The following is a 70644-nucleotide window of genomic DNA, read 5'->3' on the forward strand; positions in this document are numbered from 1 at the left end:
CCTGACACTAAGAAGCTCATGCAAAGACACAGAGGAGTAGTCAGCGAATGACGTGTGGTTTGAATGGCTGAGAATAAAGTACCAGAGATTAGGGGTGAAGGGCGATGGTAAGAGATGAAGTAGAAGGTTGAGCAGGGACCAAATCATTGGGCTTTTAAAGTTATGTTTGAATTTTATTTTGTAGGTAATGGGAGTTGCATTAGTTAGGATGAGGCTGCAAAAACAGGAAGCCCAAATAAGTAGCTTTTAAAACAAAAGGGATATTTCTGTCTGCGTAAAAGAAGTCAGGAAGTAGGCAGTCCAGGGTTTGACATAGAGCTCCCTGTCATCAGGGATCCAGGCTCCTTCCAAAAAGTCCTACTCCATCCCTAGGGTGTGGCCTTTGTCCTCATGGCCCAAAACAGCTGCCGGAGCTCCAGCCGTCACTTGCATTTATCCAACTGGACATCTACATTGGCACTTCAATCTCAACTTTCCCAGAAAATACACCGATTCCTACCCTCAAACCAGTTCTTCTGTTTTGTTCTTTAGCTTCCCATTTCACTAGAGGAAAGAGCAGTGAAATGAGGCTGAGAGGGAGGTGCAGGAGACTCTGAAGCTAAGGAGAGAGAGTTCAGAAAACAGCAGAAGAGTGATTTAAAGGGGAGCAGTGACCAGTCATCTAAATGCTGCACAGAGCTCAAGTTGCACGTGCTCTGCAGGTTGACTTTTATTAGAGGTGCCAGTGAGGCTGGTGACCTTGGTGATGATGTGTCTGCACTTGTTTTGCAGAGCAGAGCCCTGTTCAGTGTTGAAGCTCGTGGCAGCCCTGACCAATGCGGCCTCCATCACATGAACCCAATGTGCGGATCCCCCCTGCCCAACACCTACTCACCCCCCCCGTAAGGTAACCTAGACGTGAAGAGATAGAACAGCAGCCAGAGGCCTCCAAGAGGAGGGCTGGGGGTATCTTCAAAAATTTTCTTTTTCTTATGAGAGAGATGCTGAAGGTAGAGGGAAGTTGGGGATGTGCTGCAGGGAGGTCCCTGGGGAGATGTGGAAGCTGCGTCCAAGATACAGGTGTGGCACTGGCCCTAAGCAGCAGGAAGGACACCTGTTTCTCTGAGGCCAAGACCTACACAAGGGCTGAAATGAAGAAACGTTTGCAGCTGGTGGCATATGAGGTCACAAACTAAGACAAAAATATTACCAGTAGAGCTACCTTAGATGACGAAAGCCACAGCTGCTTCTTAGTTCCCGTTTATGGAGGCCTTTTGTTCCATGCAATGTGTGTGCAATTTTCATACACATTATCTTTTTTTTCTTTTTGGCCTCGTGGCTTGTGGGATCTTAGTTCTCTGACCAGGGATCGAACCTGGGCCCACGGCAGTGAAAGCGCCGGGTCCTAACCACTGGACCGCCAGGGAATTCCCCACATTATCTATTTTAATTCTCACAAATATCTAAGTTAACTATATACAGTCAAAACATATATCAGGGGGCTTCCCTAGTGGTGCAGTGGTTGAGAGTCCGCCTGCCGATGCAGGGGACGCGGGTTCGTGCCCCGGTCCGGGAAGATCCCACATGTCGCGGAGCGGCTGGGCCCGTGAGCCATGGCCGCTGAGCCTGCGCGTCCGAAGCCTGTGCTCCGCAACGGGAGAGGCCACAACAGTGAGAGGCCCGTGTACCGCAAAAACAAAAACAAAAAACATATATCAATTAAAATTTACATGCAGTAATGTGTCGCATGTTTCAGATGGTTTCACGTGCATTATCTAGTTTGATTTTTCTAGCTATTGTTGACAATATCCCCCCATTTTACAGGTCAAGAAGCCAAGGGTCAGAGAGGTAAAGTAATCTGAGTGGCAAGCAGATTGTATAACTTTAGATTCCCAAAGTAGACGTTATTTTAATGAGTCAAATCTGAAAACAGGTTTGAACTATAGGGCATTTTAAACAGCTGCTGTGTCACCAGTAAGGAAGCATTCCCTCTGCCTGAACTGGAGGGCAGAGCTCTGACACCACCAGTGTCAGTGTGGCTGTTGGAAGGGCTGCACGTCCTCAAAGTCAGGCAGCAGGCCAGGACTAGAGGCCCCGAGATTTCATTTCACTTCATTGCATTTGCGGAGAAATGAGATTCCTTCAGGATGCTCGCCCTGGAATCTTGTGTGACTGAATCTGAACTTTCTACATTCCTTTTTCTTTTTTTTTTAGTTCAATAGTATTTTATTTTTATTTTTTTAAGTTGAAGTTTAGTGGATTTGCAATATCATGTTAGTTTCAGGTGTATAGATTCCTTTTTCTTGTCTTCCATCAAAAAGCATAGATGATCTGAAGTTCTAAAAAATTTTCATCGTATTAAAGCAGAATGGAGATTAGTTCTGCTTCCCCTTGGAGACCATTTGTCACTGCTTTCTCCTGATTTTTAATAGCCTCCAGTGAGTCCAGTACAAAAGGACTCGCTGTTTCATCTTGTGGTTATTTCTAGGGATTAAATCATAATCCTCAGCCTTCATAAAGTAAGATGTGTCATTACAGAGAGCCTGTAAATATACGATCGCAGTTTGTCAACACTGGCCAGGGCCCTGCGGCGTTTTGGAGAGTGGTTTTAGGCGATTCAATTTAGTAGCTTACATTTATGGAACGTAATCCTGTGCCCAGCTCGATGCTAAGCACTTTGCATGCACTATCTAATTTAATCCTCACGACAACTCTTTAGGGTAGGTGGCATTAACATCTGCAATTCCCAGATGAGGAAGCTGAGGCCCCCAGAAGTGACTTTGCCTGCTGGTCAGCTGTGGGCAGGATCTGAAGAGAGAAGCGCCGTGTCAGTGTAATATATAAAAGACCCCAAATCCCTCTTGTGTAACCCGGAGGTGGCTCACAGGTGGCCCTTGATTCTGTGGAGTATTATCCCTGTGGCTGGAATTGAATCGGGAGCTTCGTACAGAGCAAGAAGAAAAGGGAAGTGTGGCTAGCGACCTGTGAATGTTCTCTGTGCCAGGCGCTGGGGAGACAGGGTGACATAGACGAGGCCCCTCTCCATCTTGGGCTCACAGTCTGGGGCGGTGTCTGGTCTTTAGGCCACACACTGTCTGCTTCTAGTTAATTCGTAATTGTAACTTTAATGACACTTAATTGTTGTAATAGAATTTATTATTTTTTTCTTCATTTTTAACCATTTAAAGCATTCTCTCATGGTTGGCCATTGAGAGCTTTTCCAGTTTGGGGCCTACAAACTTTTAGGATGCCACTGAGATATTTTCTAAGAATAAAGTTTTGTAGTGCAGTAACTAGGTCAAAGAGTATGAATCTCTTTACGGTTCTTTCAATACATTATCATATCACTTTCTTTGATATTTACTCAACAAATATTTATTAAGCGTCTTTTATATATTAGGCCTTACACTGAGCAGTAGGGATACACTGTGAATGGGTGTGGTCCTTGCCCTCAGGAAGCTTACCAGTTGCTGTCACTAGAAATGTGTACTTTTAATTCTGATGCAAAATCACTAGCACCAAAATTAAAAAACATTTTTTTTACTTGTACCTCTTTTTTTTTTCACACTTGCATTTAATGGCTGGGTTTTACATTCTATTTTTATCTGAATGATTTTTGTGTGTATATGAATTCTTTATTGCATGAAGTCCCTTTGCCAATTTTTACATTTTATTTATTTTCTTATTCTATTTATAAACTTATTTGCCTTATAACATTGAAAGAGATCTTTACATCTTGTCACACTTAATGTATTTTTCTAGTTTACTACATTTTATTTTTGTTATTTTGAACGATACTTAAGTTTAAAGTTTTAATGTATTTGTCAGTCTTCCTTTGCCATATCTTCTTTTGCTTCTAGACTTGATCATTTCCCATATATCTGATAAATACAATATTCTTTTTTTGATAGCTGCTCTATAACTTAATTTTAATAAATTTTAGCATTTTTTTAGCATGATTTTTAAAGTGAGCTTTAGAATGAGTACTTTATCATCCACTCAATTTTTCTTTATAGTTGGAGTCCATTTCTGTTTCTCTAGCCTACTGAATACATTTCCATTATCTGCACTTTTTGCTGTTTAAAAAATATAGTTGCTTTATAATATTTGCTGGACTAGAGTCCCTCTCACAGATCTGGTTACTTTTCAGCATGTATTTTTATTGTTTTTTCATGCTTCAAAATCTTATTGTAGGGCTTCCCTGGTGGCGCAGTGGTTGAGAGTCCGCCTGCCGATGCAGGGGACGCGGATTCGTGCCCCGGTCCGGGAGGATTCCACATGCCGCGGAGCAGCTGGGCCCGTGAGCCATGGCCGCTGAGCCTGCGCGTCCGGAGCCTGTGCTCCGCAACGGGAGAGGCCACAACAGTGAGAGGCCCACGTACCGCAAAAAAAAAAAAAAAAAAAAAATCTTATTGTAATATTTATAGAAAGTAAGTTATATCTCACGACGTGGGCTTTGGCATTCTAGTTACACCGCCTGCTACTTGTCTGATTTTTCACAAGTTTAACTCTAAACCTCAGTCCCTCATCTGTAAACTGGGGAATCATATTAATATTTACCTCGTAAGATATACAGGATTAACTGAAAAAATTCCATGTAAGACATTTAGCGCACTTCCCATCACCAGTCTTTGCACAGGAAATCCTAGAAAAGTGTGAATGATTCTGGTTCACTTGGGGGCAAACAGCCATTTCTGCACCGAGAAGTCCTGCTGTGAGGCGGACGGACCGTACTCACTGTGCACCGAGGTTGGACAAGCGCGCTGCCGCCCGCTTCCTAGTCCTAGCCCACCCGAGGGCGGGCGCCCCGGCCGCCCAGATTCCGCGCCCCCTGCGCTGCTATGGCCGCGCCCAGCTCAGTGCGCGCAGCCCGGAGGGCGGGCCCGTTGCCTAGGAGATGCGAGCTCGGATCCGCGCTACGGGCGCGCGCTTCCGGGAGGACGTGCTTGCGCGGCGCCCGGCAGCCAATCAGAGGGCGGGGCGCGCGTTCAAACCGCTGGCCGGCGGCGGAGGCGTGAGCGGCGCGGGAAGGCCTGGGGCCTGCTAGGTGGGGTACGCGAGGTAGGTGTTGCGGCCTGGGGGCGGCGCGTCGGTGCGGGCGGCGGCGGGGGGCGGCCGAGCGGCTCGGGAGTCCGGGCGGGGCGGGGCAGGGGTCCTCCAGGGGTACGGGGCGGGGGGTCCCCAGGAGGGACAGGGGCGGGACCGGGCCTCGTCCTTCGCGCCGCTGCCCCCGCCGGGGCCGCCTTCGGGGCGCGTCGCTGTCTCGGTCCCGGCGTGACGGCTGAGAACCGGTCCCGGGGTCTGGGCCCCTCTTCCCTCCGGTCTCACAGCGACCACCCCCCCCCCCAAAAAAAACAAAGAGCCATCTCGTTCCGTGTAAGTAGCAGCGGGTTTTCAGCTGCGGTTGAAGGTCCGCAATCTCTTCTTGCCTTTGTATTTGCTTCCGTAACAGGAAGATTCCCTGCTTTTAGTTAAAAGGTGATGGGAGATGCTTAGGTCCTGGTGAAGTTTCCGGTAATGATTGTTAGTGATTTAGAACTTTCAAAGACTTACTTGAAAGTGAACCTCTGTTATTTTGTTCCTTCAGAGCCGTAATCTCTGGGGTCGACTTTAAAAATACAGCAGCCAGTTGCTGGATTAGCAGGAAGAGTCCGTGTGGGAGCAGCAGAGAACTGCAGCTCAGGGCGAGCTCGCTGGAGCAGAAAGGGTGGACCAGTCCAGAGCAGAGGAGAGGGGCTTGTCTGTCCCGGCACCTCCCAGGTAGTGTGGGCTCCGTGAGACCACCCATGGAGTCACAGGGATGTCTTGTTTCATATAAAAGTTATGTTTGTGCTATACTGTAGCCTATGAAGTGTGCAATAGTATTGTGTCTAAAAAAACAATGTATATACCTTCATTTAAAACACTTTAATGGTAAAAATGCTAACCATCATCAGAGCCTTCAGTGCGTCCTAGTAGTAACATCAAAGACCGCTGATCACACATCACCATAACAAGTAGGGGGCTAATGAAAAAGTTTGAGATATTGTGAGAATTACCAAAACGTGACGCAGACATGAGGTGAGCCGATGCAGCTGGGAAAATGGCTCTGACTTGCTGATGCAGGGTTGCCACAAACCTTTAGTTTGTAAAAAGCTCAGTATCTGTATGGGGCAGCAAAGCGCCTAAGACAGGTCTGCCTGTGTGAAGAAAAGGAGGGAATTGAACGACAGTCGGGGTGGTGGTCACCTCCTAGTGGCTGAGCTGCGCATCTTCTCATTGGCTGGGCGGTTGCTATAGGCGACGAGGAAACCTTTCTTCCTCTTTGCTCTGGGATGTGAAGTAGCTTCTTCCTGTAGAGTCTGTAAAACATGGCAAGGGATAAAGCGTGCGAGCTGCTCTTTAGATCCCCCAGTTCTATTTTAAATGAGGTTTCCTTTATTTACTTTCACAATGAAATATGTGTCAGTGATCAGGTGTCATTTTACAAGTTCGAATCAGGCATGCAAATGTAAAGACTTGTTTACATCAATATAACCAGTTTGATTCAGCGTTGACCAGAACCCAGACCTCTTAGCTGTTACTGCAGTTCTCTTTTCTCTTAAACATGAATGCTGGATCGCTACTGTTGACACATAGTTAAATACATTCCTGTCTACTTTGTTGTCTAACTGCTAGAGGGCAGGCTGTCTACTTAACTAATCTTGCATAATTTTTCTCAGCACAAGCAATTAATTTACAGCACTTATTTTTATTGTCTCTGCTACTTATTTGGGAATAATCTGTCTGTGACACCTCTCAAACTCATCTCTCTGAGGCATTCTTGCATGTAACGTGCATTCAGCTGATGTAGAAGTGCTTCACTCCAGTCTTTAACTTTGGTGCTGGAGTGTCCCCGTTAGTCCCCCTCCCTGCTCCCCAAGCTGGGGGTACTTAAAAAAAAAACCTTTGCTGACATGTTCTCTTTTCTAACATTTACCATCTTAACCGTTTTTAAGTGTACATCCTTAAATATATTCATATTGTTGTGTGGTCGTCACTACCATCCATACCCGTAACTCTGGTCATCTCGTAAATCTGAAGCTCTATACCTGTTAAACACTAACTCTCTGTTCTCCCCTCCCGCAGATCCCCCAGGCAGCTTTCTGTCTATGGTTTTAACTACTGTATGTACTTGATATGAGTGATGTCATGTGTTCTTTGTCTTTTTGTGACTGGCTTATTTCACTTAGCATAACATCCTCGAGGTTCATCCATATTGTAGCATATTGCAGAATGTCCTTACTTTTAAAAGATGAATAATATTTCATCGTATGAATATACCACATTTTGGTAAGCCGTTCATTGGTCAGTGGACACTTGGGTTGCTTCCCCATTTTAGCTATTGTGGATAATGCCGCTATGAACATGAGCATAAGGATATCTCTTCGAGACCCTGCTTTCATTTCTTTTGGGTCTATACCCAGAAGTGGAATTGCTAGGTCATGTGGTAATTTCAATTTTTTGAGGACTGTCCATACTGTTTTCCATAGTGGCTGTACCATTTTGCATCAGCAGTACACAAGGGTACCAGTTTCTTCACATCCTTGTCAACACTTGTTTTTTTTGATAGTAGCCATTCTAATGAGCTAGTGATGTGGCATCTCATTATAGTTTTGATTTGCTTTTCCCTAGTGATTAGTGATGTTGAGCATCTTTTTATGTGCTTGTTGGCCATTCTTATGTCTTTGACATGTGCTTTTTTTTTCTTTTTTTGGCTGTGCCACACAGCATGCGGGATCTTCGTTCCCTGACCAGGGATCGAACCTGTGCCCCCTGCAGTGGAAGTGCGAAGTCTTAACCACTGGACCACCAGGGAAGCCCCCGACATGTGCTTTTTACATCTTTAAAGTCACCTGGTACATTTGACCTGATGGCAGTGTTATCTGTGCATTACTTCTAGACTAAGGAAATGAAAGCAGGGGTCTCGCCTTTGAAAATCCATAGTATCCATCAGAGGGCCTGGCACCTCATGGGAGCTCAGCTGAGTAATGATTGTAAGTAATGACTGTAAGCTCTTTGAGGTCGGAGGTTTGTCTGAAGCTGCATGGGAACAATATCTGAGCTGGAGATCATGACCCACTCTGATGTATTGCTCTGAGCAGTTACTTTCACCATGGAAGGTTCTCATGTTTTTACGGCCTATTCGTAGTCTGTGCCATCTAAATTTTATTTATTTAATTTTAGCAGATAGTTTTGGAAACTGATGCAGAAGGAATGGCCGGAAGTTAAATGAACGTCCGAAGAAGAGCTTAAAGTTTCTTCAGCAACATCCTTTCTAAAAATAACTTGTTGCCACAATGTCAGTTTACACTGCACAGAGTAGAAATGACAGCAATATCCTTGGTATCCCTTCTGCCCCAAAGAGTTCATCGCTGCCTGTTCTCCCCCACGGTAGCAGGCTGAAGCAGCATTCAAAGTCGGATATGTCGGAACGTGAAAATGATGATCCGTTATTGATATCCGCAAGTAAAACCAGAGACATAAATAGCACTTATGTTATCTCTGCCTGTAAAAAAACGGAAGATACACCCCTTCCCCCTAACCCTGTGGGTAGGTTAACACTTCAGAGGAGAGTGGCAAGGAGCAAAGAACCCTCTCTGCTTGGTGAGTTGGGAGACACAACTGTGAAAACAGCAGACACATGTCTTGCGTTACAACGTCGGGCTAAGCCAGATGCTGTGGAAAAGTGGAAAGCAGCGCAGAATGTGGGAGGTAAAGGAGAGGACGATTGTGCTTCACCAGAAACTACTATAAATGCAAAGGCTGTAAATAATGATAGAAACTTTCTTGCCACACCTTCTGTACCTTTAGCTGCAGACCCAAAAGACCCTGAAGTGAAGGCTGGTGGGAAATACAAAGAAACGCTTTCCACTGTTGGTGGGGCAGACGAAAATGTTGCCCTTAAGTCCCTAAGTGATAGACCACCCGCTGGTTCCCAGAGTCAGACTGAAGCTGTTAGATCAGGACGCTTGGCAACAAAACCTATTCAGAGCAAGTTGGACATCAGAGTGTCAGGAACAGGAAGCTTACATCACAGAAGTGCTGGGAAGGATGGTGCGAAACTTGCACCTAAATCTGAAAGCTTAGAGAAAAGAACACCTTCGAAGTGTGTTACAGAGCACAGATCGACACCAAAGCGTGGCATTCCTCAGTTTAAGAGCCCAGCTACGTCAGTTCTGAAAAACAGGATGCCTACCCTTCAAGTTAAACAAAGGCCGAAAAGTTCTCTTCTCGCAAATAAAAGGGAACGGTCACGAGAAAATATATTCCTTCTTGAAGAAGAAACTGCACTTCGGAGAACCTCTACAGAAACAGACCCCCTAAAAGTGGAAAACAGTCAAGTGACGGTGGCAGTCAGAGTCAGGCCTTTCAGCACGCGGTACGTTCCCCTTTCTGTCTAAGGCCAGGCTGGTGGCGTGGGGCGTGTCCAGTTCCTCTCTGCCTTTGGGAAGTCAGTGTGTTCGTGCATTTTCAAACTGGCTGGTGATTCTTTTATATAGATAGAACTTCTCGGTTCAGTTGTAGTATGTGGATTATTTTTGATGATTGGCTGTGAAATTAAAGAATCGAATCACCGTATTTTGCAGACGTAAGTTTCTCTGGCTATGCTGCTTTTTAAAAGTCTGAATGACTTCAGTCTAACGCAGTCTGCTTTCAGATCTGTAATGTACGGTGGGATCTCTACCTTTCCCTTGAAAAGAGCCACAGCAGGTACTCGTTCCCCAAAGAGGTCCTTCCAAAACCCTTTCCAGAGTGGTGGTCACCCCCTCATCATCTCTGCTATGTGGTGGTTATACGCTCATTTATTAGATTAGATTTTTTAAAAAAATAAATTTATTTATTTATTTTTGGCTGTGTTGGGTTTTCGTTTCTGTGCGCGGGCTTTCTCTAGTTGTGGCGAGCGGGGGCTACTCTTCATCGCGGTGTGCGGGCTTCTCATTGTAGTGGCTTCTCTTGTTGTGGAGCACAGGCTCTAGACATGCAGGCTCAGTAGTTGTGCCTCACGGGCTTAGTTGCTCCGCGGCATGTGGGATCTTCCCAGACCAGGACTCGAAGCCGTGTCCCCTACATTGGCAGGCAGATTCTCAACCACTGCGCCACCAGGGAAGCCCTAGATTTGATTTTGATGGCAAAAAAAAATCTCTCCCCAAAAGTGCTTGTGGGTGAGACACTCAAAGATTGCGGGTTGTGCTGAAAAAGACGACCCGCCCAGTGTGAATGTGGCATCTGGTTATCTTTACATTCTTGGAGAGATGACTGTGAAGACTTCACAGAGTCAGTAGTTTTTAACTCTGTTGTGGACCTAAGTGAGCTAGAGGAGGGTATGGTGACCCGGCAGTGCAGACGGACCTCTGGTTTGAACCTAAATGGCCAGCAGTTAAGGCAAGTTTCAGAGCACTGTGGGCCTTTTAGCTGAAAATGTGGGGTCAGTGATAAGGGGAGAGAACTCAGTACCAAAGAGCCTCAAGACTGTGCGGGGAAGAGGGGCAGAAGGGACAAGCCCGGGATGGGTGGCTGCCCTGGAGAGGATGGAGCGAGGGACCACGTGCTGATTCCAGACCCAGCAGGCGCACCTGTAGCAGGCCCGTGGGGGAGGATGAGGGAGGTGGTTTCCGCAGTAGTTTCTGATCGAAAGCAGAGTTGGGGGCAGAAGGAGAGACCTGGGGCCAGACAAGGACTGATATTGTTTCTCTGCAGCTCTGGAGCCAGTGAAAGATTTCCTACTAAGTCTTAGATGGAAGAAGGATGGACCCAAAGAGATAATTTAAAGGATGAGGGACCTTTGGATTCATAGAAACGTAACTGGTAGCCCAAAGACGCTCATGGTTCAGACTTGTATCTAACTGAGTTTGTTGAAATTGTGTTTCTTACCAGCTTTATATAGATTTGTACCTCCAAAATTTCTTTATAATATATTCAAACAAGTTTCCAGGTTTGAACTGCTGAGACAGATAGATTATAGTAGGCAGGATGAGAAAAGGGAGAGCTTAAGAGAAAAAGGAAAAAGATGGAAAATCCTGTAAAAGTAGGGGGCATTTTTCCAGACAAGCAATCTGGAACTCCGTTTTCCCTTTGAGCAGTGGCACTGGAGCTGCAGGAAATAGATTTTGGAAACTCACTATCATTACGTGTGCTGGTCTGGAGTAATGTTGTTATTTAACTAGTTTGAGGTCCTTATTACATTCTGTGGGAATAATACTCAGAATAATTATAGTAACGATATTTTTCTCTGTGCTTCTTTTTAAAGAGAGAAGAGTGAAGAAACATCCCAGGTGGTCTTCCTGAACGGGGAAGAAATAGCTGTGGAACATCCCGGCATGAGACAGGTGTACAGTTTTGTTTACGACCTTTCCTTCTGGTCCGTTGATGAGTGTCATCCCCGCTTCGCGAGCCAGACGGCCGTGTACGAGGCACTGGCAGCCCCGCTCCTGGAACAGGCCTTCGAAGGCTTCAACACCTGTCTCTTTGCTTATGGTCAGACTGGCTCTGGAAAGTCCTATACGTAAGTTGTATCATAAGTCCGATTATCCAGAAATGTTTACATTTTTTGTGCGAAGCAGCATAGTTTAATAGAAAGAATATAGTTTTGCACCCAGGCCTGGGTGCAAATCTCACTGTTTTACATACTAGTTCTGCAAACCTGGGCAAGTTACTTTGTCTCTGGGTTTCTGTTTATGTGTGAGATATTGTTTCGTTGGCCCCATTTTACTATAAACTCTTTCTTGTGTAAACTGAAGCCCAGAGAGGTTAATTGGAAGTATTGTTGTGAGAATTACAAGCAAGTCATCTGATCAACGGTATGGTAATAATACCTGTCCTAGAAGGAAATACTCAAATTTTAATAGTAGCTAGCACTTATTAAGTTTTTACTGTGTTCCAGGCCCTGTGCTAGAGGCTCTGAATTAGATAGTTCTTATTTATTCCCATTTTACAGAAGAGGAAATTGAGGTTTAATTTCTCCCCAAAGAACTTAAAAACCTAATTAGTTTTACTTCCTCCCTATTCATAATGTATTTTCCAGGATGATGGGATTTAGTGAAGAACCAGGAATAATTCCAAGATTCTGTGAAGGTCTTTTTGCCGAAATAGCCAAAAAACAAACCCAGGAGGTATGTTCTCATACTATCCGTAAGCCTTCTTATTAGACTAGAAAACGGTCAAACCAGTTAAAGTCGGAATCGTGGCCACTGAGGAACTGCTCAGCAGAAGATGTTGTAACTTCTGGTCGCTCTCCTTTCGGACAGTGGTTTGGGGGATGGGGGCTCCAGACTCAGAGGCGGTTCCTCCTGCTGGACAGGGATGCGGGGTCCTCTCTTCCGCCTTCTCTGCCCAATCACCTCCATGGGTGTGGGGTGCACGTGGCGGTAGTTACGCCCCGTCGTGCGTGTCTGCAGTGGGGCGGCGGCCCGGCCTTCCCTAAGGACGGCAGGCATCAGCATTAGGACGGCGACAGTAGGCGAGAGGGGAGTGACGTGCAGATTCAGCCCGGAGTGGAGGTCACAGCCTCGCTCGTGCCCCACACTGCCCCCGTGCCGGGTGCCCACGCCCCCTCACCTGGTCCTAGTGCGGCCAGCTGTTTGCCGGGCAGCCCGTTAGACCAGTTTTTCCGAAACTCGCTTGAGGGTAAGAGCGCCTAGGAGTGTGTGTGGGTGTACTTGCTGAAGAGCTTCTGGAGATTCTGGCTCAGCTGGTGTAGAGGGCAGCCTGGGAATTTCTAATTTTCATACTTTTCCTCTAGTGGTTCTTATGATAAGGGGACTTGGGAAAATGTTGTGCTGTACTTGGGAGCACGGAGTGGAAAGACCCGGTGCCCGTAGTGAAGAGAGTGTGATGGAGAAACGGGCCAGTACACAGTCGGGTACGGTCACTGAGGTGCTAAATAAAGTGAAGTAAATACTAGGTTAGGATGAGGGCGGCGGCTATGGGAACAGGTAAGCTGGGGGCACGGGGTCCTTAGAGGAGGCGTGGCCCGTGGGTTAGGCCCCTCTGTTTAGCATCTGTTTTGTTTAGAGGTGGTGGAAGCCAGGGAGGGAGAGCAGGCGAAGGCGAGGGGTCTCTGGAGTGATCACGGGTCTGGGGGCCTCCAGTTGTGGGGAGCGACTTTGTCAGTGAGCGGAACACATGAAACGGTTCAGAGCGTGGACTTTGGAGATGGCTTGAGCTGGAATCCAGGTTCCACACTTCCATGCTGGAAGTGTGACCTCGAGCAATGTGCTTAACTTCTCTGAGTGCCTCAGCACAGAGCCTGGGGACGAGGAGGACGTTCCCCTAGGTTTGCTGTGTGCAATGCGCTCTGTGTGAAAGGTTTGGAACAGTGCCCGCCGCACAGAGAGCCCAGCGAAGTGACTGTGGTTTTCTCAATTTGGGATTACTCAGGATGGTAGAAGATAACAGCACGCGGGTGGGGGTCTCGGAGGTGGGTATAGCCACAGACGCCAGGCGCCTCGAAGGGGCAGACAAAGCACGATCCTCTGCGGCGTGACCTCTGCACCTTTCGCAGCTCCCCTCCCACAGCATGTTCCTCTCCAAGGCCCCCTGGAAGCCCCATAACACAGTACACTGTTTTATATATAATAGACATTAATGCATGTTTGTTGAATTCTGAGCCCCAATACCTGTATCCACAGCCCTTGTAAATAACCTGTAATTGCATGGGTTCACCTGTACCTGATCTCTACCCGGAAGTGCTTTGTTCCTCTCCCGGGACGCTAACTGTATCCTTCTGTCTGTGTTACTCAAGTGCTGTGTTGCATCTCCAATTAGACTGTGAGTTCTCTGAGGATGAAGCCTGTCCAGTTCGCCTCAGGTTCTCCCACGGCACCTAGAAGAGTGCTGTGTGCCTGATAGGCCTAATAAATATTTGGCGAATTGAACCTACATCTCTTTGATCTCCCTTGAAGCTTCTAGTTTCGTTAGCGCTGGGTGTTTGCTGACTCACTTTGGGCCTGTAGATGAAATTTATTTCGCTAACAAGGAAACATGCCCTAACTCAGAAAAGCTACATGGAAGCAAATTTTCCCTTTTTGGCTTTTATACCTTGTCTTTCAGAGTCAAAAGGAGGAGAAGCTCAGCTCTACTGAGTCTGGTGATTGTTTTTTGCCGCAATCTGGAATCACAATCTGATTTAAGATCCACACTTAGCAGATCAAGTGTTCGCCCACAGGGTCCAGCTCGCTGCGTTTCTCATGCCTCACATCCTTTTCTCCTCCTTCCCCAGCCTCTCTGGCACCAGCATCTCCCCTTTCTGATTGGCCGTTTTATCTATGGTCATGATTTCTCATTTTGGTTCTTAATTTTCTATTGCTCTGTCTTATCTGTTGGAGGGTATGTTATGTTTCTCTGAGATGGAAACTCGTGGGCGAGAACCTTGCCATATACTTCTGTATATCCTTCTCATATAGTCCAAAGCCATGCACATACTAAGGTGAATTGAATTAGGTGAATTTCCTAGAAGTTAGTAAGAAATGCAAGGACTTTTGTTGTTGAAATTTTCCTATATTAAGATAAAATTCACATAACATAAAATTGACCATCTTAAAATATAAAACTCAGTGGCATTTAGTACATTTATAATGTCGTGCAACCACCACCTCTATCTGGGTCTAAAAAAATTTTCATCACCCTCAGAGACCATCCATGTACCATTAAGTAGTTATAACCCATTTCCCTCCCCTCAGCCCCTACTTTCTGTCTCTGTGGCTTTACCTATTCTGGACGTTTCCTGTAAGTGGAATATCATGCAGCATGAGGTTCATCAGTGTTACAGCATGTATTGACACTTCATTCCTTTTTATGGCTGAGTAATATGCCGTTGCATATATGCGCCACGTCTTCCTTATCAGTTGATGGGCATTTAGGCTGTTTCCATCTTTTGGCTTTTGTAATACTGTTGCTATTACAATACACAGTTGTACAGTTGTGTACAATTTTTATTTGAGTAATTTTAAAAAATATTGATTTATTTGGCTATGTCGGGTCTTAGTTGCGGAACGCAGGATCTTTCCTTGCGGTGCGTGGACTCTCTGTTGTGCGCACGGGCTTCTCTCTCGGTGTGGCGTGTGGGCTGCAGAGCGCGCAGGCTCAGTAGTTGCGGCGTTTGCTTAGTTGCCCCGTGGCAACTAAGTGGGATCTTAGTTCCCCGATCAGGGATCGAACCCATGTCCCCTGCATTGGAAGGCGGATTTTTAACCACTGGACCACCAGGGAAGTCCCTATTTGAGTAATTTTTAATTTGAATTTATTTGTAATTCTTTTGGGTAGATAGGAGTGAAATTGCTGGGTTATACAGTAATTCTGTGCTTAACCTTTTGAGGAACTGCCCACTGTTTTCCACGACATTTGCACCATTTAACACTCCCACCAGCAACACTGGAGGGTTCTGATTTCTCCACATGCTCATCAGCGTTCGTTGTTTTCCGTTTCCTTCATTACAGCCATCCTAGTGGGTGTGAAGTGGTTTCTTACCATGGCTTTGATTTGCATTTCCCTACTGACTTGTGATGTTGGACACCTTTCCATGTGCTTGTTGACTATTTGTGTATCTTTTTTGCAGAAATGTCTGTTCAGTCCTTTGCCTATTTTTTAATTGGTTGTTTGTCTTTCTGTTGTTGAATTGTAAGAGTTCTTTATATATTCTGGTTACTAGACTGTTATCAGATATGATTTGTAAAAAGTGCAAGAACTTTTCAAATAAATTGTATGCTGTGTTTCTGTTCCTGCTAGGTCAGCTATCACCTTGAAATGAGCTTCTTTGAAGTATATAATGAAAAAATTCACGACCTTCTGGTTTGTAAAGGTGAAAATGGGCAGAGAAAGCAAACAGTAAGATTTAAAAACTTACTTGTTTTTAATTTGTTTTTATTGATGCATATAATTATATTGGTTCTCAAGATGATATATAGCTTAATTACTAAAATGCATATGATAGCAAATGCTTGAGATCTAGTCTAACTATGTTGCTATTTACTAAATAAGCTGAACATTATTGTTAGTGGACATTAAACTAGTTATGAACTGTAACCTCATTTTACTTAAGCAAGTATTGTGTAGAAGTTAAAGATAAAACATTCTAAGATTTAGTTGGACCACTTATGTCAAATACCAAATTCCTAAAAGTCTGCAAAGCCAAAAAAGAATAAAAGTCTAAAAAACCGTATTGTTATTGTAGAGTATGTATTTCACTCGATTATTTAGCAAATTGATATCTTATAGCTCATATTTTCTGTGAAGTAGAAAGTTTCACAAAGGCGTAAACTTTTTAAACAACCGCTATTAGAATTAAAAACTTCTGACTTTGGAAAGGGCTGTGGAGAGCGAGAAGCTAACATCTGAAGAGGTCACTTGACTCGCTCAAGGTCGTGCAGTCTGCTTTTGGCAGCATCAAGAGACTCACACAAAACTTGGCGTTTCCTTCTCTGACTTCTACGTGTTCTTAAATTTCTGCTCACAAAGTTTAAAATGTATAATGTAAAACGGAAAAAAATGCTAACTGTCTGAAATTTATTGCACGTATTTTAGAAAGCTATTTAAAAGCATATAAACAATAGCTACGGCAGGACTTAGGAATAAAAAACTAGTAAGATATTTGATGTTATGGTATGTTGTCAGATACTGTGCAGATGTGAACAGTTTGTGGTCTTGAGGCAGTTTCCTAGTGCATTACAGATGTGTTTCTGTGAGGACCTTTATATTTATTTCCGGGTAGAGACAAATCTCTTTACCGTAGACTCGAAATATAGAAAAAGAAGGTCATTTGAAATTCTCTTTTATATGAAGTATTTGCCTTGCTGTTAACGTGCCTCATGTTTGCCCACAGCTGAGAGTGCGGGAGCACCCGGCCTCCGGCCCCTACGTCGAGGGCCTGTCCACGTGAGTGTGTGCAGCCAGGGCCCGTGACCGCTGTGCTCCTGGCGGCCTCCCCAGCCGTGAAACGCTGCGTCACTACTTAGTCTTCTCCCCTTAATATTATCCAGTTAAATGTTCGTCTTTCCAAATAGAGTGTTAGCTGCTTGTTGTTATATTTGGTTATATCTCTCACGGCACCTGTGAAGTGCCTTGCGTAGAGCATTAATTATACTGTGTAGGAAATATTTGTCTTTCCTCCCTTTCCCCTGCTAACCCATTAAGTTAAGCCTTCCCTCTCGAGCCACTTTTTTTATGTTACTTTAAGCTGTGGAGGCGAGAAGGTGCTGAGCTCAATGTTTAGAGTTAGAAATATGCTGAGAGTCATTTATTTGGTTTTCAACTCCAAATGCTCTCTTTTTATATGTGTGTGTATATATATATATATATATATATATATTTTTATAAATTTGTTTATTTTACTTGTTTTTGGCTGCGTTGGGTCTTCGTTGCTGAGCGCGGGCTTTCTCTAGTTGCGGCAAGCGGGGGCTACTCTTCGTTGCGGTGCGCGGGCTTCTCATTGCGGTGGCCTCTCTTGTTGCGGAGCACGGGCCCTAGGAGCAGCAGGCTTCAGTAGTTGCGGCACGTGGGCTTCAGAAGTTGCGGCATGTGGGTGCAATAGTTGCGGCGCATGGGCCTAGTTGCTCCGCGGCATGTGGGATCTTCCCGGACCAGGGCTCGAACCCGTGTCCCCTGCATTGGCAGGTGGATTCTTAACCATTGCGCCACCAGGGAAGTCCCAAATGCTTTCTTAAAGGAAAGGAAAAGTGGCTAGAAAAAATTCAGCTCCATTTAGTAAATCTGGGACAGTGCTGAGACCCATACACACCCGCACTACCACACCCATATATATGTGTACCTATACATATACCTGTACCTCTACCTATGCCTAACCACACCCACATATACAGGTACCTATACCTATGCCTTTCCCTATACATATGGGTTAAAGTTTATCTTTTGGTCTCATGATTTAGACTTGGATAGTACAATGTTAAGATGCTATAAGGTGCTTCATTATATTAAGAAAAATCATACTTCTTAAAATTTGTTAAAATGAAAACATTATTTTATTACCTCCCTTTTACAATGGAGAAAATGAAAGATTCTGTAAGAATCAGTATAGTAATACCTATGGATTATTCCACCGTGGTATTTGTGGAGTAATTATGTGGTTGAAAGGTGGCTGATGTTTTATAAGGACAGGAGTGTGATCATGAGTAAAACTGACTTTGTCCTTTGCTTTTGTGACATAGGAATGTTGTCAGCTCTTACTCTGATATCCAGGTAAGGTCCATTGTAATTGATCTTCTCTCCACTAGATAGAAAGATCAGTCATAAATATTCATAAATATTGCTGTTTGCATAAATAAAAGGTTAATTTATAAGGAACTGATTTTGTTTGTGTAAACTTTAAGCAAAAGAATTACTCTTATAAACGAAAAATTTAAATCGATCATCATGTCAGTTTAGAGTTATAGAAATAGCCTGTTAAAGGTATTATTTCCTCATTCAAATTTCTATGACAGAAAAAAAATAGACAATGGGAATGCAAATTCTTAAATAAGCATGTATTAATATTTTTATTTTATAAGCTGATCATAAATGTGTGTATATACGTGCTCACTCTACTTTGCTCTTCGTTACTTTGCTCCGGTGAGCCCCTGTCTGCAGGCCTGACCTCCTTCTCTCCTTTCTCACTAGATTTGGCTGGAACTGGGAAATAAGAGGAAGGCAACTGCGGCCACTGGCATGAATGACAAAAGCTCCCGCTCGCACTCAGTGTTCACCCTGGTGATGACCCAGACCAAGGTACTGTGTTGTTGATTCATTTCTTAGGTAAGATAGTCACTATATTCAAGTTTCATGTTTTCCTTATTTTCTCCTTTATTTTTTTATTTTTATCATCTTTATTGGAGTATAATTGCTTTACAGTGGTGTGTTAGTTTCTGCTTTATAACAAAGTGAATCAACCATATGCATACATATATCCCTATATCCCCTCCCTCTTGCATCTCCCTCCCACCCTCCCTATCCCACCCCTCTAGGTGGTCACAAAGCACTGAGCTGATCTCCCTGTGCTATGCGGCTGCCTCCCATTAGCTATCTATTTTACGTTTGGTAGTGTATATATGTCCATGCCTCTCTCTTACTTCTTTAAATCAAGGGTAAAAGTCCAATCATATAAATATATAACATAATTGGATTTTAGGACATATACACAGTAACGCTGAGTGGCATATACAGGAGTATGTTTTTCTCACTGTTTTAAAAATCAGTAACGTGATTATTAACTTATCATGATATTGATATTGTCATATCAATACGTGATAATATATTATCAACAATACATGATAATTGTACAGTATTTGAAAAAACATATCAGAAAGTAAAAGATTTTTAAATAATTCAGCCGTAGGGTTCCACTGCTCAAATGAAACCCCTCTAAAGAGTTTGGTATATAATCTTTCAGTTGTTTTACAATCACATGTAAACAAATTTACAAAATCTGCAACAATTTTATACTATTAAAATTACTTGCAAAACATTATTATTCACAGCTACATAATTTTCCTTTGACTGTTAAAATTCCTCAAATTTTTCTCTGCTGTTGGACATTTATGTTGCTTTTAAATGCTTTGCTACTTCAGGGCTGGGATGAACAGCACCTTTGTACATTAAGCCTTTTTTCTATCTGTGGCCGTTTCCTTAATATAATTGCGTAGTTATGGGTTTAGCCCTTTAAAGTCATTCCTTTTATTTTGCATAGTCTGAGCACTGCTCAATATGTTCTTATAAATCGTCACAGATTCAAGAAGGGATAGCTTCAAAAATAAGTGAGTGGTTTGTAATCTTGTCAAACTTTCCGTTTTGCAGACTTATATTGATGGCAAATCGTAAAAGAACTTATGATTTGTTATTTTACCATTTTTGGGTTTTTTTGCTGTACGCGGGCCTCTCACTGTGGTGGCCTCTCCCGTTGCGGAGCAACAGGCTCCGGACGCGCAGGCTCAGCAGCTATGGCTCACAGGTGCAGCCGCTCCACAGCATGTGGGATCTTCCCGGACTGGGGCACGAACCCGTGTCCCCTGCATCGGCAGGCGGACTCTTAACCACTGCGCCACCAGGGAAGCCCATGATGTGTTATTTTAATGTCCTTTTGTCCCAGACAGAATTTGTGGAAGGGGAAGAGCTGGATCACAGAATTCGGAGCCGCATAAACCTGGTGGACCTGGCGGGCAGTGAGCGCTGTTCCGAGACCCAGACAAGCGGGGAGCGGCTGAAGGTAAGGGTGAGCCCTCACGCTGGGGAGCTCAGTCCTGGCCACTTTTTTTAGGAGATTACTGGCTAAGCACATAATCTTTTTTTTTTTTATAAATTTATTTATTTATTTATGGCTGCGTTGGGTCTTTGTTGCTGCGCGTGGGCTTTCTCTAGTTGCGGCGAGCGGGGGCCACTCTTCGTTGCGGTGCGCGGGCTTCTCATTGCGGTGGCTTCTCTTGTTGCGGAGCACAGGCTCTAGAGCACAGGCTCAGTAGTTGGGGCACACAGCCTCAGTAGTTGTGGCTCGTGGGCTCTAGAGTGCAGGCTCAGTAGTTGTGGCACACGGACTCAGTTGTTCTGCAGCATGTGGGATCTTCCCGGGCCAGGGCTTGGACCCATGTTCCCTGCACTGGCAGGCGGTATTCCTAACCACTGCGCCACCAGGGATGTCCCTAAGTATGTTATCTTAACCAAGAATAGCCTCTCTGTCCCTGCACTTTATAGACTGTGTTGCTGAGACTTAAAGAGGAACCCGTAGTTCCTGGTTATGATTGCTTCTCAGAGTCAATTAGTAAATTTTGAGTTTGAAGAAAGTTGGTAGTTTATGGAAGAAAGTATTTCCTCAGTAATTATATGAAGGAAGAAATATATTTTGTGAAATACATTTATTGCTGGGCAGTTCCTTTCAATTAAAATGTTTGATCTTGTCCCCAGGAAGGCGTGAGTATTAACAAGTCCCTGCTGACCCTGGGAAAGGTCATATCCGCGCTCTCCGAGCAGGCCAGCGGGAAGAGAACATTCATTCCTTACCGCGAGTCTGTCCTCACATGGCAAGTAGCTTTTGGAGTATAAGGAATTGTACAAAATAGAGTGAGTACTGCGGGGGAAAAGGGCATAGACTGACTTCATGTGACTCTGGGACAGAGCAGTGGTGAGCGGTACGGATTCCAGAGCCAGGCTACCTGGACTTGATCTCAGCTGTGCTTCCTACAAACTGTGTGACTTTGGGCAAATCAGTTAATAGTCCTCCAGCCTGTGTCCTCATCTGTAAAATGGGGATAATATCAATATCTGTCTTTTAGGGTTGTAATGAGGGTTAAATGATGAATGAACTATTATTAGTGCCTGATGTTTGAGCATTGCTATGTGTGTGAGGTGAAGTTTAGCACACGCTGGCTGGTATGTAAGTGTTCAAAAAGTATTTTCATTAATGAACATGTATGTAACTTCAGATATATTACATTCAGAGTACATCTGTATTGATTTAATATCCAATTCTGATACGGACTGCATCACTGTTGACAGCAGTGTATCGTTACATTTGACTTATTATATTATAATTGCCACCTCAAAACCTGTAAGGGAACAGTGTGATTTTTTTAATGCCTTTTGAAAATTAAGAATAACTTTTGAAAGTTAGGAATAATTCACTCTGCATTCATAAATACAGAGCTTTTAGTCTCATGATCTTTTTCCTTCTAAAATAAGGCTTTTGCATATAATAGAAAACAAAATTTGTGTTTATATGTTCATCCGTCATTTTCTGCACTTTCGAGCAGCTGCTTTGAAGGGCTCTGGTGACCCTGGAAATGCAAGGGTGACCAGACACACAGTCCCGCCCCTAAAGTAGCTCGCGGTCTAGTGTGGGGAGAGGGATTTTACTAAATATTAGAGAGTTAACCGTATTTTAAAATCTTTGCACAGACTATCGCTTCACAGAACAACATAAAAGTGTGAGACGAGGGACTTTCCCTGGCAATCCAGTGGTTAGGACTCTGCGCTCTCACTGCCGAGGGCCTGGGTTCAATCCCTGGTCGGAGAACTAGAATTCCACAAGCTGCGCGGCCAAAATAAATAAATGAGAAGTGTGAGGTGAAATAAAGTGCGCAGAGATCTAAAAATAGCTACAAATATCAAACGATTCTAACCGGTGTCTGAGTGAGGAGCGTAGCACTGCGTCACGTGTCCCGGTGGTCTGCCTTGTGCTCTCTAGGTAGTTGTCACGAGGTCGTTGCAGAAGCAAAGTCTAATCGTGACTGTTTTCCTTGAAGGCTGCTGAAGGAAAGTCTGAGCGGAAATTCCAAAACGTCGATGATCGCCACGGTCAGCCCGGCGGCCAGCAGCGTGGAGGAGACCCTGAGCACGCTGAGATACGCCACCCAGGCCCGGATGATAGTCAACGCCGCCAGGGTCAACGAGGACGTGAGCGCCAAGTTGATCAGAGGTCAGCAGTTCCCTACAGACTTAAAGATTATCTTGCAAGAGTTTAGTCTCAAATATTCATTTCAGTGATGAAAATATGCAGTTTAAGGAAGTTAAAGATTTTTCTCTCGTATCTGTGTAATAGCTGCTAGCCATTGTTCCACACTGATGAGGAGGGCGGATGGAAGGACGGCGGGAAGGAGAGTGACGGGGAAAGTCAGAAAAAGCTGGGAAATGGGGTGGGTGAAGGGGAAGGAGCCAGCGTAGGAAACCCTCTATGGACTGAGTCGTGCGCCTGTGCAGCACAGGGACGAAAATGTCCTTTACTTTTCCTCCTGTAGCCTTTCCGCCGTTGTCTGTCTCTCACCTCTGCTTCCTCTTGGTTCATTGACCCAAAGGCTGCTTGGTCCTGGGTTTCCAGCACGGGCCTCCCTTCGCCAGCGCCGAGTGTCCTTCTCTTGCTCACCTGCTCGGGGATCTTGCAGAAGGCGAATAGGTCCCTCAGAGGTGTGGGCCAGAGGAGGATGGATTTGCCGTCTCGTGCTCCATCTTTTCCTGTTTGGATCCCCTCGCGTTTACAAATGGGACCATTTTCATTAAAAATAAGTATTCTGAATTCCAGCTTGGCAAATCTGTCATCTTTATCTAACATGTCTTTAGGAGTATGGTTTGCCTGGGGCAGTCCTGGTTCATGGCTGTCATCCCAGTGTGATGAATGGTGCCCCCGGTCCTTCCCAGGCGTGTCCCTCTTTGGACGATACATTACGTGGCCATACTGCTTATGAGGGAGGGAAATTCATTAAGAGGGGAGCAGTTTTTCAGGTAAAGGTTAGGTAGAGATTTGTAGGTAAAGTAAAATTTCTGCAAGTATTCTGTTTTACTTAGTATTTAAAACGTCAAATAAAATAGAAGATTGGAGGGTTATGTCTAGTGTGGGAATTACTATATATCAAATGTTATTGATCATGCATCTTTCTACAAATATTTAGACTTGAAAGCAGAAATTGAAAAGTTAAAAGCTGCTCAAAGAAACAGTCAGAACATTGACCCTGAGCGATATAGGCTCTGTCGGCAAGAAATAACATCCTTGAGAATGAAGCTGTATCAGCAGGAGAGAGACATGGCAGAAATGCAAAGGTGGGCTCTGGTCACTGCCTTCGATGCTGTGGGTGTTGCCTGGAATCGCTGGACTGGCTTGGGGCAAGGGTCGGGAGAGGGGGCGGGGGTGGAGGTGGGGATGGGAGGCTGAGGAGGTACCAGAGTCTGCCTTTATCCCTGCCTTCCCTGTGAACAGAGCAGCTTATCCCCAGACCATTACGTTTTAAGTATTCCCAAGTGGCTTCCTCATCTCAGAATCTCTTGATCAGTCTTATAAACCTGGATATTTTTAACTCTTTTAAACTCTCGTTTGTCTTTGGTAAGAATGTGGAAAGAAAAACTTGAACAAGCTGAAAACAGGAAGCTTCAAGTAACAAAGGAGTTACAGGTATCATTTCAACTCTCTAAACTGATTTGAAAATTTGCAAAGAAATATGACAGTAAATATACAGATGTACTTTCTCAAATTCCAGGCCAAGGAATTTGTTTTATCCTGTGGGAAGTGGGAAATCATTGAAAGTGTTTGACCAGGGAATCGACATTTTGAGAATTAGTTCAGAATTACTTTGGTGTAGGGTGTAAGCAGGACTGAAGCCAAGAGGGACTGTTGGCAGGGCAGGCAGAAGGCTGCCTCAGTGGTTCAGGCAGGAGGTGCTACGGGTCTGAACCAAGGTGATGGCAGTGGAGACGCGGCGGCAGGACCTGACCTGCTGTAGACGTCGGTGGGTGAGATCAGGCACATCTGGTGATGCTGGGTTGAGCCGTGAGTGGGCTGAGGATGGTGCCAGGACAGAGGGTCAGCGTCTTCCTGGGAGTCTAAGAAGTATGGTGGTCACGCTTACGGGGAAGTCGTGAGGAGAGGGTCTAAGAGACCGTTAATTAACTGAGTCCCACATACCGCGACTTAAATGTTTAATGTTTTAGGTGGATCTAACAGTTTCATGCTTGTGATTAAAGTTAATTTTTTTTCTGACTTCTACTAGAAAGCAGGAATTACATTTCAAATGGACAACCATTTGCCAAACCTGGTCAATCTCAATGAAGACCCTCAGCTGTCGGAGATACTGTTATATATGATAAAAGAGGGAACAACTACAGTCGGAAAGTATAAACCAAACTCGAGCCGTGACATCCAGTTGTCGGGGGTGCTGATCGCCGACGAGCACTGGTGCGTTCCCGCCAAGTACTTTTCCAGATCTTGATGACTGTGGCTTCCTTCACATGAGGCATTCACTCACACTGATTCTTTGGTATAAGTCTTCGAATGCATCTCTTAGCCAGGAAAAACAGGCAGTCTGAGTGTTTTGTGAGGATGGCAGGTCAGTTACTCTCAATATGAGATACGAGGTAGTATCGCTCTATCAGGAGTTATCCCTCAGCCAATAGATCTAAACTTCTATCCATCATCTATGGCAGGATTTTTGATCGGGTTGACAAATTTTAAAATTTGTTCACATGAATTGAACACATTTTAAAATTCATTCATATGAATTGAATGATACTGTGTCATTAGGGTGATAGTACGTGTAAACTGTTGTAGCTCCGCAGTGTGTTTTCATGATTTGTCCATGTTGATGCTCTCTCATTTTTCCGCTGTGAAGTACCCTGTTGTATGAGTCTACCTGTCTACTTGGTTGGTGGGCGCTTGGGTGGTGTCTCATGTTTTGCTCCCCCAGTACTGCTGTGGGCGCTCTTGGATGCGTCTCCTGGTACAGACGGGCAGAGCTTCTGTGGGGCGAGTTTCATACCCTGAGTTAGGGCCCTCGGGGCAGCCGCTGGGAACCCGGGCGGCCAGGCCCTCCTGTCCGCCCCGCTGCGCTGCGTCTCTGATGATCTTCCTGTTACCCTCCCTGTATGGTGATCATTGTGAAGTTTGGGAAAATTGCTCCTAAGTGGTGTGTCTAGCAGCAGAGATGCCAGGCTGCAGCATATGTGCGTAGCCACCTTTATGAGGTAATTTCGGATTGTTTTCCAGAATGGCCGGCACTCCTGCCGCCCTTGGCGCTGAGGTCCCTGTGGCCCCGCATCCTTGCCGACCCTTAGCTGTCAGGTGGATGTGAGATGACGTCTCGTGGGGGATGCGTGTTGCATTCCCTTGACTAATCCTGTTCACCTGTTCTTGGGCCATTTTTGTTTGCTCTTCTGTAACCTGCCTGTTCATGGCTTTTGTCCATTTTTCGATTGTGTTGGGTTTTTTCCATAATTTTTAGGAGTTTTTTAATATATTTTGGTGGCCCAGCTTTTGTGAGTTTCGCGTGTTGTAAATGTGTTTTCTCCAGCGTGTGGCTCATCGTTTCACTCTCTCATGGTGCCTTCGGATGGATCAGAGTCTTAGTTCGTGTAGTACATAAGTCAGTCTTTTCCTTTACGGTTGTCAGTGTTTGCGTCTTGTTTAAGAAATCATTTCTCCACTGAGGTCATAGAGACAGTCACCTAAATTATCTTCTAAATGTTTTGAAGTTTTGCCTTCACATTTAAGTCCTTAAGTCGTATGGAATTTTTTGTTTGGTGTGAAGTAGGGATCTAAATTCATTTATTTTCCACGTGAATAACCAACTCTATCAGTACCATATATTAAATAACATATGACTTTTTTTGTGATCTGCAGTACAAAAAATTTCCAAAAATACAGAGTGTATTTTCTCACCAATATTGCACGGCCTTAGGTCCTCGAGCCCGCGTTGTCTTTGTACCCGGCGTGGCACGGCTTCTTGATCCTCAGATCCTCTTTCTCTTCCGTTAATTAACCGTTTTCTATAACAAATAAACCCAGAATTATTTATGCTTGTAGCAAAGATACAGAACATGCCCCCGAAGAGTTGAGAGTCCAGGGGGACCAGGAAGTCCCCCACTCGCCTGGCACTTGGTGTTTCCCCTTTTAGTACACGGATAGGTGTTTGTCTCACTCTCTGGACCCTGAACTTCACGAGAGCAGGTTTCGTGTCTGTCTTCACTGATGACATACCCGGCACGTGGGGCTCAGTGGACAAAGGAGCGCCAGTACCCATCAGTTTATATTAACATTAGGTGGGTCTTAGCTACTTAGTGCTTAAAAGTAAAGAAAGAGAAGGAAAGTTCACCTCTAGCTTTGAGCCCTAAAGAGAAGCTGCTGAGAGGGCTCTGGCCTTGACGAATGATGGAGATAAGGGAGAGGATGTCTTATGTCGACGGAGCGATTCAGGTAAAGGAGAGAAGCTGATGTTAAGGCAAATCCAGGTGGGGTTCTTATGGAAAAGAGTGGTGGATCAGGGGGTTGGTGGTTGAAGCTGGATGGGGGTGGGAGGGGGCAGAATGCTAAGGCCAAGGGCTTTTGATGGCAGAGCAGATAGAGCTGGGAGAGAGGAGGCGTCAGAACAAGCAGACCTTGTTTAAACCTTTATGGGGTTAGGACACTAGGCTGGCGGGAGGGTGGGCTGTTCTTCCCAAGTCCTCTCCTCTAGGTGCTCAAGTTCAAGTTTAACTGGAGATCTCGGAGCCTTGTCTGGAGCTGGAGGGTTTGTTTGGGGCTCAGCTTTTGCTACAGTTTTCTCTTTCTTTCTGTCCAGTTAATCCAAAGATAATTGGATTTTGGAGTTTCTTTCCTATTTTCTGTATAAAAAGACTCAAAAGGATATGTAGCATTTATAGTTGATTTTCAACAGTATCATCTTATCGTCAGAGTTCAGTTAATTAGACGTCCAAGGAGTGTGCTTTTATCTCCATGCTTTTCCTTCCTCTGTATTACCTCTCTTTTCATGGGAGGAAAATGTTGTTTGTTCCATTATTAAAACTCATAAATGAAACCAGAAAGTTAGAAAAGTAAAACATAAAAATACTTAAAACTCTTCCATTCATAAAGAAACCACTGTCAGTATTTTAGTGTATTTTCCTTTAATGTTTGTGTATTTTTTTTTTTTCCATTTCTGGGGAAGAGGGGTTGGTATTTTTTTTAAGTAGTTTTAATCAAAATACATACGATGAAAATTTTTCCCACCACTGGTGGATAGAATTGCTAGAGAAGCCAGGCTTTTTCACCAAACCTTCAAAATCTAATTGAAGGAAAATAAGAGAGTTCTAAGTCATTATGGTCACAAATTGATATGAACCTTGACACTAAGGGAATAACTCAAGGAGGATTATCTGTATTGCCCTTTTCTTACTTGTTAGTCTGTCCTGTAGTTGTAACAATGTGCATCCTGTCTTCACAGCACCATCAACAATTTCGATGGGACCGTGAGTATCATCCCAGCTGGGGAAGCAAAGACATATGTAAATGGAAGACTTATTTTGGAACCCACGGTATTACATCATGTAAGTTGGCTGCTGCTAAGATGTGAGAAATTGTTTGACTTCGGGCAAGTGATCTAGTTTTTCTGAGCCCGATTCTGTCCTCTGTAAGATCAGTAGTGAACGGGATGAAGGACTTTCTGGTTCTAACGTTCTCTTATTTCACGCATTGCCTGCCTTTGTGCAGAGACCGCAGTTCTGTTATGGTGGGTGAACCAGCCCCCAAGGAGCTGTCCACCAGCAGCAGCATTATGTGTTCCGGGAAGAGCTGGGCTTTGGAATCAGGCCAGACAGGGTCGAAGCCCTGGCCCTGCCACTTGCCATATGACCTTTGAAAAGTTATTAAGCTCGGGGTGATTGCATGTCAGCCATGTCAGGACACTTTTGAGAGCATTTCAATAATCATATTAGGAGAACAGGCATGAACTATTCTGTTGAAGGCAAAGCAAGACGTATGGCCACTTGGTATATATCCTGTCTTTCAGGAGGGATAAGGGAGGAGTAGGTGAAAGAATTCACGCATAGTTCTTAATACAGTGTCTGCAGACAGTGAGCTCAGTGTGCGCTTACCACTGTTACTGTCAAGCTCTGTGCTCTGTTAGTTTCCTCATTCCTAAAATCGGGATAAGAACATGCATAGTTGTGAGACATCAGTGAGACGATGTATGTGTAGAGTGTCAGATGCAGTTCTTGGCCTGTAGGAAGCATTTCATAAATGTTAGCTGCCGTGATTTTTATGTTTATCATTAGTGATACTAGACTATTGAATTGTTGAACATAAGGTTTGTCCCACGGAATTTTTTGGTTCAGACTCACCTCAAGGAGTAAATTTCTTGTGTGCTTTAGGGTGACCGGGTGATTCTTGGTGGCGATCATTATTTTAGATTTAATCATCCAGTAGAAGTCCAGAAAGGGGAAAGACCGCCCAGTAGAGATGCTCTTGTGAGTGAGGGTCCAAGAGACTTTGAATCTGCAAAAAATGACTTGCTCTTGGCACAGAGATTACAGTAAGTATTTTTGTTGGTATGAAACCGTAAGTATACGGGAGAGGGCTATGGAGAGCCTTAATCAGGTTGTCCTGACTGCACTCGTTAACTCTTGGGGTGCCGATTTCTAGCGACGTGATCTTTCCTCTTCTGTGTGCACTCACTCAACAAACAAACTTAGCTCCTACGCTGGAGGAATTTGTCTTCTTATGGGGCTGACGGACAGACAGACAGAGTGCCCTGACAGAGCCCTGCACCGTGTGGAGCTCCTGGGGTGACTCCTGCCCCGACCAGGGATCAGCGAAGGTCTCGTGAGAAGATGTCCCCTGGGAGGGAGTCGGCCAGGGGAAGCCTGGGGAGTGGACCCTTATTTACTTTTCTTCTTTTGCCCCAGTTTTAGCTGAGGCAATATTGTAGGAGTTCTGATTTCAGCAGGATCCCTGTAAAATAAATGGCAAGTAACACAGAAATAAAATGCTAAAGCATTTGGACTTTATCTTAAAGGTTATAGGGTCATGAGAGAATTTTAAGGAGACACGAGACAGACATGATGGGGATCACATTGCAGAAGGGTGGCTGTGGCCCAGGTCTGGAGGGTGGAGGGCGGTGGAGCCGGGTCCCGGGCTGCAGTGCAGTGGGGGCTGGGGGGTGAGACGGGCATCGCGGGGTCACGGGGAGAGAAGTATCCGCACAGAGGATGGAGGCGGGGGCTGGGAAGGTTGACCGGGGTGGGCCACACGAACCCTGCTTTGTCACCTTGTCAAAAGTCTGAGCTTGCTTTGCCCTCTTTTTTTTTTAAAGTTGTGGTACAACATACGTAGCGTAAAATTCACCTTTTTAGCCATTTTTAAGTGTGCAGTTCAGTGGTGTTAAGTACATTCACAGTGTTGTGCAGCCTCAACCATATTCTGTCTCCAGAACTTTCTCATCACCCAGCTGGGCCTCTGTACCTACTAAGCAACGGCTGCCCCCTCCCCCCAGGCCCCGGTAGCCATTAGGTCCTCTTTCTTTTGACATTCTTATTCTTTTTTTTTTTTTTGGCTGCCTTGGGTCTTCATTGCTGTGCGCAGGCTTTCTCTAGCCGCGGTGAGCGGGGAGCAGGGGCCACTCTTCGCTGCGGTGTGCGGGCTTCTCACTGCGGTGGCCTCTCCTGTTGTGGAGCACGGGCTCTAGGCGCATGGTCTTCAGTAGTTGTGGCTCGCGGGCTCAGTCGTTGTGGCTTGTGGTCTCCAGAGTGCAGGCTCAGCAGTTGTGGCGCACGGACTTAGTGGCTCCGCGGCATGTGGGATCCTCCCGGACCAGGGCTCGAACCCGTGTCCCCTGCCTTGGCAGGCAGATTCTCAACCATTGCACCACCAGGGAAGCCCTGACATTCTTATTCTAATTCAGTAAAATTGGGTACGGAAATTTTATGCAGTACAGTTGTTAAAGCGTCGGGTTTTGTTGAGAAGAAAAAAGCTTTTAGTTTTCTGTAATCACCAATCCTTTTCCCCCCATACAGTGAAAGGTAATTTAATATTTTGACTTCTCAAAATGTCTAAGTGTTACCTGAAAACTGGGTTCACCTCTTGGTGGGCGTCGAGCCAAAAGACACAGCCAGGCCAAAGATCAGGAGAAGGAAGGATGCATTGCTTGCATCAAGTAAGGAGAACGTGGGAACTTTCCCAAAGCCGTGCTTCCCCAACAGTAAGACTGGGGAGGTTTTAAGCTAAGGGTACATGCGTGTTCGTGAAGGGGCCCGAGCAGGGGAGAAGTCAGCATAGAATCAGGGCAGGGATCGACAGAGTCCAGGCTTCAGTTGACTGAAGTCACGGGGATCACAGATGGTCAGCATCTCCATCCCTGAGGTTCCCGTTGACCTGGTGGCTGAGCTTCAGGCTAACCTTCACCATTGACTCAGAGCTGCGAGTCTTCACAACGGGTGTCTTATCTTTGCTGTTGTTTCTCTTGCCTGATAACAGTTGTTCTTTTTTTCCCTCGAGATCATTGGTTTCTGAGGCTTGTTCAAGGGCAAGCGCTGTGTCCAGGCTCAGATCGCAAAACGGCTCAGGCCAAACATGGCTTCTCTTCTGTCAAGAAAGCCCTGCCTGGTTCTCTCTCTGGGGGACCCCCCACCCTGTCTGCTTACAAAGTTATTATAGATGATTGGAAAAATATGGTACAATCTCTGCTTTATCAGCTCATGTATCATGCTTTTAGAGGCATTTCAATATATTCCTAATCTGTGACCTAAACATGAATTGAAAGATAATGATATGAAATAATTTTTGCCCTAACCATTGTTAGTTTAACATAAAATGCCCATATTTTGTGTATACTACAATGTTAACTGTAATATTTACTGCAGTGTTCACTGTAACATAATTATGTTATAAATATATATTTTATATTTTTATGTAAGTTAAAACATTTTTATATAGCTGAAGCATTAGAAAAACATTTGCTTAAATATCGAGCATCTGCAATGGTAATTAAGTTAGAAATGAGCACATTTTCAACCTTTTATGTTTTGTTTGTATAAAGAGTTCTAGAGCTAATAAACATTTCAGAATGCTGCTGACAGAATGTCAGAAATGAAGTTTTGAGATTTGAACTTTTGTTTAATTTAACATCTTAATATGATTAAGAACTATTATAGCATATGAAGAATTCTTGACAGAGTACCCTGTCACTATTGAATATTTTGCTACTTGTAGACTTGAAGCAGAAATAAAGGAGGCGCAGTTGAAAGCAAAGGAAGAAATGATGCAGGGGATCCAGATCGTGAAAGAAATGGCTCAGCAAGAGCTTTCCTCTCAAAAAGCTGCGTACGAAAGCAAAATAAAAGTCCTGGAAGCAGAACTGGTAAGAGGCAGAACTGTTTCCTTTCTCTGCCGGTGCAGGGCCCCAGGGGAGCGTCAGAGGGGAGATCACGGCTGCTGGGCTGGGGGAGGAGAAGCAGACAGGCTCTGTCCCCCAGCCCTTGGGCAGCCCTGCCTCCCAGAAGCCCATCTGGAGGGCAGCGCTCTGAAAGGTTTGACTAGTGATGGTTATTTTCGGTTGGGTTAGTCAATCTGGATGGGGTGGAGAAGCATTGGGGCACCTTTTCTATCTGTGAGTCAATTTCCTGTGCACTGATTTTTACAAAGGGACTTTTGTACCTATTTGGTATCATTTTTGAAGAATTGCTCTGTATCTTTGCCCTATTTATTTTTTATTATTGTATGTCAAAGAAAGAAGAATGTCAAAGGAAGAAGATACAGGAAATAAATAACCAAAAGGCTAATTACAAAATTGAGGAACTAGAAAAGGCAAAGCAGCGTTTTGAACAGGAAATATATGTCAACAAAAAGCGGTTAGAAATGGAGACTTTGGCTACGAAACAGGTAATTTCATTTTATAGCTAGTCTGAGCTATCTTGAGGAGAGGCTGGATTTTTCTTTTTTTTAAAGAGCTTATGGTCTCTTGATGGGCGATGGCCAAATCCAGGTCTGCAGGTGAGAAGGGGCTTCCTGCCTGAAAGCCTCTGTCCTCACGATGTGCTCACACAGATCTTTTCAAAGGGACAGAGCTGTTGTTTCCAGCGAGTTTCAGTCGAGTGTTCTCTTTCCCTGCGTGCACAGCGACCCTGTGGTCAGTCATGCCGAACGATGTAAGGAGTGAGGTGATACTAGGGCGTGGTACACAGAAGGGGGGACGGCTCAGCTCCTGGACGGGTTACATCCCAGTGCCAGGGTGGAAAGAGCAGCGAGCAGGCCGTGTGCCCGCGTGAGTCCTCAGGGAACTACCTCAGCCTTGGGAGCTCAGGCGCTGACTTCCCTCATCTCTCTGAGCACAGAGGCATCTTTCAAGGGCAGCTCACGGTGGCTCTCCAGGTGCTGGACCAGCAGCCTCAGCATCGCCTGGTAGACGTGCAGATCTCGGTCCGACCAGAACTGCCGAATCACATCCTCTGGGGTGGGGCCGGAATCCCTTCTAACCAGCCCTGGAGGGGGGCCCTGAATCCGGAAGGGAGAGCCCCTGCTTTCGTCTCTGCTGCGACTTCTTACATCTTCAAGTTTTACTCTCAAATGGCAGTTTTCCTTCTTTCCTTCCTAAGTTTATGGTGGGGTTGGGGGTAGAGGAAGATACTCGCAGTAACCCCAGAGTACCGGTACTATAAAATGGTGAGAATACATATATTAGCCGATTCTAGAGCACGGAGGGGCTAGTGAACCACCCTGGAAAGTTTTAAGAGAAAAACAGATGTGTTTAAATCTTGAAAACAATTATCATTAGTGGGCTGTTATAAGGCTTATTTGTATCAAGTGAGGTGTTTTGGTTTTTTTTTTTTTTTGTGGTACGCGGGCCTCTCACTGTTGTGGCCTCTCCCGTTGCGGAGCACAGGCTCCGGACGCGCAGGCTCAGCGGCCATGGCTCACGGGCCCAGCCGCTCCGCGGCATGTGGGATCTTCCCGGACCAGGGTACGAACCCGTGTCCCCTGCATCGTCAGGCGGACTCTCAACCACTGCGCCACCAGGGAAGCCCTCAAGTGAGGTTTTTAGGTGTATTTTTAATTTAACTTTTTAATTTAGTCAACAAATTCTTGAGTAGTTTTTTCCTTTTTTTGTTTTTTTTCTGAAGGTTTTTATGCTCCTATCAATGGGGAGAAAAAGATTAATCTATGTTATCAAAAATTCCTAATGATTTTGTTGTGGGGGAAAAAATCATTTTATGAGGATACTTTATAAATCATTTTTTAAAAGCCTTTATGCTTAATAAAACACGCACTGTGAAATGAGAATTATGTAGTGCATTACCATTGTCAGTCTGGTTTTCTAATTTCTCTCTTTGCACGGTCTCGTGTACGGCTCCACATGAATGAATATCAATTAGGCTTTAGAAGACCACAGGATCCGCCATGCAAGAATTCTGGAAGCTTTAGAAACCGAGAAACAAAGAATTGCTAAGGAAGTACAAATTCTACAGCAAAATCAGAGTAATAGGGATAAAACTTTCACAAGTGAGTATAGGACGATTTTAGCAGGTATTTTCTAAAGTTATGTATGTTATTTCATACAGTTAGTAAAATGTTAATTAACTTTGTGTATTTAAAATTTTTTTTCTAGATGTTGCTGACTTCTCTGGATCTAGATAAATTTGTATGAATGATTATTTTTAGGATATTCACTTTTTAGAATATTTAGTTATATAAGCAAATAGTAAACAGAATTCCAAGTATTATTTTAATGTGTAGTATGCTTCTTAAAATGTCTTACTCTAATCCTTAATTCTTATTTTATAAGAATTATTAATCTGAGTTGTGCTTAATCATTGCATACTTCGTTTTCTTTCTCACTTGAAAGTTGTTATTTTTTTGTACGTTTCTACATTCCTGTGTAGAGCACAGCATTTTTTTCAAATATTTATGTATTTATTTGGCTGTGCCGGGTGGCTTGTGCCACCTTAGTTCCTGACCAGGGATCAAACCCAGGCCCTGCAGTGAGAGCGCAGTGTCCTAACCACTGGACCGCCAGGGAATTCCCCAAACACAGGCTGTTTAATGTAAGCTTTCTTTTTTTAATTATAGAAAGTTTCAAATAAACTATGAAAGCAGAGAGATTACTACAGTAAACTCTTCCATACTTATCATCCATCTTCAACAGTTACCCACACATGTTCAGTTTTGTTCCAGCCGTGCTCAATCCCCCTGCCCTCCTGGACTATTCTGAAGCAAATCCCAGACATCCTGTCACCTGATCTGTAAATACTTCACTGTGTATCTCCAAGTTAGATAAGAACTCTCTTTTCTCTCTTTCCCTGTCACTCTTTGAAGCATAACTCTGATATTATTATTACACCTAAAAATATTAATAATAATTTCTTACACATCAAATATCTAGTCCCTATTCAAATTTTGTGGACTATGTCATAATTTTTAAAATCCAGGAGCTTCCCTGGTGGCGCAGTGGTTGAGAGGCCGCCTGCCGATGCAGGGGACGCGGGTTCGTGCCCCGGTCCGGGAGGATCCCACATGCCGCGGAGCGGCTGGGCCCGTGAGCCGTGGCCGCTGAGCCTGCGCGTCCGGAGCCCGTGCTCCGCGATGGGAGAGGCCACAGCAGTGAGAGGCCCGCGTACCGCAAAAAAAAAAATAAAATAAAATAAAAAATAAAATCCATTCGGTTTGTTTGAATCAGGATACAAATGTGGTCGTCCACACCCTGTGTTTGCTAGATGTACCTTTTTTTTTTTTTTTTTTTGTGGTACGCGGGCCTCTCACTGCTGCGGCCTCTCCCATCGCGGAGCACGGGCTCCGGACGCGCAGGCTCAGCGGCCACGGCTCACGGGCCCAGCCGCTCCGCGGCACGTGGGATCTTCCCGGACCGGGGCACGAACCCGCGTCCCCTGCATCGGCAGGCGGCCTCTCAACCACTGCGCCACCAGGGAAGCCCTAGATGCGCCTTTTAAGTCTCTTTTAATCTGTCAGCTGGCTCTTCCTTCCTCTCTCTCTGTCCCCTTATAATTCATGTATTGAAGAAACCAGGTTCTCTACCTGTAGAGTTTCGCAGATTCTGGGTTTGCTGACTGTATGTCCAGGCTGTTGCTTATGCCTCTACATACCCTGCAAAGAACCCGTCGTCCGGGTTCAGTGTTTTAGCAAGAATACTTAGTAGTTGTGCCGTATACTTTCCATAACTTCTGTTTTTAAATTACCTTGAAACTGTTAAATCTGTGTGAGAGATAAGAACATTGTATTAATACATGTTTTTATTCCTCTTAGGTCCTAAAACAGTACCATGCAATGAATACTTGATTTTTTTTATCCACATGAACAATGAATTTCACTCTTCCAAAAAAATGTTTTTAATGGAATGCTGGTTATAAGTTTGAACAATATAGAAAATGTTTATGCCAAAATCTTAAATTTGAATTAGGAACGTGGAATTATGTACTGAAAGTGTTTTTATGTCCTAATATATCTCTGTTTCTGTCTTTATCTATCTATTTTTAAAATTTCAGGCAAAATTAAAAAAGGACTGTGGTTCTATTTAAGTTAAGGCTGTAGTATACTTTACCTAATACTTTACATAAGTTAGGAGTTAGGAAAAAAGAAATTAGAAAAAAAATCTTTAAAAATATTAGAAGGAAAAGCAGCATCTTTGGCATTTCCTTGTTTACAAAACCCGTATCCTCTCTCTGTGAACTTCAGTTTTCTTCCACGCCTCCACGGGTGAAAGACCTCATTTTGTATGAAGAATATTTTATTTCACCAGAGAGGCTTGAAGAAAAGTTACTGAGTTGTCACCTTCACCTTCTGTGATGTATCGTTAAAACCATTCGTTTGAAGTCAGTTGTTTTTCAGGACGTGTTGTGCCTGGTGGCGTGTTAGTGCTCACATACGTGTTCTGAATCTTCTCCGTGTGCTCTCTGCTAGTTCAGCCCAGTTGGAGCTCCATGAAACTCTCCGTGATGATTCAGGAAGCCAATACCATCAGCAACAAGTTAAAAAAGAATTATGTTTTTGGCAGGTGAGTGATTATCTTATTTGTAAAGTAATTTGTTGTTTTAAACTAGTCACGCTTCATGCTTCATGTGATTTTTTTTCTGTTTTAGTTTCTCTAAGGACATGGTATCCTACATGCCTGTCCAGGAGCAAGTGGGTGTCATAATGCCCAGGGGCACTTCCAGATTCCCCTCTCAGAGCTCACTCTGGAGTGAAAAAGGCTTTCAGCAATGAACATACTTGTATATTTTATAAACAGAATAATTTTAGATGTTTTAGGAATTCACTAATTTTCTTTTGAGTTGAGAATTTATAAGTATTCCACATTTTAAAAGGAATATACAATATTAGAACTTTTAAGAAATTATTATATAAGAAGTTATTTTAATATAGTATATACTAGACATGATTATTAGTATAACAAAAATACTTAACTATGGAGAGATTTAATCAGTGGTCTGAATTTTTATGGGAGTCATTCTAATTCGGAAAACTCTAGGTTATGTATGTTTTAGGAGAAGCATTTTTTTTCTTTGGTTTTTCTTTCAGACATGTATCAGATAAAGGAAGTAGTTCTGACACTTGTATTCAGGTTCGTAACCTGCAACTAGGGGTCTCAACTCTCTGGAGTCTGGAAAAGTTTGAGTCTAAGCTTGCGGCAATGAAAGAACTTTACGAGGTTTGGAATATTATTAAAATCTCTATAACCTTTTTGAAATCAAAATATTATATGTAAAAACTTACAGGATTCTGCCAGATTATAGCCTTAATGCTTGAATTGTGTAATGGAAAAATGAAAATAAACTAGTTAACTCAATCTAGAAAAGGATAAACCTAAACCAAAGGAGAATAGATGAAGGAATCATTAAAAATAAGAGGAATAATTGACAAATTAGAATTAATAAACTCAGGCTTCAGCTCTTTGAAAAGGTGAACATGTGATTTTAGGAATGGACATAGCATTTAAATAAAGATCTCAAGCATTTTAAGATTATATTACATTTTTATGTAAATAAGTTTAATAAGTAAGCTAATAAGTTTAATAATTTTCTAGAAAGTTAAGATTTTTCTAGAAAAAGAGAAATTATGAAAGTTGATTTAATAGGTGACTAACCAAGCAATAAATTGAAAAGTTTGTCAATGAACTAGCCTGAAAAAAAAAAAAAAAAGATGCTGGGCTTCCCTGGTGGCGCAGTGGTTGAGGGTCCGTCTCCCGATGCAGGGGACACGGGTTCGTGCCCCGGTCCGGGAGGATCCCACGTGCCGCGGAGCGGCTGGGCCCGTGAGCCATGGCCGTTGAGCCTGTGCTCCGCAGTGGGAGAGGCCACAGCAGTGAGAGGCCCGCGTACTGCAAAAAAAAAAAAAAAAAAAAGATGCTGATCCCAGTCAATTTCATGGGTAAGCACTTTTGAACCTCCAAAAAACAGACAAATCCTGTTAACATTTAAACTATTCTAGAAGGTGTCACAGTTACGATGCTAGAATAACTGATTACAATCAAAACAAACAAACCCCACAAAAACTGAAAAGATGATTCAAAAGAGAATTACAAACCAATCTTAATATGAACACAGCTATAAAAATCCTGAAAGAAATGTTAGTAAGTCAAACCCAAGGTTGTATTTAGAGAATACTTATACCATGATTAAGTAGGGTTAATTCCAGGAATGGAATGCAAGGTATATTCACAATAGAAAATACAGAAAGGCTGAAGGGAATCATACAAAAGCACTGACAGTTTACCTCTAAATGATGGGTTTGCAGGTGGTTAAAATTTTTTTCTTTGTGTTTATATGTATTAATAATTTCCAGATTTTCTACAATGAATGTGAATTGCTTGTGTAATTAAAAAAACAACTGTATTGAGGTCATTTGATAATTCTTGCCTTGACATATACATTAAAATCTGATGGGTGGGTGAGTTACCTTACATTCCTACTTTCAACCGTTTGTTGCAATATTCTTTACTTATTTTTCCATTTAGTTATACTATTCTTGAATCAATCTCTATATTTATTTTGCTAGCACTTCAATTGGTATTGCTTTAAATATTTAACTTAAAATATAGATTATTATCATGATCAATATATTCAACCAGGAAGTGATTGAACCTTTTTTATTAGAAATAATTCATAATAATTTATTCCACAGTTAATATTGACCAGATATTGCTTTAAGCATTTTATAGTTATTCGTTAATGTATTCATTTCCAAAAATGCTGATTCATTAAATTAATATTTTGTGTCAAAGCTAATTCAAATTTGTCTTTGTTTTTGTTTTTACCATCTTTACTGGAGTATAATTGCTTTACAATGGTGTGTTAGTTTCTGCTTTATAACAAAGTGAATCAGCTATACATATACATATATCCCCATATCTCTTCCCTCTTGTGTCTCCCTCCCTCCCACCCTCCCTATCCCACCCCTCTAGGTGGTCACAAAGCACCAAGCTGATCTCCCTGTGCTATGTGGCTGCTTCCCACTAGCTATCGATTTTACATTTGGTAGTGTATATATGTCCATGCCACTTTCTCACTTTGTCCCAGTTTACCCTTCTCCCTCCCCGTGTCCTCAAGTCCATTCCCTAGTAGGTCTGCATCTTTATTCCCGTCCTGCCCCTCGGTTCTTCATGACCATTTTTTTTTTTAAGATTCCATATATATGTGTTAGCATACGGTATTTTCTCTTTCTGACTTACTTCACTCTGTATGACAGACTCTAGGTCCATCCACCTCACGACAAATAACTCAATTTCGTTTCTTTTTCTGGGTGAGTAATATTCCATTGTATACATGTGCCACATCTTCTTTATCCATTCACCTGTTGATGGACACTTAGGTTGCTTCCATGTCCTGGCTATTGTAAATAGAGCTGCAGTGAACATTGTGGTACATGACGCTTTTTGAATTATGGTTTTCTCAGGGTATATGCCCAGTAGTGGGATTGCTGGGTCGTATGGTAGTTCTATTTTTAGTTTTTTAAGGAGCCTCCATACTGTTCTCCACAGTGGCTGTATCAATTTACATTCCCAGCAGCAGTGCAAGAGTGTTCCCTTCTCTCCACACCCTCTCCAGCATTTATTGTTTGTAGACTTTTTGATGATGGCCATTCTGAGCGCTGTGAGGTGACAGCTCACTGTAGCTTTGATTTGCATCTCTCTGATTATCGGCGATGTGGAGCGTCCTTCCTGTGTTTGCTGGCCGTCTGTGTGTCGTCTGTGGAGGAGTGTCTGTTCAGGTCCCCTTGATGTTGTCAGATTATTCTATTTTTCTCCTGAGGATGCTATCGTTTTTGTTTTCTCTATGTTTTCTAAATCATGTTTATTTTTTCTAAATTATTTAATGATTTCTGTTGCTTTTATTAGTAGATTTCTTTTAATATAATTCCTAGTGTCATGTGATTTTAAAAAATTTTATCAGGAATGCGATTTTTTTTTAACATTATCTAGATAATCTATAATTTTGCGAATTTTATAAATGCGACAAAGTAAACATTTTTCCTTAGTTGCTAAACATTTTTAACCCATAATTACTAGAAACTATCTATTTAATTTTCTTAGAGCCATTGTAGTAACAAGTGTGAAGATGTGTTTTGCGACCCTGAAGATGAATGGGAACCCGACATTACAGATGTTCCAGTGTCTTCATTTTCCAGAAGGAGGTGAGGACATTTGTGTTACTGGCTTTCCTCCTTCTCAAAAGAACTATCTGTTGTCATGGTGGATATCTGGGAAGGAACCCAGTAGGTCACTGATCAAATTACACTTAGGGCATTAGATCGTTTATATTCAGTTAGAATATGAAGAAACAGCCTCAGTATTTTACCATATAAGTTTTAAGAGCAACTTAGACTGGCATAAACCTAATTTCCTATAAAGATGAACAGTGTTTATTACTTTACCCTTTCTCAAAAACCTGGCATATTCTATGATATTTTATTGTAAGTTACCGAGTTTGAAATGCCATTAAGTTAGTATGAGCACCTCAGAACGCTAAATCGCGGTGACGAGGACTTCTGTACGTGACAAATGTTGCTTATTAACTACAATGTACAAGACTCAGCGCCAGAGGACGCTGCCCCTGCACACGCCCCCGTGCTTGGGTTACAGAGAGGCGAACGCTGTAGTAGGAACGCCTTCGTCCTGGGACTCGGTTAGCCCCTTGGTTTGATCTTTGAACAGGACTGCTGGCTGCCATGTCCTGAGGATACGGGGATAAGTACAGAATATTCCCTGCCCTCCAAGACCTGGCGTGGAGGCAAGTTGGGGCGGGGCGGGTTGATGAAGACCTGACCCGAGGCTGGGCAGGGGCTGCAGAGGAGGGTAGGTCTACGGGCATCCGTGAGGCAGGATCACAGGCCTCGGGGGCTGGTGTGGGGTGACAGTGATGCGGGGCTGCAGGCGGGTCCTGGCCGAGCGACTAGGGGAGGGTGGGGTTCCCTGAGGTGGACGGTAGGGAGGCTCTTTTGGACGCGGTGAGTTTGAGGTTCCTGGGGGTCATCCAGGTGTACACAGAGGTCTAAGACTTTGTAGAAGGGATTCGGGAATTTTCAGGGTGTAAAGGTCAGTGGCGTTTCATCCAGCAGAAGCATCGCCATAGATAGAACATGTACTGAATGCATGCGGAGCAGAGTCTCATTCACCTCAGAACTGCTGCTGTCCTTACCCCCATTTTACAGGCGAAGTAACCAAGGATTTAAAGAGACAAGGATCTTGTCCAGAGTCACCAGCCTCTCTGTTGCAGAGGGAAGAACAGCGAGTTTCGGGTTAAATGTAGTTTCAACTTCATCGCCTTCAGCGCAGCTCAGAGTCCGTTTGGGTTTCCAAACCTTTTTAGGCCTCTCTTGGTTTTGACCATGCTTATTTTAAACTCCTTTGCATAAACTCTCCTCAAAGAGGTGGAACTGCTTAATTACCTGTGACTTTTGCTTTATTTCCTGCATTCTAGCTGCTAAGCTAGAGTAAGAAATAGCCAGGACGTCGCGTTCATGTTATATGTTAGGTACGTGGCAGCTCGAATCTCAGGCTGAAGGAAACACAGAGCGTGTGCTTTAAACAGACTCTGGGCTCCTTGAGTGCATCCGCTGCAGGCCCGTGCTGTGCAGAGTCACAGGTCCCACCGAGACCTGAGTCCTCGTCCTGGCCGCATGTGGCCGGGGGCCCAGGGCAGGACGTCTCGAGGCTTCAGTTTTCTCATCTGTGAGCTGGAGACAGGACAGGGTCATCCGTGAGGAGCAGCTGCTTCTCCGGTGACCACCGTGGTCTCTGACACGGGACCGATGACGCGGATGATGCGGTGTTGCTGGGAGGGTTTAGATCCAACCTTGTCCGTGGCTGTTCTGTAAATGGCAGTTCTTGCTCTCAGGCACCTAATATGTATTGAATAACCTTGGGATACAGAGAGGATATGATTTCTGATCCAATTCCAGTGAAAAGACAAGTGATGTCTTCAGGTGATTTGTCCCGAGGACTTCAAAACCGAGGTGGGCTCTGGCACTGAAATGAGCTAACTCGTCCTGGAGTGGAATTGGGCCGATGGGGCCTGGGACACTTACACCAGCCGAGAGTGGGTGGCATAAGCCTCCCAGAATTCAACCCAGACCTACAGATTCTTGAGAGTGTGGTTTATAAATTCCTTTAGATTTAAAAATTACTGATTTCTTATTTTATTATAAACAGGTATAAGTTTTGTGTACTTAGACGTGTGGATCAAATACAAGCATTAAGAATTAACATTAAAGTTTTATCCTATTGAAGGTTAGTAATTTACATCTTAAGTCCCGCTGACTTAATAATAAGGGAATAATTAGGGAATCAACAGAAACTTAAATTGTCACTGAAAAATCAAAGCAACATTTTCTAAGATTTCGAAATCAGGTGTTTTCACTTGGCAGAGATGTTTTTGAAAACTTCTATAATTTAAAAGTATCATTTTTTTAAAAACATGGATTGCTCTTGGTCAGGAGCCTTGTGTATGAAGTTTCAGCCTTGTAAGAATGTTCATGACAGAATTGCAGATTCTGAGAATGCCTGAAGGTAATGGACTCTTAATTATGGAGCTTCTAGGCAATGATGTGCTTGTTCTGCGGTGAAATAGACCGGTTTGGTGGCATATAAATTTTGATATGTGCTGTTGACAGTTAAAAGTAAAATTTCCCCCGATGTTAAGTAAAAATTCTTTGAAAGGAATGTGACAAGCATTTTTTAATTTGAGTTTAAACATTGTTTAACTACAGTCGTGTTGAAAGAATAAGTTTTCCTAGTTCAGACTTAATGGGATAATGTACGCTTTTCTTTCGCTACTAAGTAAAAAAACTGTAACCTGTGAGAATTGATATTTTCTCTCCCTGTTGTCAGTCATAATTCTGTGTTTCTCTCGTAGGAATTCATGGGGAGATTTTATATTTGAAACATTTAGGCGACTACAGATAGAATGCTTTTGTTTAACCATCTTTTCAACAAGTAGCGTTTTTCTGTGAGTGGCCACTAGTAGAGAGGGTCCTGTTAAGGAGAAGACTTCAAAGGTCCCGCTGGACTGAGGTCTGGGGCCACAGCCTGATGTCTAGGGGCTGGAGCTGGGCTTTGGAAAGTTGGTCCACGGGTGGTGATACGGAAGCAGGCGCTCCTTCCGTCACACCCAGGGGGAGACGTGAGTGTTTTTACCCTCGGCTGAGGGGAGAGGCAGCAGGAAGAGCCCTGAAGGTCGAATCTTGGGGTCGCCTCCTGCCTTGTGCCGCTGCTATGCTTCCCGGTGCTGTGCTCTTCGCCCTGTGCAGCAAATATTTACTTGAATTTATTGACCTGGATCATTTCCCTGCTTAAAACCCTTCCCAGGATAACTTGCTCGGGATCAATCCACGCTCCCTTAGCTGGCATCCGAGGTCGGCCCCAGGCTCGCTCCGGGGGCCCTCCCGGCTCTGGGGCTGAGTCCTTCCATCCGAGCGCCTCCGCAGCCCTCCGTGCCCTCCTGACTTCCTGTGGACCGTAAGCTCCGTGAGCCCAGAAGCCCTGTTTGCTGTGTCTCAACCACAGTATCCGGAGCCTGTGAATAGTAGGACAGCTGACCCTCAAACAGCACAGTTTTCAGTAGTAAACACGACAGGATTGGGGTTGGCTGAGCCCGCGGGTGTGGAGGAACCCCGTGTGCCGAGGGCTGACTGTGCGCCCCTAACCCCCGCCTCGTTCACGGGTCAGCTGTGCATTTGTTCTATTCAGTTCATTAACTAGAGGGTTAGACTGGTACCTGACAAGAGTAAATTCCTGTTCGATAAACCAAATTAATTTAACCCTTGATGAAAATATTTCCATGGAAAACATTCTCGTGGATGTCCATTCTCTTTGGAGAATTTAAAACTGTGTCCTTCGCATTTTCCCACGTGGAGTGTCGCTGCCAGCCTTACGGTTTCTGTTTTTCCAGGAGCAGGACTCTGATGAAGAACAGGAGGATTTCCAGCTGCCTGCATGGCATAGCGGTCCCCGCGGCCCAGGATTTGCACTCTTCACACTCATCAGGTACTTTTCTCTTCAGACTTTGTCGTTTACTGGGAATAGCTCCAAGTCTTGTCTCTGCCACTGTCCTGTTTCCGGTTCTTGTGCAAATCGTTTCATCTCCCGGAAGCTTCCATCTCCTCTGTAAACAGGGTGGACCGGAGACCCCTCCCACTTCTGAAACTCTGTGCTCTGTGATGTATTCCAAGCCTTTAGTTGAGTGACTAGTTCAAATGTGGAAGACGTGTGTTTGTTCAAAAATGTATGAGGATGTTGTTTTCTTCTAAGTGAAAAAAAGGCAAGGTGTAGCAGATTACGTATGACAGGATATCGCATGTGTGAGGAGGAGAAGAAAGATGTGTACAAACATGCTTATGAATGAATATGCTCTCCCTGGAAGCGCTGGTTTGTCCAGGCACTTGGGGGAGGGGACGGGGCAGGAAGGAAGACGTCCTTTCACAGCATATCCTTCGTTTTCTTCTGAAGTTTATATAATATGCATGATTTGTCTAAAGCTGCTTTAATTTTTAAAAGTTTAAAAGAAAAAGTTATAGGAATTATTCCACTGAATAATTATGTCATGCCAATATTGACTATGTCAATTTTCATAAGAAGAGGGGATACACTGTAATTTATATGTGTAAGTACCTGTAATAATTAAAATTACTGCCTGGTAACAGCAGACTACTGCACAGCAATAGAAAAGAACCACTGATTCGTACAACAACCCAGATGAACCCCAAAACATGAGGTTGAGTGAAAGAAACTAGATGATAACGAGTACATTCCATATGATTCTATTTATAGGAAGTTCAAAAATAGGCAAAACTAATCTATCGTGACAGAAGCCGAGTACTTCAGGTAGAATGGTGGGTCACGAGGGAGCCTGCTGGAAAGCGGCGATGGGCGTGTTGCACGTGCCGATCTGAGCGGGGGTTGCGCGGGGTACACGTGTGTCCGAGTACTTCAGGTAGAATGGTGGGTCACGAGGGAGCCTGCTGGAAAGCGGCGATGGGCGTGTTGCACGTGCCGATCTGAGCGGGGGTTGCACGGGGTACACGTGTGTAAAGACAAGCTGCACACTTAAGATGTGCACAGCTTACACTTTACAGAATGTCACTTGTGCCTGAGTAAATGGAGTTTTCAAATTACTCCGCAATGTAGTAGTCTATTTCGATAAAGGTGTCAGTGGAATATGAGTAGCCATGAAGGCAACTGTGTCTCGTCTTTGCCTTTAAAATAAAGACACTGGGGGGCTTCCCTGGTGGCGCAGTGGTTGAGAGTCCGCCTGCAGATGCAGGGGACACGGGTTCGTGCCCCGGTCGGGGAAGATCCCACGTGCCGCGGAGCGGCTGGTCCCGTGAGCCATGGCCGCTGAGCCTGCGCGTCTGGACCCTGTGCTCGGCAACGGGAGAGGCCACGACAGTGAGAGGCCCGCGTACCGCAAAAAAATAAATAAATAAATAAAATAAAGACACTGGGGTTTCTTTTTTTTTTAATCATAAAATTATCTTTTAGAAAGATAATTATTATCCTACTACTTGTTTAATATAGACTTTATGTTTACCAGCAAAATAAAAGTTTCTATATCTGTGGTAGCAACTTATTTATTCAGTATTATTTGAGAGTAAGATGTTTTACAAAGGTACCTTTTCCAGATAACTAAACCTGTTTTGAGGGTCGTTTTTGTTTTTTTTAATTGAAGTATAGTTGATTTACATCATTGTGTTAGTTTCAGGTGTTCAAGGGTCATTTTTTAAGGGCCCTTTTTAAAGGTTAAGATACAAGGGGAAGTCAGACATATACGAGGTCTTTGCTTGTTTGCAGTTTTCAGAGAGGGAGCTGGAAACCCACGTGTGCATTTAGTGTGAACCTGCCCGGGGGGCTGCGAGGTGTGGGAGGACAGGCCTGCCAGCTTCGGAAGGTCGAGCCAGCGTCTGAACCTCTCGCCTTAGGGGCTGTATTTCGAAACTAGATTTTTACAAGTCTTTCTGACACGCTGATGCTGGATTTGGGGATGCATTCACACCGGTATCTCACTAAGCAGGCGTTACGTGGTTAACTGTCCGTGGTGACGGGAGGAGCGTCGCTGTCGTCGTCACCCTGCAGTGACAGAGCTTTGGGCTGGCAGCTGTTTTCTCTTCCCAAATCCAGCTCCTGTCTCGGCTCTCGACTCTTAATAGTCCCCACCTGGTGCCTTTATTTCACTCTGCCTTTTAGTTTGCTGTTTCTAATGGCTTATGGAGTAGAGCAGAAAACTAATCGTACATATTAAATGAGAACCCTACTCACGTGTTAGCATTCCGGGATAAAGTTATTTCCAGAGGCGCCACATGAGCTCTTAAAGTTTTTCCGTTTACCTCTGGTTTGGACGGTGCTTCGAAAATTATGCTGAGAGTCTGTCTCCCCAAGATGTGATAGATTAACTGTAGACAGCTGTTTGGCTTTCACCTCTGTTGGTTGTAGGGTGCCTAGAGCAGGGGCTGTTACAGGAAGAGTGCCGAGAGGTCTCCCTTCTAACGTCGTTTGCTCTATTACTGCCTGCTTTTCCAGCTTGTTTTACTTATATTTGGTGTGTTTATATTGTTTTATGCAACTGCCATTGTTCTCACCAACTCACAGTTCCTTAGGTGTTACCAAAAAGTAAATAAAGAAGGAGGTTAAGCCAGTGGGGACGTGGGATGTTTGGATTCCCTGTCATCTGTGTCTGTAGCTGCTAAGCTATGGATGGATGCTGTTGAGAGGTTGATTGATTCTTCTGTGGAATTGTGTTTTCCGCTTGGTGTATGGAAGTAAGGTGTCCTGGAGTAGGAGTAGCCTACTTAGAATGTGTGGCCAGTGTTCTGTGGCCGCTTGCACTGATGGGTTTGTTTGCAAGTATCGTCCCTGGAAACGAGGCTTGAGGTGGCTGTTTTCTGTCGACACAGGCTTAGCGGGGAAATCAAGCCCCGTGTATCCAGATTCAGCAGAATCCTTTCTTCCCGGAGTTTGCAAGGAATTGATTGGCTCGTCGTTAGAGCTTCTTGGACAGAGTGATGATGAAGAAAACACTGTCGCGGACAACTTGATTAGTAATTTCCTTAAAATCCACGACGGGATACTCGCCGTGTCCAGAGCTCATGAAGAACAGGACGAAGACAGTCAGAGTAACGGTGAGCAGCCCCTGCCACCCGCTCACGAGCACCGCGGTTCCCTGCTCCGTTGTGCGTGGCTCTGTCACCTCTGTCATGCGGTGCCCGGCGTTACAGTGTCTTCATGCAGATCAGACGTGAGCTCTCGTACTCAGGGGTCACTTATCAGTTTTCTTCTTCTTCCGAAGTGTTCTCCGATCGAGCAAACCAGTCGCTCGCTGTGCAGGTGGCGAGCGCCTTCGAGCGGCTCGTGGTGCTGACGAGACACTGGCTGAGCGGCGTCCCCCCCAGGCCCGGCACGGGGGCTTCGCCGGCCGAGCTGAGACGGGAAGTGAGGAAGCTGGGAGGCTGCTTACAGTTGTTTCTGCAGGTAAAGTGATCTCGGCTTATCGCTAGGAGAACTCATCTGTTCAGCAAGTGTTTATCGACGCTCTCCTGTTCGCATCTTGCCCAAAATGCGACCCTTAGGATTTTCAGAAGCGCTTTCTGTGTTGAAATCCCAAGACTGTGGATGTTGGATGATTGATTGATGGCAGCGAGACTTCCCAGGGCTTTCTGCGCCCCGGGCACTACAAATGTTAACTCCTTCAGTCCTCACCGCAGCCCCGGACGTGGGCACTGGTGTTGTCACCCTTTATCAGTGAGGAAGTGGAGGCCAGGAGGGTGTGTCGACTGTTCACAACTAGTAGGTCGTAGACTTGGGCCCAGGTCGCCGTGGACCCAGCGTGTGCTCCTACCTCCGCCCCCCCCCCCCCACCCTGGGCCGTACTGCCTTCCGCAGGGGCTGCCGGGAAGGGGTTTGGGGTCTCGCTCTGGTTACGGGTGGGGCTTCAGTGCGGGGTGAGTTAGTCACAAGCCTGCTGGCACAGGGGCAAGGAAAGTAATCTTGTTTCCCTGTTTACCTTAAGTCAGATAAGATGAGGCTTGGCTGTAGGAAGAGGTAAAGTGGAAGCTTCCTTCCTCTCATAAAATCTGGAGGCGGGCTTGGCGGCTGCCTCGGGACCCCGGTTCCTTCCGTGCAGCTCTCGGCTGGGCCCCGAGCGTGGCCCCAGGCTCTGTGTCTACCGCGTCCAGGGCTCCAGGGAAGGTCAGTGCACGGGATGGAAGAAGGGGCCTTCTTCTAAGGAGGTTTCTGGAAATCGCCACGTGACATTCCTATTTACGTATCTTTGGCCAGAACCTCCTCACGTGACCACACGTAGCTGCAGGTGTCCCTGGGAAGTGCATTTTTACTCTGGCAGCCGTGTGACCAGGGCGGACTGGAGGAGAGGGACATGGGGGCTGGTGCTGGAGAGACCCCGCATCTGCGGATGCCCGCACCTCCTCTGAGAGGCTCCGCACGTACGAGGGGCCAAGGCAGAAACCCAGAGGGACAGGCTTTGTAGCGAATGTTCTAGATGCTTGGACAGACCCTGTAGAGCCTCCCAAGGCTTCCCGGTCCTTCCGCTCTAGTGGATGCTCAGTTGGCGTCAGATGCCTCCTGGGAGGCTCTCTTTCTGACTGAACTTACGGGTCCAGTGTTGAAGCTAGACGTGTGGTTTCCATTGTCCATTATTCTCCCCTAGGAGGTCTTTGTGGGGCTCCCCGAGACCTGGCCACACATCCCTCCTATTAGCTCCTCTGATAATAACCCTGTACGTTACCCGTTGTGCCGTTTAATGCACTGTGTCGGTGTGGGCAGTGAGCTCCCGGCAGGTGGATGGAATGTGGTGTCCTTTCTCACGAGGGCTCGTTTTGTGATTGATGCTCGGTTGGGTCCTTGCAATTGAATTAATTATAAACTGACATTGGACGAAGGGTCACTTTGGATATAGGTCACGAGGAAACAGAGTGACCGTCACAAGGAGGGTGGGCCGCAGACCGGTGAGGACGGGGGACAGAGGCAGGAGGGCTCGGACAGCGCAGGCCCTGAGAGCGCGGGCCGCAGGGTCACCCCCAGCCGCCTGGGCTCCAGCCGTGTGGTCACGGGAGGGCTGGGTGACTCGGTCAGCCTCAGATCCTGGAGGCGGTGCAGGATAGGGAAAACCCAACCCAACCCGCCGCGGGCGTTTGGAAGTCCAGTGTGTGAACCGGGGCTGGATTAGGTGTGCGTGTGTCCTTGCACAGACTTTGTGAGTCTCCTGTTGCCCACCTAGAAAGTGAAGCGGCAGTGCCAACCTGGCGAGGCTGCTGTGACGGCCAGTTAGTTGGCTGGTGTTACAAGAAAGGACTGCAGGGGACCTGGGGTGGAGCGTTCTCCCGTCTCTTCCGTCTCGAGGAAAAGCACTTTGACCATAACTTAGGGCTGTGGCCTGTTGCCCTGTGAGAAATGCTTTCCATAAGGAATCAGGGCGGAGAGGACGGGTGACCTGGAGGGGGAGGTCAGCTGAGCTCAGGAGACGCTGAAGTTCAGCCGGCAAACCTGGATTTAGGAACTAGGCTCTGCTTAAGTGTAGCCTGAGCATCCTTACCTTGCAGTGATACAGGCAGCATTTTCCAGGAGGCAGACCCGGAGGGGTGCCTGAGCCGCCCTCCCCGCTCCTCTGGGAGACGTGGGGGAGCCTTTCATCTGCAGGGTTTCAGGTCTTCCCTCCCTTTTCCCTGCCCCTCCCCACCCCCCATAGTAGGAAGCGTCCTGGTTACCCATCCGTCAGACGGCCCCGGCACAGGGAGCGCTCGGCCGCCGTCTCACGTCTGGCTGCTGCCTGCTCCCCTTCCGTCTCCTGTTAGTGCAGAGGCTCTCTGAGGGCAGCCTGTGTCCTAGTCGTGTCATCACCGTCAGAAGCTCTGGGATCGCACGTTGTCTGGTCCCGATCGGACTTTGATGAAGCACGGTCACCGTATCGATGAATGCAGAATCCATTTTCTTCACACCGGTCTTGTTCTTACCTCCCCTGGTAATCTCACGTATCCGATACCCTGGTCCATTTTTATCTCACAGGGCTGCTCTTCAGATATTTCATCAATGGTGAAAGAGGCTCAGAAGCAAGTGATCCAGATTGTACACCAAGCCATCAAGTACGCGGGGCAGTTAGCAGCTCTCAGCGGGGACCAGCTGCGCTCCCTGGAGAGCAGCGACTGCGGGGCTGCCAGCCTCCAGGTAACTCGGCAGCGTTCGTGGTGGAAGCCTTCATCTCAGGGAACAGTAGGGGTTCTGATAGTGGTGTCGCTAAGCAGGATGAGTAGCAGCACATCCTTTACTAGCTTAGCAGGAGATTGAAAGCTGTCCCAGTCTAAGTGGTTAAATGTACCTGATGATCTGGGATCCTCGCCGTGCCTTCCAGATCTTTGGCTTGAAGGTCTGCCATGTGCCCTGGAGGGTGGGTGCTCAGCCGGCCAACATGTGAAGAATGTAATTACGTTTGCATGTCATTCTAGAAGATGTGTATTTGCTTGCTTTAATTATTCATGCTACTGAAAACATAATATTGTATTAAAACGTTCTAGCAACGCGGTGTCCTGTCTAAGAGGATGAACATTCTTTAACATATAATATGTGGGATACAAAATTACAGACTGGCTAATTTTTTTTCCTTATGCACCGTTAGTTCTTATTCTAGCTTTTGTTGAATTAATCAACTTGGAATGTATTACAGTCCTAAAATAAGCAGAAAATATAACTTAATTATTTGGTAATTTAAAAAGAATATAGAACTTGAATTTGCCAGTTAACGCTTGAAAACTTTTCCTAGGATGATTTCATGGGTGCTATTTGTGATGGTGTAGGCTTGGGAATGGAGAGTCTCCTAGATTCTGGACTAGAAAAAGCAAAAGAGCTTGAGCGTGCACTCCGAAGGCAGAGTCCCCAAGATGAGGTAAGACGAACAAGGGGATGTCCTGTATAGTACCAGCCGGTATGTAAAGCTGGTTTTTAAACATAGTTTAACTCAGCCAGTGACTGAGGTTTTCATAAATCTATGTATTTTAGCTTGTGTTGGATTGTTTTTTACTGAAAAGGCTGTTGACGTCATCACTCATAGTGACATTTCCCAGGTTACACCTGAGTCACTGCAGCCCCTTTTGTGGTTCGTGCTTTGCTGGTCCTGCCAGGGCTGCCTGGGGATAAACTGAGCGGACAGAGTGTGTCAGCGACCCCTAGTGGCCACTTTCCGCTTCTCTTTTTCTTCCTCGTCTTTGTTCAGGACTCTGCTCTTCCACTTGAGAATGGAAACTACCATTTATCGATCCACTGTCTTGAACAAGGGGAGTTCACATCAGTTGTCTCGTATCAAGATATAGGACCAAAGGAGATGTGGGTGGCCTCCTGGGACAGGCCTGTCCCCACCTCCTCCAGCTAATTCATGTCTCAGTACAAAGCCAGTGCTGGCTTACAGGGGGGCTGTGGGGACCGGCTGGATCTTGCCATTGGAGGACCTGTGTGTGTGACCCGGCTCCGTCACCTTCCAGCAGTTGTTTACCGAGTCGCTCAGTGTTCTGAGCCTGTTTCTTCACCTGTCATGTGTGATAACACCCGTGGCACAGGTTGTGAGCCGTTTACTTATTAAGTGACTCCTGGTAGCAGGTACTGGACCAGGTGTTTACACGGAGTAGAGGTGACCCTCACTCACCACCTTGTGGGGGGCGGTGGTTACTGCCGGTCCCGTGGCTTCACTGAGCCGGGGCACCTAGTCTCCCTGAGTCGGGGTCTTACGTTCTACCTGCTTGACTCCCAAAGTCAGCCTGCCACGTGGAAGTCACTGACCACGCACCAGTCTTCTCTGTTGAGAGTTTGTATTAGTGAGTCGGGGATTCGGAAGGTAGAAGTTCAAACCTTGTGACGGTGGATTTCAGGTTGGTCTGTTCTAGAGTCTTGTTGTAACACCTGTTGTTAGAACCACATCTGAAGGAGCTCCCCGGGGACACTCGGGTTCCTGAGGTCACCCGCGTGGGTGAAGAGTTACGTACGTGGTGGTGATCTGGGGAAGGCAGGTGCGTGGAGGGCTGTCGGTTCCCACCCCTCTGGGGCGTTGTTTACAGGAAGGCGGGGAAAGTGAGAGTTCTTTCTTCCTCTTAGGGAAGCCTTTGCGTTGGTGTATTTCTAGCTCCCTTAGCTGAGGGGAAGCTTCTCATGTGAGCCAGAGGGGCTCCCCGTCCTTCCGTCAGATGATGGGGCTTTATCTCTGCCCAGGGCAGCTCAGAGCTGGGAGACGCTGAGTTGCTTCCCCAGGTCCCGGGTAGCCTTGAGCAGCGCCTGAGCCTCGGCTGTACCATTTACAAGGTGAGGACGGACCATGCTCACTTCCTAAGCTGCTCTGAGCATCCTACGAGATTAAGAACAGCGTGCAGGAAATCCTAACCGTAGACACTCTGCTTGCACTTTCCTATCTCACTTTGTGTCTTGTTTTGTTTTTAAAATAAACACATTCCAAAGGAGCTCACATTGTCACTGCCTCAAGGTCTGTGGGTCTAATTGTGTCCAGGGGACACGAGGCTGATTTGGGTTCCTTGATGCGGCTCTGCAGGCAGGGCACTCCGCCAGCGCAGCTGACGCCGGAGCCTGGCTGTGCCCTGCAGCAGTGGCGGTGACATTCATCACTAACACTTTACTTATCACTGTTTGCAAAGTAGCATTTCCACTGGCAAGGAGTGCAGAAGGGTGCAGGGTAAGTTAATGAACAGTGCAGGTGGAATAGTGCGTGTGGGTGCGTTTAGCGGGTGCTGAAGCAGGTGCAGGTGTTGGCGCTGGTCTTTCTATTGAATTGTATTTTATTTATTTTTGTATACAGCAGGTTCTTATTAGTCATCGGTTTTATACACATCAGTGTCTACATGTCAATCCCAATCGCCCAGTTCATCCCACCACCACCACCCCCGCCCCCACTGCGGCTTTCCCCCCTTGGTGTCCATACGTTTGCTCTCTACATCTGTGTCTCTATTTCTGCCCTGCAAACTGGTTCATCTGTACCATTCTTCTAAGCTCCACATATATGCGTTAATATACGATATTTGTTTTTCTATTTCTGACTTCACTCTGTATGACAGTCTTTAGGTTCGTCCACGTCTCAACAAATGACCCAAATTCGTTCCTTTTTATGGCTGAGTAATATTCCATTGTATATATGTACCACATCTTCTGTATCCATTCGTCTGTTGATGGGGACGCTGATCTTGTTTTGAGGAAGTAAACGGCTAAAGGGTCAGGCCCCTCGTCACAGAATTGATGGGATCTGCATTTCCATGTGGACCTCTGCTCCCACCCCATCTTCTCCTTTCCTCTCTGCAGAAGGCCACAGCAGTGTGCTCACGGCGGGGGTTTAGTTTATCGTATTCTTAAAAGTTAAACTCATAAGAACCCACAGAAGGAGAACAAATATCTGAAGAAATACAAAATCGGCTCAGACATAAGGCATTGGAGTTGTATTTTCAAGCTGGAGTCAAGAGGGAAAAAACAGAATTTGGGTGCTCTTTTCTTTTTTTTTTTACCACAGAGAGGAAATTTGAGTTAGACCCCGGGAAGGGCTCTGTGGGAAAAGCCAGTTACATGCTTCAGCAGCTCGCGTGGCAGAAGTGCTGCGGGACACAACCAAGCAGCACAAGCAACAGCTTAGAATGGGGGGGAGGGGAGGGGAGGGGAGGGGAGGGGTCCCACCCGGGTTCTGACCTAGGCGTCGGGGTCTGGTTCCATGTTGTAAAGTGAGGACAGGCGCGTCTGCAGCATGGGGCCGTGGTGGAGAATCAACTGAGCATCAAGTGGTAAAGCACGTGAAAGTGAACTGGCTCAGACAAAGATACGTGCTGTGTGAGCTCGTGTGTGTGTAGAATCTAGAAAACCCAAGCTCACTGAAACAGGTGGGTGGAGCGGGGGGAGAGTGGGCCGGCGGGCAGGGGGTGCAGACTTGCAGCTGTAAGATGAACGAGTCCCGGGGGTGTGACGTGCACGGTGGTGGTTGACAGTACTGTGGTTTATGTTTGAACGCTGCTGAGAGAACAGATCCTGAAAGTTCTCAAGAAACAAAATCGTGTAACTGTGAGGCGACAGATATTAACTAGACTTGCGGTGATCATTTTACAGTACATACAGGTATTGAATCATGCTGTACACCTGGAACCAATACAGTGTCTCTGTCGGTTTATCTCAGGGAGACTGGTGAATGCATGTAAAGTTCTGAGGGTGTGATCTTTTTCTGGACACGTTAGTTATCTCACCCCCTTCCAAAGGAGGTTTTGGAAATTTCTTTTCTATAAATATTTAAGTAGGCAAATGCTGTTACTACAGCAAACATCAGAGGGTATCCACATTTAATGTAGAATCTGTGTGTGATTTCTTTAGAAAGGAATTCCACTTGTGTGATTTAGACACTCCAGTCTCGTGACTACTAGACGAGAACTCTTTTCCCTGGCAGATCCCGTGGAGTTCCAGGGTTTTTATACTTCTAAATAGTTATTTGTATAACAAAATATTTTAACTTTCTCTATAGGTTACCAAGCAGATGAAAGCTAATGCCGTAGGATTGATTGAATCCCTTGAAAGCCTCTTTGCTGAGTGGAAAACAGTAAGAAAAGCATTAAATTGTTTTTAGGGTTAATTTTGTTTAGTGTACTTCATTTGGCTCCAGCGTGGATGTGTTTATCTCAGTTTCTGTCTTTAGCCAGTGACTCCTCTGTGCACGTTTAGTGGAAGCAGGTACAGTAGCTCTCAAGCTTCTTCCTCTTGGCTTCCTAGCTTACTAGGTTTAGCGATGGATAAAACAGTGTGCAGAAATTGAGCGGTAGTCGTGTATTTTATCTGTTTCTTCCTGCTACTGGTTTAGTAACTGTCAGCTTCTGCTTGAATAGTCAGCATAGGCTAAAAAATTGTGTTTAATAATCAGTATGCTCAAAGATTTTAAAATACAGGCAAATTAGATAAATTATTTTCTTCTCATGTCACAGGTAAATAGGAAAATATTATAAGCTAAGTATATAATCAATGTGTTACAAAGGAGAGAAATTTCTGTGGCTTGAAAGTGTTTGTTTAAATAAAATAAACGGGAGATATAAAGTTGAACCCTTAAAAATTAAATAAGTTTATCTTTTATGATGCTGGATAATAAATGGTAGGTACTGCTGTTTTAAACTATGAACTTTATTTACACAGAAAAGCTTCAGAACTCAAGTACAAGAAGAAAATTCTGGATACCAAGATTTGAAGAAGATGCTTAATTTTGCCCCAGAATTCTTGAAGTTAAAACATTGCTTAGAGCAAACTATTCAAATTATTATTTCTGCGCTGAGAGGTATATACTGCAAATGGAATTTATGGTTAATCAGAATTTGACAGTTTGAGGAATCTCAGACATCTTCTCGTTTCTAGTCTGGTTCATTCACTGGGGCCTGCTCAACGCTCCTTCACTGACATTAATTACCTGTAGGAACTTGTGGGATTGAGTTCCCACTTAGCATCTGTAAGTTCCTCTGCCTCAATGACTAGATCCTAAGAGGCAGGTTGCTTATTTAGCAGATAAACTGAATAATCTTAAGTGGTTTCAAATTGCCTTGAGGGGTCACTTTGGCTTAAAGGGCATCTCGAGTCCATCACAGCGCTCACTACCTGGTGAGGAACGCCAAGGGTGACGGCCTTTCCCTTCTCCTTGCACAGGGCACCGCGGCCACGTAGCACTCCTCCAGGACTGTGTCCAGAGTCTCTGCAGCTCGGCCAGGGGTCTCCACGGCGACCGAGCCCGCCACAGGGAGCTGGAATCTCGAGCTACCTCACTCCTCTTGGGTTTTGAATTTGAAGAAAGACGTGGTTTGTTGGGACCCTGGGAAGCTTGTGATGGGGATCCCGCAGCAGCAGGACGAGAGCAGCCTGAGCCAGACAGGCCTGGCCCCCGGAGGACCCGAGGTGTACCCAAGCGGGTGTATGAGCTCCTGGGCCCGGCCCCGGGGGGCTCAGAGCAGGGCGCGCTGCCCACCCAGGAGGGCGCTGGTTGGGGGTCTCCCACCGCCGGAGAGCAGAGTGACCACTTCACAGACATCTAGTCTGTGGGTGGCCTCCTGTTGGGTGTGGACATATAAACGCAGTGGATCCTGACTTCAGATGCCTGTGTGTGCACCCAGAGCTTTCCCAGCAGACGGTTTAAAACAGGTATTTACTATGTTGGAACTTTGTGGCAATAGGGTGGAATCAGGAGTTCAAAGCCAAGTGAGCAGCCCTTCCTCTGGTTTTCCGTCGCCTTGAATTGTAAGTGTTCATCTTTGACGCTGACGTGCAGTCTCTGGTTGGCTCACTAGCCTGTCGGTAAGGGGTTTTTGTGGCGATTGTGGTGATTGTGAGTTATTTTCCCGTGAGTGGAAACTTTTGTGCCTGTATCTGCGCTCCCCTCAAATAGCAACGATGAGTTTTATGGTGAAACTGCTAAAACAGGTCTAACCAGAGCAGCTTAACTTGCCCCGGTAAATCTAAAGCTCTTTTCTTGAAGGGTTAACTGGCTGCTGTTCTGAGTAGTGTGTTCAGGACACAGTTTCCTGTTTCTTTCCAAATTATAAGGCGCTTCCTAAGTATGGTATAGTTTACATTAACAGTGCGGCTTGCTGGTGTACTAGTTTACTTCGTTATCCGTTGGGGGTCATATTAGGGGCTGTGCGAGTATCATTTACAACCAATTAAATACTGCCAGAAGCCACTTGACGGTTAGATGAGGTTGGGAGGCCAGAGGCTGGGTCGTTTCTTGATAATCCTTGTTTGATAAGCGAGCAATGAGAGCTTGTATGTGATTTGATGACGATTAAAGGGCCTCACTATGTCTCACAGCTTTATCTACAGTCAGGTAATAAAGATGACATTGTACTTCAGGCGTCTTCCACTGAGGAAATAGTTTGACATTTCTGACGGCAGAAATGTATGTAAATTGAAGAGATACACAGTGACCTTGCTTGGGTGATGTCAGGCATTTCCTGGAGAAGCATTATTTTAACTGACCAGGTCTTTCCCTCTGCCCTTTTCCCTCGCAGACACACTGCGTGCTCGGCGCGGCTGCTGGGAGCCAGCTGTTGGTGCCCGGGCTGAGTGTGATGATTTTCTCATTGGGCAGAGCTTGTTCTGACACAGTGACCAGTATTTATTTACGGTGTTAATGAACCATGTGTCTTCAGGTGCTTTGAAATGGTGCAGTGTAACAAACGTGCTTTTGTTATCTTTTTCTTTTACTTTTGGCATTTGAGCTTGTATTCCTTCTGAGGTTCCGTGTGTATTTGTCGTAGCTGATGCTCTACCGAGTGGCACTTTGATCTGAAGTTTTACGAAGAGTAGGTGTGCAGACAAGGATCCTCTCTGAAGATCTTAGAGTATTAGTTTGGTGGGTTTTATCTTAATTTTCAGTATTTAATCTTTACTTTTGCTTTCTGAACTCATGACTTCATTGGTCAGAAACCTTTTTTTTATTGTCTTTGTAAAATTTTGTATATACATATATTTATACTCTGGACCGTTACATGATGTTTGAACCAAGGGTGGAGAACATATTTGCTATTAGAATCATGTGCGCTAATAAGACATGTTATAATAAAGGAAATGCCTTCAACAGGTCTCGCCTCGTGGTCTCAGTTCTCACTCCTGTTTGTAAAGTTAGTGTCTGTCGTCCTTTCCCACCACCAGTCACAAGACCATTGTCATTGTGCCCACAAGGGGCACTTGCCATGTGTGGACGGTCACCGTTTCAGAGACAGTCTCACTCCTCGCCTGCCTTCCCCACGCCTCCGTCACCCGGCCGGACGCCGGCTCCACTGCCCTTCCTCCGTGCAGTCCCCTGTCGGCACCTTCCTCTCCATCCCCAAGGGCGAACCTCGGCTGGGAGGCCGCTCGTGGCCCACGTCACTCCCCAGACCCCCTGCTCCGTTGTGCCCAGCGCCCACGTCCAGGAGACTCTTCAGCCGCTGAGCTTATCTCCTCGAGTCCTTCTCCCCAAGAACAAGCGATGCCCAGATACAGCGCGTGGCGTTCAGTCCTATAAACATCTCCCAATGCGCCACCCGCTCCGGGCCGCCCAGGGGGCCCGTGCGTCCCGCCTCCGGGCTTTGGCTGACTCGGAAAGCATCCCTCCTCCTCTCCACCTTGTCTAGTCCTGCCCGTCTCTCAGATTCTGGAAGTGTCTCAGTCATATTAACTGTAACGCTGGGGACGTGACGCTGGGGCCCTGAGATGCTGAGGAGACAGCGGCAGAGGACCTTCAGAAGGGGGACGACAGGTCACTGCAGCGGTGACACGGTGTGGCCGGTGCCCCAACGTGACGGGCGGGAGGCTCCCCACCCGAAGGCCGAGACGAGCAAGGTCGGACCTGGGACAGGGCGGCAGCAGAGGGAACTGCATGTGCAAGCCTGCAGGACGGCGGGGTTGGGGCGTGACCAGTGGGGCTGGGCTGCTGCGGGGGGCTGAGCGGAGTGGGGGGTGGCTAGGCCGGGAGCGTCCTCACAAGGACATCAGGAGAGGCCTGGCCCCATAGCAAGGCCCTTGAATCGTTGTAAGCTGGGAAGTGATCTCAAATTTGGATTCGTGGAGCATCCCTCTGTGTGGGGGATAGAGCGTGGGTTGGAACGGCTGAGAGTTGATCTCCAGGATGCCTGGACCAGGGTCACGGATGCAGCTGGAGACAGTGAGAGGGTCCTAGAAACGTTCACGGTGGGGGGGGGGGAACGGACCAGACTTGGTGACCTGGCAAAGGGAGGAGCAGGGAACGGAGGGAAAAGCCTGCTGTCCAGACGTTCGGCCTGAGCAGCCAGGTGGGGTGGGTACCACTGACCGGGGTACGAAACTCCAGAGGAGGGGGCGTGGGGAGGTGGGCTCGTTCACCACAGCTGCTGTGACAGGTACCACAGCCGGCAGCTGAAACAGCGGGAACTGAGTGTCTCCCAGTCTGGCGGCCAGAGTCCAAGTTCAGGTGTCAGCGGGTTGCTTCCTCCTGAGGCTGAAAGGGAGGATCTGGTCCAGGCCCCCTGCGCCCCCCTCCCCTCCGCAGGCTTGTGCATGTCTGTCTCCAAATTTCTCCCTTTTATCAGGACAAGTCATATTGGATTGGGGCCTCCCTTAATCCTCTCATTTTAACTTGATTATCTCTGTAGGGACCCTCTCTCCAAATAGGGTCACATTCTCAGGTGCTGGAGGTTAGGATTTCAACATATAAATTTGCGGGGGTGGGGGACACAGCTCAACCCATAAGAGAAGCTGTAATGAACTTAGTTTTAGATCTGTTGATCTGAGTTCTCTGGGCACATCCAAGGCGTGGTGTCCAATAGGAAGTTGGAAGTATGAGTCTGAAGCGTGAGAAGGTTTATGGATCTTTTATATTTTCATACTGTGGTGTGTCTTTCCCTTTTTCATATAAACCTCATCGTTCCAATCAGTAGGTATGTTGCCTGATGGGAGTTTAGTGAATCATTTAATTCTTACAGTGGCTATCATGTAAACATAAGCACTCAGCTCCATTTTACAGAAGAATGAACAAAAAATTTTGAGAAGTTGAACTATTTGTCCAAAATCACACAGTGAGAAATAATTAGAATTAGGCCTCAGATACAAGTTTATAAACTCCAAATATCACACTTCTTTGTAAATCTCAGTAGATGGAGGGGTAGAGGGAGGAAGAGAGGGTTGGATGATGAATAGAAGGACGAGTGGATGGATGGATGGATGGATGGACGGATGGATGGACAAGTGGATGGGTGGGTGGATGGATGGATGGATGGATGGATGGATGGATGGATGGGTGGATGGATGCGTGGATGGACGGACGGATGGACAAGTGGATGGATGGATGGATGGGTGGATGGGTGGGTGAGTGGGTGGGTGGGTGGGTGGATGGATGGGTGGATGGATGGGTGGGTGGGTGGGTGGATGGATGGGTGGATGGGTGGGTGAGTGGGTGGGTAGATGGATGGATGGACGGGTGGATGGATGGACAAGTGGATGGATGGGTGGGTGGGTGGGTGGGTGGATGCATGGGTGGGTGGATGGGTGGGTGGGTGGGTGGATGGATGGGTGGATGGGTGGGTGAGTGGGTGGGTGGATGGATGGATGGACGGGTGGATGGATGGACAAGTGGATGGATGGATGGATGGGTGGGTGGGTGGGTGGGTGGATGGATGGGTGGGTGGATGGATGTGTGGATGGGTGGATGATGACAAGAGCTCACATTTGTTGAGAATTTACTGTGGGCAGTTACTAAACTAAAGCAGTGTACATGCAGCTGCTCATGTAATCATCAGACAACTCTACGAGGGAGATGCTGTTGTTATCCTTACAAGCCAAGATGAAGGAAGTGAGGCTTGGGGTGGGGGGTGATTCTCCTGGGGTTATAGGGCTAGGAAGTGGGTGGAGCCTAGGTTAGAACCCAAGCCTGTTTCAGAATTTTTAGTCTCTCTGCTAATTAATGCAGTTCTCTGAGAGTGTAGATGCCACTGCAACATTCAGATCCTCCCTGGTTTCATTTGAGTCTATAATTAGTAAGCATTTTTTTAAGACTGTAGGTGGGCAGGATGACACCTACTCGCTGTGGGAAGCCCTTTCCTTTCTTTGCCCCTCTGAGAGCTGTCTTGCTGCCACTCTGGGTACCATGATGAGGACCATAAACTTTAAGGCATTCACGTTTTAAATGTCTTCTCATTTTTTATCCGCCCTAGCCGTGACATCCTCCCTGGCAAGCTCAGTTTTTTTCAGATCAACTTTTTAAGTGAAGCATGACAGATACATAAAATGCACAAATCACGTGTACTACAAGAATTTTCACTATGTGAAGACATCAGTGTAGCCACGACCTAGGCAAAGGAGCAGAATATTACAGACACCCAGTGGCCCTCCTCATGCCCGCTCCTGTCATTGCCCGAAAGGTGACCCCCTGCCCTACTTGTAACACCATCGTTAGTTGTGCCTGTTTGAGCCTCATACAGGTGGCGTTACACCTGTGAGTTCCTTAGTGTCTGACTTCTGCTCAGTGTCATGTTTGTGACTAGCAGCCGGTCATCCATTTTCACTGCTGTATAGTATTCCCCTGTGTGACCATATCACAACTTAACATATGTGTGGGTAAGTTGCAAGCTGCCCACCCACCCCCTCCCACCCGTCTGCCATACCCTTGGGCCTGTAACCTTTCAGTGCCTTCCCCCTGCCATGGCTTTGGCCGTCTGACTGGCTTTGGCTAAGAGGACATCAGCAGGAATGATACACAGTCTTGGAAAAGTGCTTTGAAGTTGGGGCTTAGTAGCTCTTGTACTGCCGCTGTCACCACGAGACAGGTACATGCAGCCTGGTCCTAGGAGAAGGATGAGAGGCACGTGGTGCCGAGGCTCCGACCCCCAGAATCCAGCCTAGACCAGCTCATAGATTCGTAAGCTAAAAGCAAGCGCTGGTGCTGATGCCTTAGAGCCTGTGTGGGCGCCGTGCTCAGCTGACATTGACTTCCTCTGTGCCCCATGCTGTGTCTCGTTGATAGACATCTTATCCCCTGGCTTTGGTTATTACAATAGTGGTGACATGGACATTTTTTTAAAAAATTTTGTTTTATTCATTTATTTGGTTGCTCTGGGTTCTTAGTTGTGGCTTGAGGGCTTCTTAGTTGTGGCATGTGCACTCTTAGTTGTGGCATGCATGTGGGATCTAGTTTCCTAACCAGGGATCGAACCCGGGCCCGCTGCATTGGGAGCACGGAGTCTCAACCACTGCGCCACCAGGGAAGTCCCAGACATGAACATTCTTGAACTGTCTTTTGGTGCACACATCTACAGTTTCCTGAATGGCTCAATATTTTAAAATTGAGGACTTTCCTGGTGGCGCAGTGGTTAAGAATCCACCTGCCAATGCAGGGGACACGGGTCTGAATCCTGGTCCGGGAAGATCCCACATGCCGCGGAGCAACTGAGCCCGTGAGCTACAACTACTGGGCCTGTGCTCTAGAGCCTGCGAGCCACAACTACTGAGCCCGTACACCTAGAGCCCGTGCTCCGCAACAAGAGAAGCCATCGCAATGAGAAGCCCGCGCACTCCCACAAAGAGTAGCCCCCGCTCGCCACAACTAGAGAAAGCCCGTGTGCAGCAGCGAAGACCCAAGGCAGCTAAAAATAAATAAATAAAATAAATAAATATAAATAAAAATTGAAAAGAAGGAAGGTCCTCATGCAATTGCCTTGAACAATTTTGTTATGAAAATATACTATATTCCCCCAAGTAAAAGTAGCATCTGTATGCCTTTGGTTTCATTCAAGCCTCTAGAAAGATGAATGTTAACTGCAGACACACAGACAATCCCAACAGAGGTGGTTAAGCATGGGCTCCTTACCTGTGTGTGCGGCTGCCCGCTCTGCTGCAGACGGGAGGCCTGGTGAGGCTGGTGGGAACAGGGTCCCCTGGAGTCCAAGTGGGGCTTCTCTTAGCCCCCTACAGGCTCCACCAAGCTCACCTGGACTTGTGCTCTCCGGGGGGTGCCCTTGTTGGAGCCGTCCAGCACCAGCGCGGTCCCCTGACGAGCCTCCAACTCTCCCTCCTCCTGGGAGCGGGGGCCTCCCTGAAGCATCGCTCTTACAGATCGGCAGGGCGAGCTGCGGCCCCGTCGTCTATTAGTGTAATACACCATCAGGGCGAGGCGCACAGAGGGCCCAGCTGGTCCCTCTGTGAACTGTGGGATCCAGGAGTTCAGAGTGTAACGCAGATTTCAGGCTGGATTGATGTGGCTGTGAGTGGTATTTTATGATACAAAGTTTACCTCTGATTTAGAAAGTAATTTAATGTGGCTGACAGCTCAGGTTCAGGCTGAGAGATGGCCGCAGTAGATATCCATACCTCTTGGAAGATGTATTTTAGGAATAAATTACTGTTCTTGATACTTTTATTTCATTTTGCAATATGTCATCAGGGGCACCAGAAGATTGGCCTGCGAGGAAAGTTTTGCACATAAAGCAAAACGGGCTCATTCCGCTGCTCGCCACGTAAATATATGTGGGGCAAGCGTGGCCTCTGGAAGGCTCCGTCCGTCACCATCTGTTTTGGGTGGCTGGAGCTGCGTCCTCAGAGGGCCTTGCTCTTGATCTCATGTTTAGATAACAAAGCAGCAGTTGCAATGCATAAATTGTTAACAGTTTCTATAAGACTTTGGACTTCAGGAGAACTGTCGTGTTTAGGCAGAGGAATAGGGTACAGGAAGTCCAACGACAGGAACCAATAAGTGGTTCAAATAAATCAGGAACCCAAATCAGGGGATGTGTAGCTACCTTTGTTGCTCAGGAGAGAAGAGGCTCTGTTCTGTCCCATGGACGTCCCCGAACTGCTTCTGACTAGACACGGAAAGAATTTTCTGGTGGCTCTCAAAAAGAGTCGTCCACAATGATCAGTACTTAGTATATACTCATCCATTATCTCACATATAGTTCTCACAACAGCCTTATGAGTTAGGCTATTATTATTATATCCATCTTAAAGTTGAGAAAAGGAAAGCACAGAAAGGTTGAGTGACTTGCCCAAGGTCACACAGGTGGTAAATGATGAACACAAGTGATCTGGATGCAGCCATTCTGCTCTTCACCACTGAGAGAGGCTCAGCTGTGGTTGTACGTCAGCATCACCTGGGGACCTTTTAAAAAATATTAACCCCTGAGCCCTGACTCCCAGACCAGAGATTTTGATTTAATTGGCATGGAGTGGGAACGTCTATAAATGTTTTTTTTTTTTTTTGTCTGCGTTGGGTCTTCGTTGCGGTGCATGGGCTTCTCATTGCAGTGGCTTCTCTTGTGGCGGAGCATGGACTCCAGGCGCACGGGCTTCAGTAGTTGTGGCTCGCGGGCTCTAGAGCGCAGGCTCAGTAGTTGTGGCTCACGGGCTCAGTAGTTGTGGCGTATGGGCTTAGTTGCTCTGCGGCATGTGGGAATCTTCCCAGACCAGGGCTCGAACCCGTGTTCCCTGCATTGGCAGGCGGATTCTTAACCACTGCACCACCAGGGAAGTCCCTATAAATGTTTTTTAAAAAAAATTTTTATTGAGGTATAGTTGATGTACAATATTATATGTTATAGGTGTACAGTATAGTGATTCACAGTTGTAAAGGTTATACTCTATTTACAGTTATTCTAAAACTTCAGCTGTATTCCCCGTGTTGTACACTGTATCCTTGTAGCTTACTTATTTTATACACAGTAGTTTGTACCTCTTACTCCCCTGCCCCTATATTGTCCCCACCTTCCCTCTCCCCACTAGTAACCACTAGTTTGTTCTCGTATCTGTGACTCTACTGCTTTTTTGTTATAGTCACTGGTTTGTTGCGTTTTTTAGATTCCACATGTAAGTGGTATCGTACAGTATTTGTCCTTCTCTGATTGATTTCCCTTAGCATAATGCCCTCCAAGTCCATCCAAGAATACATTTTTAAAGCTTCGTAGATATTTTCTACTGTGCAGGTAAAGATAAGACCCACTAATTCAGTGGTTCTTTCAATAAATGGTCCTTATTTTCATCACGATATTTTAATGCAACTGCACCAAAAAAGGGCAGAGCTCGCTTTTCAATGAGCTCTAGGGAAGCAAAGCAGTTAGAGGGCCCTGGGCTAAGGAGGTACCACCTGGGCCGCGGGACCCTCATTGGCCCGATGACACCCCGGGTGAAGTTTTCCTGTAGGAGCCTCGGCACCACCGTCGCCATGGATACGTCAGGCCTGTGGCCAAACAGGCCCTGAAACTCTCGGCCCCTTCTCAAGTAGAAAGGGCTTACTTTGGAACCTCACACCGGCACTCCCTGGCGGTCCAGTGGTTAGGACTCGCGGCTTCCACGGCTGGGGGCACAGGTTTGATCCCTAGTCGGGGAACTAAGATCCCACACGTGCACAGCCCGCTGGAAAAGAAATAACAAACCTCACGCCAATCTTTTCAGAAAGATTTTAAAAATCACTCCTTATCTCGAAGGCAGTGGGTATCTTGTTGCAACTGAGATGACATCCACATTCCTTCCAGTCCTGATGGCGGGATCCTGTGCTCTGTCATCTCAGGCAGCTGGGACAGGCTCTCGGGCTGGGCCGCCCCTGTGAGGCTCCCTCCCCTCTGGGGCCCCGCCCCTCGGCCCCGATGCGGGGAATCTCGATGCTGCTGTGGGCCTGGCTCTTGCTGGTTGAGGCCTCAAATCTGCACCTCGGGCCAAATGCAAGATGGCATACGGCCAGCTCATGCAAAGAAAATCAGGAAACATCCATTCCTCTGAGGGTTTTCTATTTAGCGCAGAACGAGAATACGAATGGACATCCCAATATTGCACATCCTTCGGAGTCTATTAATGTTTCTAATGTAGTTCAAGCACGTGAAATCATCTGAAACTGACCATGAAACTGTTCAGTGCTAGTACAGTTGTAGATGGTTCTGAATAACACTTGATTTTAGCCCAAAGCTTTTGACCCTAATAACATTTAAATGCTGAATGGGACTATAAAATTTATATGTATAATTTTAGAAACTGAAAGCAATAAGCTTTTAAAAATGTGATTGAATAAATCTAAAATGAATCCTAATTTCATAACAGCGAGCTGTTTGTTATACATTTTATACCACAGATCTGTATATTGTATCGGATAATGACGGGGCTGTGGAGAAAATCAAATCGATTAAAGGGGCTGGAAAGTGCTGGCCTGGTGGGAGAGGGGTTGTGCTCTCTGCCAGGTGGTTAAGGAAGGCCTCACTGGGGTGGAGATGTGTGAGCAGAGACCCCAGGACATGCCGAAGCCAAGCAAGTCCTGGGGCAGTGAGGGGCCCTGGGGACTCGACGTTGGGTGAGCCCAGGCGGGGCGGGAGAGAAGAGTGTGGTCCCTTAGGGGAAGGGCAGGGTCTGCGGAGGGAGGGAGGGAGGGAGGAAGGAAGGAAGGAAGGAAGGAAGGAAGGAAGGACGGAAGGAAGGAAGGAAGGAGACGGGACGTGGGGAGAGAACCCCCTGTCCCCGCGCAGCCCCGAGGGGTGGAGAGAGGCCCTTTGGTCTGCTTGCAGGACGGAGAGAGGCCGTGGGAGTCACGGTGCCCAGCGCCGGGGCGCTGTCAGCACCAGGAGACGTGTGCTTCGGCCACCAGCGCTTGCTTTCCACTGCCCTGCACACGCAGACACACACAGACACACACGCGCGTGCGCACGTGCACACACGGGCAGCTTCCGCTGCGGGTACTCCACCACGTGGCTGCCTCCCGGGAGGGTCCCCGCCAAAAGCCGTGGGGCAGCGGGGGCCCAGGGCTGCCCGGCCCACCCCCTGGGGAGCTCCCGGAGCAGCCCTCTGCCCTGCGGCTCAAGGAGGAGCTAGATCTGCAGACCGGGCACGCGGGCGGGGGAGGGTCTCATCTGTGAGTTTCTGGACTCCCTCAGCCCGTGGAGCCTCGGATGCTTCCGAATCCCGTTCCAGAGCAGACCGGGTGGGGGGGAGGGGGCGCGTGGAGGGGGTCCTGGCCCCTCGGCTGAGCAGGGCCTCCGGTTCCCTCCGGGAGTGGCCATGGCAGAGGTGGCCGGCGCTTGCGGGGCGGGGCGGCGGAGGCGAGCAGAGTCGTCCTTCTCCTGTGCTCTTTCTGCCCCCATCCCCCGAGCGCGGGGCCGCTCCTTGGCATGTGCGGGGCCTCCATCCTCGGGGACGTGACCGAGGCCGGGCGTGGACTCGGAGGCGTCTGGTCCCCCGGCTCAGGGCGGTGAGACCGCAGGGTCACCACCCCGGGCAGAGCAGAGCCCTCGGCTACGGCGGGGTCTTCATTTCGATTCACAGGCTTGCTGACAGGCTGGAGAGCACAGCTCCCTTCACACTAAACCAATCACCTGTCGGGGCTGGGTACCCAGGTGACCTTCGGCCCCTGCTCTTTTCCCCATCATGTCAAGAAGCCTGAATTTCCTGTCGCAAACCCCAGAGGGCAGCGCTCTACCGGGTCCAGGAGAGACAGAAGGGGGACCCGGGGCCTGAGAGCTTGGCGAGGCTGCCCACGGAAATGACGGGGCCTCTTCTTAGCCTCTCACCGCCTCTGACAGCCCTGCTCACAGAGGGCCCACAGCCCTTAAACCAGGCAGACCCCGGCCGTTCCTCCTCACGAGGATCCCATCGACCTCACCTCCGCCTACACGAGAAGGCGGACAGGCGCCGTGGCTGCCACCGGGCAGGGCCGGGATTTGAACCCCGTGCTCCGGTGGGAAGCCCCCGTGCAACCCTGCCTCGGGGGTGGAGATGCCACGTAGAAGGACTCGGAAGAAATACTGCATGGAAGTGACACACAGCCGCTGCCCGGCTACTTCCACCCCCGGGAGTCACTACTCGCTTGTTGCCTGTTTTTGCTGCGGTTGAAACGGTGACCGCTTTCTAGGCATGATGGGTCCCGTCCACCCGTCAGGAGCCTTTGGAACGTCAGATGTGAACCAACGTGGACAGAATAAAAAAGAACGATTGTCACCCTTCAAGTTTTAAAAATCTAAAACCGCACGGCACCTCTGAACGAGTTTCATAGCCGTCAAGCTCCTTCCCAGCAAATCTGTTGACGACCTGGCATCCATGGGGGACTTCTCCCCTCGGAGTCTGATGGGGGTCGGTCAGGTGGCCGAGGGAGGGGAGCCGTCGGTCTCAGCCTCTCCCGTCGTGTAGTGAACAGCTTGTTAGTTGTTTTCCTGTCTGTCCAGCATCCATGGTGTGTGTGGTGAACTGCTTCCTCCCGGCTCTAGACCGTGTGGTTCGGATGGGTGGCCCATTGTAGTGACCACAGGGGTGGTCACGTGACCTGTGCCTGCCCAAGGGGTCCGGGGTGGCTGGAGAGAGAAGGAAAGGGCGGAGGCCTGATGATATCAGATCCAGCTGTGTCTGAACAGGGTTTGCTCCTCTGGACTTCTCAGTTCCACGAGGCAATTGTGCTTCCGTCACTCATAACCCAAAGGGCCCTAACGAACCTCTGGGGGGCAGGTGGGCAGCCGAGGAGGCTCAACCTGACGGACGTGCGTGGCCATCAGGCCAGGCAGAGAGGCGTGCAGCTCCAGAATGGAGCGGCCCCCAGCCCCGCCCCCGCGCACGGCACCGCAGCTGGGCTCCGCCAGCCTCCGGCGTGGGGCTCTGGAAGTTTGGGGGTCTCCTCTCTGAACCGTCCCCTGATGCCTGAGCCATCATCCCAGGAAGGAGAGGGCTGCGGGCAGAGCAGTGTCTTCCTCGGGTCCGAGACAGTCAGCACGGCGGCCAGGGCAGCGTGGGACAGGAAGGGGACCGCATCTCGTCTCCGGAAAGGGTTTAGGTTGGGGAGTGCTCTGCGGGGGGCCGGGGGGTCCCTTCTGACCTCTAGCGCCCCCCTCAGCCACTGTGGAACCCAGGGCCACACGCAGGCCTTGACCTCTCCAGGCCTGGCTTCCCTATGTCCAGGTCAGCCCGGAGGTGCCGTTGGTCAGAGCCGTGGGGGTGCAGGGCGTCCAGAGCCCCCCAAGCTGATTGGCACGAGTATGGCTTCCACCAGCTCCGGCAGGTGACCAGCTGACCGGCACTCGGCTGGTGGGGACGAGACGACCTCCCGGGCTCTGGGAGGACAGAGGAAAGTTTCCATTACCCTGTCTGTTGCAAGATACACCTTAAACTCCTCCCCTTGACGTCTGCTGAGATGCAAACGTGCTCCTTGGCCCTTGATCTTTTTCCTACAACAGGGCTGGGCCTCCTGCAGCCCATCATTAGGAGGAATGCTTTTCCACTCACTTGCTTTAGATCATCATAAGGACGTTTTCAGGTTTATAGGAATTACTCCCATCCGGGTCTAAAACCTTGACCACACGCCTCTTGCAAATGCATTGCTACTTTGGCATTGAAGAGTTGTTGAACTTTCATATGTTTTATGCCCATGGCCTGATGCTCAGCAAACGCTGCTGGGAAATACATACAAAATGTCAAGTCTAATTAAAGTTCATGTGACATTTCCAAGAAACGCTGTCAGTGAGCGAAGCTACTATGTGTCTGGTGACACCTGGATACATTTGGACCTTGGTCTCGTGATCAGTTGACTGGGAGAGCCAGAAACACACGAGCCCTTCCGAAAGGTTCATGCCCTATTTTACATATGCTTAGAATTTTCTAGTTTAGCCTCTTTGCCTCCAAAGTATACATGCAATTATCAGAAAGTTCAGCTGGTTTCTGTAACAGTAACGGTTCATGTTTCTGCCTTTCTTGTTTTGTTTTGGTTTTGCTTTGCATCTCATCACGGAAGGATTTAGAATAAGTGCAATGGCGCTTATGCAGTTGACTCGACAGATAGGAGGCTGACGTCTCAGTGACTGGTTTTCTTGTCTTTCTCTTTAGAAGAACTTGAAGTATTGGGGCTGACACTTTTTAATCTGCCAGCCCCCAAACATAATCCTGGTAGTAATTGTTGGAAAATGCACACACTGTGACGTAATAGAGTTTTTTACTCACTAGGTATTTTCTAAATCCTCACAGCAGGAATGGTCTCCTTTAAAGTTCCTAGTGATTTATGCAAAGAGCCTTGGCTCCTGGATGTTCCTTGAGCCGTAAGCACGCGGTCTTATGGAAGCATTTGGGGAAGAGGTCTGGGGAAGAGATCTTTGCAGGGATTTTTGGCACAAAAGAAGCCCTTTACACGAAAGCGCGCAAAATGGGAACCGGAGAACTCCGGAGGTTTGCCTTTGCTTTTCGGTCTATAAAGCTAACTTCAGAATAGATTTGTGTAGAGGAAAGGCAGGGCCCCAGTTAATGAGGCAGCTTTAGGGTAACCAGTGCTGTTTCCGGTGGAGGCCTGGAGTGCCCGGCCGTCTCTTCCCTGACACTTCACGGCTCCTCAAGTGGTTCTTCAAGAAATGCCCCCTCCAGCTTCCCAAGTTCAAAAACGGCAGCTCCTGGGCTGGTGCTGGCTTCTGAAGAGAGACCGTGCCCCCAGGAGCTGTGATCACGGTGGCGGGAGGCGGGCGGCTCCGCAAATCTCTCTCTAAGTGGCCTCACCTAGTGCTGGCATTTCCACCATCAGTGACCGCCTTTGGGTCAGAACTTAGGGGAAGCCCTAAAGTGAAAAGACTCAGGCATCCAGGATGGGATTTAATCTTGTTTTATCTTATTTGATAGAATCCGAGAGCTTTCTAAGTTGTCAAGTTTTGCACAGAAGAGAAGGGTAAATAAGCAGATACCAAAATCCAAAGTCTAAGCTTTTCTTCACTTTTGTCCTATTCCGTCTCTATCCTCCCCAAACCTTTTGCTTCTTAATGGCGACCCCCTCCCCCTCCGCCCCCCCCGCTCCCCCCCCCCTCCCAGAGCCGCAAGCTTTCAAGTTTCTCTGAGCGCTAGTGTCTGTTGTGCTTGCTCCAGGGACCCGGAACCTGGCTGTGAACCAGCAGAGGCTCCCTCAGGGGCAAAGGGAAAAAGCAGGTTGGGTCATCAGTCATCGAAGATGGTGTAAGAGAAGGAAGGTGTCGGTAACCTGAGTTTTGCTTCCAGCTCTGCGTCTTTCCGTGTGATCCCGGGCAAATCAGTGGTCCTCTTGGCTCTGCAAACTCCACCCTCATTGCAAGGACCTCTGAGATGGGGCTGTGGAGGCCGCTTGCGGAGACCAGCGCTAGTGAGCTGCAGGGCCGCACGAATCGCCAGGGGTCTTGCTAAAGCCAGAGTTTCTGAGTGATGTTCCATTGTGTATGTGCCGCATCTTCTCTATCCATTCCTCTGTCGATGGGCGCTTAGGTTGCTTCCGTGTCTTCGCTATTGTGAAGAGTGCTGCTGTGAACACTGGGGTGCGTGTAAAAAGGAATGAAATGACACCATTTGCAGCAACATGAATGAACCTAGAGATGATCGTACTAAGGGAAGCGAGTCAGACAAAGGCAAATACCGTATGACATCACTTATTTGTGGAATCTAAAATATGACACAAATGAACTCATCTACAAAACAGAAACAGACTCACGGACATAGAGAACAGACTTGTGATTGACAAGGGGGAGGGAGGGAG

The 70644-nt window shown here is 46.6% G+C and overlaps 1 protein-coding gene across 7 annotated transcripts; it reads left to right on the forward strand.

Moving 5' to 3' along the window:
- Positions 1-4930: 4930 nt before the first annotated feature.
- On the forward strand, positions 4931-57284 carry KIF14 (kinesin family member 14). Of its 7 annotated transcripts, none has more exons than XM_033847989.2 (32): positions 4931-5040; positions 5567-5739; positions 7901-7994; positions 8185-9379; positions 11249-11503; positions 12023-12110; positions 15724-15822; positions 16817-16869; positions 18159-18189; positions 18607-18714; positions 20072-20188; positions 20881-20996; positions 22218-22390; positions 23358-23505; positions 23791-23854; positions 24450-24634; positions 27654-27756; positions 28579-28739; positions 31415-31562; positions 31931-32083; positions 33574-33700; positions 36113-36206; positions 36731-36860; positions 39741-39841; positions 43597-43691; positions 46595-46819; positions 46987-47168; positions 49719-49877; positions 50470-50592; positions 54196-54270; positions 54855-54993; positions 55356-57284. In XM_033847989.2, the coding sequence occupies exons 4-32, from the start codon at positions 8298-8300 to the stop codon at positions 55736-55738; spliced, it is 4917 nt and encodes a 1638-aa protein (XP_033703880.1). In that variant the 5' UTR covers positions 4931-5040; positions 5567-5739; positions 7901-7994; positions 8185-8297; the 3' UTR covers positions 55739-57284. The 7 variants fall into 7 exon arrangements, 6 of the variants coding, with proteins under 6 accessions (XP_033703880.1, XP_033703990.1, XP_019776128.2 ...); XM_033848099.2 differs by having other exon boundaries at positions 8188-9379; XM_019920569.3 differs by lacking the exon at positions 7901-7994.
- The last annotated feature ends 13360 nt before the right edge of the window (positions 57285-70644 follow it).

The sequence above is a fragment of the Tursiops truncatus genome, chromosome 1 (genome assembly GCF_011762595.2).
Source record: "Tursiops truncatus isolate mTurTru1 chromosome 1, mTurTru1.mat.Y, whole genome shotgun sequence".
Taxonomy (NCBI): Eukaryota; Metazoa; Chordata; class Mammalia; order Artiodactyla; family Delphinidae; genus Tursiops; species Tursiops truncatus.

Excerpts from the sequence above, each read along its gene's own strand:
- KIF14 (XM_033847989.2), top strand. The coding sequence starts at position 8,298 with ATGTCAGTTTACACTGCACAGAGTAGAAATGACAGCAATATCCTTGGT. Across the intron at positions 22,391-23,357 it reads GAGCGCCAAGTTGATCAGAG|ACTTGAAAGCAGAAATTGAA; the intron begins GTCAGCAGTTCC and ends ACAAATATTTAG. Across the intron at positions 49,878-50,469 it reads GCGGGGCTGCCAGCCTCCAG|GATGATTTCATGGGTGCTAT; the intron begins GTAACTCGGCAG and ends AACTTTTCCTAG.